The sequence below is a fragment of the Procambarus clarkii genome, chromosome 92 (genome assembly GCF_040958095.1).
Source record: "Procambarus clarkii isolate CNS0578487 chromosome 92, FALCON_Pclarkii_2.0, whole genome shotgun sequence".
Classification (NCBI taxonomy): domain Eukaryota; kingdom Metazoa; phylum Arthropoda; class Malacostraca; order Decapoda; family Cambaridae; genus Procambarus; species Procambarus clarkii.
This window is the reverse complement of record NC_091241.1, coordinates 3388208-3460296: the sequence shown is the minus strand read 5'-3', so window position 1 is coordinate 3460296 and position 72089 is coordinate 3388208. Positions and strand designations below refer to the sequence as shown.

Sequence of the window (72089 nt, the reverse complement as noted above, 5' to 3'; positions counted from 1 at the left end):
GGTGCTTGGGTGTTTTGTCTCCCTTGTTTACCTTAGGGTAAGAGGCAGTTTGCCCTGGTACGGGGCACAGGGTGCTGCGCAGTTTGTTTTCACCATTCATAGCGGCTGGCTCTGTTCCTTTGGGTACGTTGTCCTCTTGCAGGTTTTGTTTTTTTGTGCCTTGGGGGGGGGGGGGGTCTGCCTTGCTTGCCCCTTGATATCTGACCTAATACAGTTTTCTTCTGGTGGTGCCCCCTGCTAGGTCCCCATGAGTATACACGTCTCTGAGGTTCAGCTTTAGAAGTTGCTTGGTAGTTTTGGGCGCCGGTTAGCAGTACCCTGCCTGGGATTCCTCGAGTGTGAGTTCCGTCTCAGGACCCTGGAAATCCCCATGGGGGCGCGTGGGTCCGATGGATGTGACCCCTGAGTCCCCCCCCTCGCTTTGTGCGAGTTCGGGGGTTGCTCTGTCCCCTTGTCTCAGGGTGACTATCATTGCTTTTGCCTCCGTCTGCTGCCTGTGGGGTCGGTGGCACTTTCGATCTGGAGTCCTGTGAGTTTCTTTGCTTGTTTGTGACTCGGTTACCCGGTCTTATGCTGACTATGCGGGTGTAGGCAGCACGGGCATTGCACGTTGGGTTCAGGTGGTTGCAACGCATTAGGTTGTTTGCTCCCCAGAAGCCCCGAGGCTGCCCCGTTTTGGTTGTGACAGGGCTTGGGGGTGTTGGATTGCTTCGGCTTTGTTCCTTCCTCGCCCCCTTGTCTTTCCCCCTGTTGTGATTTTGTCTGGTCTCCCCTTCCTTCCTCCCTGCATCTGGATCCTTTCCATTTGTGGGGTCGGGGCGGGGATTCGATGGTCTTGAGACTCGGGCGGTCTCAGGGGTTTCCCCTTACGGGGTAGCAATGGAGGCATTCGAGCCAGTTCCTCCAGTCGGGTTGTATGAGTCTGCCAGTGGGCTCCCTTCCTAAGTACTTTTCCGGCTGCCCTGGCTTTTTCTTGTGAGGCTGGGGCCTTGGGGAAACTGCTCGGCCCCGGGGCCTGCCGAGAAGGTTCCCAGGGTTGGGGAGGGGCTGACTTGGGGAGCCATTGGACCTCACCGGGGTTTTCTACCCTCAGTGCGAGGCTTGTGGTTACAGGGAATGGGTTTTTTCCTTCCTTCCTCCCCCCCCCCCCCTCTGCATATGAGTGGTTGGGTATCAGCCCCTCCCTGGGTTCAGATCCTTGTTCCTTCAGGTCTGTTTGGTTCCGTCCATTTGGTGGGTACTTTTTCTGTTTCTACTTCCTTTTCTCTGGGACAGGACTTCTCCACCATGTCAGGGTCATGTTCCCCTGTTATCGGGGTTCTGCATGACTTTTGGTCTCGGGTGCGACTGTGCCTTTATGAGCCTTTGTGATTTTGTTTTTGCTTCTGTGAAATCTTAGGGGTTTGGGAAGGTCTTCGATTCTTCCCGCATCATTGGTCCAAACCGCACAACCCCGCCCAGTGGGGAGGGCACCAATAAAGAGTATTGCAAAATATTAGCAGTGCCTAGACAGAGCACGGAGAGAAGAGATAATGACAAAAAAACGAGACAGTATCGAAAACCAAGAAGAGGGCAACGAGTCCAAAAAAAAACGGAGGTAAGCCTCACCGGAAGACAACCTTTTGCCAACTGGGCCCCCCACAGCCCAGTAATCCCTTTGCCAACTGGGCCCCCCACAGTCCAGGGAACCCTTTGCCAACTGGGCCCCACACAGTCAAGGGAACCCCTTGCCAACTGGGCCCCCCACAGCCCAGGGAACCCCCTTGCCAACTGGGCCCCCCACAGCCCAGTGATCCCTTTGCCAACTGGGCCCCCCACAGTCCAGGGAACCCTTTGCCAACTGGGCCCCACACAGTCAAGGGAACCCCTTGCCAACTGGGCCCCCCACAGCCCAGGGAACCCCTTGCCAACTGGGCCCCCCACAGCCCAGTGATCCCTTTGCCAACTGGGCCCCCCACAGCCCAGTGAACCCCTTGCCAACTGGGCCCCCCACAGCCCAGGGAACCCCTTGCCAACTGGGCCCCCCACAGCCCAGTGATCCCTTTGCCAACTGGGCCCCCCACAGCCCAGTGAACCCCTTGCCAACTGGGCCCCCCACAGCCCAGGGAACCCCTTGGCAACTGGGCCCCCCACAGCCCAGTGATCCCCTTGCCAACTGGGCCCCCCACAGCCCAGTGATCCCCTTGCCAACTGCGCCCCCCACAGCCCAGTGATCCCCTTGCCAACTGCGCCCCCCACCGCCCAGTGATCCCCTTGCCAACTGGGCCCCCCACAGCCCAGCAAACTATTCTCCCAACCAAGTCCCATAGCCCAGAACCTCCCCCCCCCCCCCACTCCATAACTCAGGAACCCAATCCCTCCCTCTGCCAGATCCCACAGACCTGGGAACCAAAGCCAGGGTATTTTTTCTTTTTTCTTTTTTTTTTGGGGGGGGGGAAGGATTCCCAACTCCCACCAGGCTTGGCAAATGACCATCCGCCCATCCCTGCAGCTCATGGAAACCCTTCCCATGGAGCTCTATGGCCAGGAAAGAGGGCCTTGTAGTTTGCTGAAGAAGTCCAGGTCATGCAGCCAGGTGCTTCCCCACTGAGGGGAAACGTCTCCATCCCTTGGGCCTCACAGGTCGAACCACCTCCCCAAGCCATGCATTCCACAGAGCTCTTCCCAGATCAGAAATTGTGTAGAAAACATATTCAGCTGTGAGAGTATGTTAAAACCACCAGCATTCCCAGTGTTGAAACTCGGGACTACGTGAGATGAAGCCATAAAAAGCTGATATCAGTATCAAAATGTTTAGAAATGAATGTTCTTGCATGCTGTATTGGAGAAGCAAAATCTCATGAACAATGGTCACTGCTGAGAAAAAATATTAGATACAGGAATCGGTATTGAATAAAAGTTGCCAAAATCACTGGTGCAATGATACCTGGAAATTTATAGAACTTGAATATGCTACCTGGAAGAGTAATTATTGGTTCAAGCAAGGTCAGGTAAAAATACAATGGCTCTAGCTGTCTGCACCTGTTAACCCAGCCTGGACACCATACAGATTCATGTAGTTTATAAGATATCAGCTAGGGTTTAAAATACATAAGTATCATTTGCTATTTTTTATCTGGTATCGCAACAAAAACTATGAAACGGGACAAAATTGTGAATGCCACTTCTGATTTCCTTATAAAATATATGAATATATATTTTCCACAGAACCCTCTTGAAATACTTTTTATTTAATCATTTATTACTTATTAGTGGAAATCATTTATTACATTAGTGGAAAACTAATACATTGCAATATATTAATATTATTCATTTGAGTGTACTTGTGTACAGTACGTCACAATAATCTCCACTTTGAAATATTTTAGTATTTTTCATGCTATTATTTGGAATCACTCACTGTGAAGTAACAAAGCTATATTTCAGGTTTCGGCTGGAGCAGCAGCCCAAGGAAGTGAAAATAGCGTTAATGGTTATAGTTCATATGTCATTACAATCGATGGAATATCTACTGTTTTCTCCAATCCTGTGCGTGTAGCTGGGAGTGGTGTCACGACAGAGAATGGCGACTCGCTACCTGGAACAGTACAAGTTATAACGGGAGATCTCATCACTTCTCCGGGCTCTAAAGTCTCAACCGCTCATCACACTTATGACCTTAATGAAGATGACAAAGCATCGGCTACCCAGCATGGATATGAAATAACTCAGCAGGATAAAGTCAGTCAAACGCAGCACCTGTATGAGCTGACTTCAGGAAATAAGGTTGATCCAAATCAGCCAAATTTCAACCATCCACAAGATCAGGTACATGAAGGCTCAAGTAGGGAATATATGGGACACTCAAACTCTCAGGATGTGCAGTCCAATGTTCTTGTAGAGCAACAACAAGGCATTGAAGATAATTTGGATAATTCTATTCATGTACACAATCTCTCTGCAAAACCTAAAACAGAATAAATGTTAATTATAAGTTACAAATATTTATATCATTTAGCCAGGCCAATTCAACTAGATGTAAATAATCCACACACATGGTCTCATTATTCAGTGATACAAAAATTGTATAACTTGTGTGCAATGTTTGTAAAACATTGTCTAAACCCATTTTTAAAATACTGTTCGGTGCCATGAGATTCTACATTTACTTTTATATCCAAGACACTTATCACTTCTAGGAAAGTTAAAAGGCTGTGATGTGTTTAAGTTATTAGCACACACACATGTGCATGCAGAGGCAGGACCAAAGAGCCAGAGCTCAACCCCCGCAAGCACAAATAGGTGAGTACACCATTTTTAATATGACAATAGTACTGTAAGTCAGTTGTCACTGATCATACATGGAATTAAAAAACCAGCATTGTAGTAATGAAAAACCAATTTCTGGATGAGCTCCGATGGCTCCCTGAAACTTCTATCACTAATAGTGTACCAACTATAGGTTACAAAACCTGCAGAGTTCTACAGGCCTACCTGGTCCCAGCACCAGAACCATGCCCCCCCCCCCCCCCCCTATAGAGGCACAGGGAGAGGTGGCATTTATTTATTTGTGCTACCACCGGGAAAGGCACCCAGAAAGTCAGCAAAACAAAACAGACCACTGCTGGCTTCAATTAAGACCGCAGCCTCAAGAACCGCAGAAACAAATAGCCTCAAGATTGTTTACAACAGTGTAAACAATCAAAGCCTCTTGAAACTAATGTCAGCTTCTTCACCCCACTGGGGCTTACCCAGAAATGGCCATTTCATTACACTCAGTTCTGATTTTCTACCCACAGAGAAAAAAAAAAATGGGCACTAACCAGGGAAGAGGGAGCACTGCATATCTTGGATAAAGAAGAGACACCAGGATGAGAAACACGACCTGGAACAAGCTTCATCTCGTGCAGTGACTCTGCCAATGCTGCACGAGATGAAGCAACATTATTCAGCAGATGCCAATCAAAAAAAGCTAGGAGACCACCACATGCTTAGAAACCAAAGAACAATGAGAAAGGAAGTGGCAAAAAGAGTGCAACGAAACCTTAAACTGTCGTCAAAAGGAGGACCTCGGGTGGGTCACCATCAGTGAAGCCACCTGCTTGATATAGAAATGGTGAGAAATGCCCCCAAAAATGCCAAATGAGCAGAGAAGGTTGAACAAGCGAGAAAAGTTGCTGAGCCAACCCGCTGTAAGAGGCAGAGTCATAAAAAAAACGCCTGGGTTTAGACACTGAGCAAGCAGTGCTTAGAGCAAGCAGCCACCCGTCAAAAGTTGGAAGGTTCACCCTACCAACTGGGACAGACAGTCTGTGAGGATGTTGGACACTCCATGGACATGAACTGCTTGGAGAACCAAATGCCAAGAACCCAGCAGAGCTACACGCAGCATCCGACTCCAAAGTGGCAATGGCCAGAGCATGAAGCCTGGAGGAATCCTAACTCTACAGTGCAAGTGAAACGGCTGCAAACTCCCAAACCATGCTGTGAGCCCAACTCAATTTTGACAGATAGTGAAGCTGCAGCCAGGCCAAGGCCACCGGTGGCAGGGAAAGTAATGTCAACCTGGGACTGAACTAACTGGGACTTCTGCTAGCACTCCAGGAAGACAAAGCTGGTAAGCTGGGGACGAATGAAAAACCTGGCTAGCAGACTAACAGGGAGTCCACCCCAGCATGACACCAAAACCGGAAGACGAGACAAGAGGAACCAAGGAAACTGTGAACATGCACGGAGCCAGAGAGGGCTTATTGGGAGAAACCGAATATGGCAAGGTTGACGCCACCAAAAGCAGAAAACATGCCACATTCCTGGGTGTATAGGGATGAACCAAGACATACCCCAGAAGCCCAGGGAGAAACCCAAGAAAGGAACACACTGAACCAGCCATGGAAGGTCGAGGAAGAACCAGAGGCCTGGGACCTGCCAGGAGGTTCTGAACCCTGAGAAGGGGAAATGACCGACCAACCAACCGCACTACCAGATGCAGGAAATGACCCCAAAAAAGTCCACAAAATATGGGACCAGGAGTTGGCAAACTGGGTGAGCCACCCTTCCCGTGTTCCGACCAAAAGGAGAATATCAAAGGATGGAGCAACATAAAAGGAGCCTAAGCAACCAGGCAAGACTTGCACGACACCTACCTGCCAGATTCAGACTGGCCGAGGGAAGTGCAAGTGACTCAGGAACTGGCTCCACAGAAGGCCAGCCGTGACCTTAGGAGGTGAAGCCCCAGCTCTACCTTGAAAGGAGAGCCAAGGCCCCCCACTAAAGCAAAGAACTGGTCAACACAGCCTGCCGACACACAAGAAAGGCAGTGCAGGTTGTGGCCACCATGCTCCCAGAGCATGTAAACAGAGCTCTGGAGGTTTAGACAAGGCTGCCACAGCAGAGACCATGACCCCCAAATGTCCATCTGAAGACAAAGACCACCCTGGAGCCAATCCAAAGGAAACCCCAAGAGAACTAGGATATAGAACCCAAGGCAGACTGTCGGAAAGCCAAATGTCATAGGGGCTGCCAAGAAGGGGTCCCGGACAGTGAGCCGACTGAGACTCCTGGCCGAAGATCAGGAGTAAGCAGACAGCCAAGGAGGGTGTGAGGAAAGAGCCCACCCCTCAGAACACCTGTAAAAATGGGCAAAACCCCCACACCACCCAACCATGCTGGTTGGTCCCTGTTTCCTTCATGCAACACCATGAAGGAAGAAAACAAAAACAAATGCAAAGGAAGCAGGGTCCAACAATGAGGAGAAAACTGGGACCCGAGGGGCAGGCACATCTGGAAGGATGATCCTGACAGGCCTGTGGCAAGCAGAACCAAGGCAAGCCAAAGGCATGTGGAACCAAGTCACAGGGAAAACCACATACAAAACAAAAAGAGCACATGAAGAGGGGGATTGCAAACACCCAGCCCCCTGCAACAAGGGTTAATGTAGAGGTGAACAGGGCCCATGTCCCATTCCCCCAAGCCCACGAAGCTGCAGGTGAGGGGCTCCGAGGCAGTATGCACACCCACTGCACAGCCCGTCCTCCAAAAATGGGGTGGTAAATGTAAGAAGACAAATAAGTGCAATTATGTACTATTTATAGCAGTTAGGAATTGTATTTATTTTCACTTAGTATTAAATCGTACTGTCAAATATATTGTGAATATTTGAGTTTACCTGAAAAACTGAATAGAAAACCACAACCTCACCTAACCGTCTTAGTTTTTGAAGATAATAATTTTATTGCTTCTTAATTACAATTAGTACTTAACCTATAGCTATATTAATATTACAGTTTCATAAAACTAATAAGACAAAACTAAAATATATCAATAAATTGTAAAGTAACTCAGGATATTTCAAAATTTTGTATAAAATCTATATTGTTTAATAAACCTGAAAAAGAAATTCCTGATATTTTAAACTTGTGTATAGCAAGTTGAATTTGAAAACTTCATCCTAAAATTTCTCGTGTCTTAACAGAAAACGAGAATTAAATCGGGGGAGGGAGTTGGGTAAATGTAACAGCCCCATAAGTGTAATTATGCACTGTTTATGACAGTAAGACAGTGTACTTATTACACTTAGTATTAAATCGTACTGTCAATTCGGAGGATGGGTTGCATTCTGGGAAGAATAAAATGACTCAACCTGGTCCCTTACTAATCTCAGTGGTCCGGTAAGTCTATGAAACAATTAATAGCATACCTGATACCTAATGGAAACAAGCAATACAAAAATAATAAACTTGGATCATAACAAAATCACAGCCTGGTCATTATGTACCCAAATATGTCACTGGAGATCTATCGCAGGTGAGAATAAGAACCAAAACAACCAATATATGGGGACAATGGCATGGATATGTAAAAATCTAAAGCAATAAACGAGAGCAGAATGAATAACGCAAGGGAAGGAGAGTGAAGGATGGAAGGAGAGAGAGAGAGAGAAAGTGAGAGAGCAGCAGGCTATAGGGTATAGGGATACAGCAATATACAAAAGTAATACATAATGTTGTCTGGAAGTACTGGAGTAACAGATAACCATCCTAAGATGATGCAGTATTTAGGATATAACAAAAAATTCAGCACACTTTACATCCGTTTATTCGAATACACCAAAGTACAAAGATTTGTGATTGGTCGAGCATTTATTGGAATGTGGTAGTCAAACAAAAGGCACATGCCTAAAGGCTTCCAGAGGATTGGAGGAGAATTGGTCCAAGGTATTCCACGTCTAGCATGTGACCCTTATATTACTGCAGCGTCTTAGGAAATGACGGTAAGAGAAGAAGGTACTGTATTAACACATTCCATTCTCGGTTACATTCAATATTTATATCGAGATGATTTTCAGTCACTTTTATGTAACCAGCATTAGTCAGTTTGGATAAATGGTCTTAGTATTGCTCATTTTACAGTGAAGTACTAGTATATAATAACAATTCTGTCAAACTTTGTAATGTATTATACTATTGGTGTATTATAAAGATAACAGACACATAAAAATAACCTAGACTTTTCTATATCGTCAATAAATCAAAGATACAATTTTTACTCCGAAGTATTGCAGTTATACTCCCTTCGTAATTTTCCAACTCCGCTATGCACAATATTTTAAATGTTGGTCTACAGGAGTTTCACAAACGATTTTAGTTTTTATCGTACGCTTGTGCTAGGCATGTTATTGTCACATTATAACCATAAATCATTCATTCTACACTAATAAACACCACTTATCATATCAAGTGCTATATTCACACAATTCTTCTGAATGAAACCTTCATTTGGTGTTAATGTTGATAATGAAGTACCTGTACTGTGTATTAGAAAAGTGTATAAAAAAATATATCATGCATCGTTACTGTTCGTATACAGGACATATATACTGTACTGTGCTACCATTCTACAAATGTAATAAAAAATTAAATAAGTAATCAAAGATGAGTAAAAATAATATGACTTTTATGAGATGTCTTTTGGATGTCATCAATTCGAGGAAAAAATACATATTACTTTATTTATGAGGCACTAAACTGCATGCTAGAGAACTAGATTTAAAACTAATGATACTAATTTAGCTTGGTTGCTTATAAAACAACTAGGTTCATATTTGGCCACAAACCCCCACATGGCAGTAGGATCCAAAACCTGAGCTGGAATACAATACTGATATCACACACCTCATCCACACCATACATATAAAACACAACATTTTATCTCTAATTTTGGTTAGGATAGATTGGGTTGGGTTTTCTCAGGTCTTAGACTCATCTGCCATATGGAGTGCCTATAGTCCCACAGAGGCCAACATGATATGCAAGACAACACACAGATGCATTATTCTGCTTGGTAAATTTATACTAATACCTGTACTCCTGTACTAACACACTTCAATGTATCCAAAAGTTCAAATCACTAACAAAACTAAAATGGTTTACAGATAAAGGTTGAACATTTGTGATCACTAATACACTGCAGGTACACAAAGCAGTGTGTGAAAACTTTAATTATAATGTTTCTTTATCTTCAGATAAAACTGTGTTTCAAGGTGAAGTTTGTTGAGAGCACACTGCTATGCAACTTCAGCCTCTCTTAGGAAGGTAATATTGATCCAAAGATATTGAAAGAACTACAAGTGTTTATCGATCCGTAGAATGTCAGCGTGAAAAGAATTATGTACAAAGATTTACAGGGTTTCTACCAGTAATCTCTATAGGACTCCCAAGTCTTCTACTGATGCTGCGACAATGTATCTCTGTTTCACAAAGGAGCATTTCTCATTATGAGTATTAAGTGTTTATAAAAAGATCCATACACCCTCTGAAGTTTAAATTACAGTATCTAAATGTATTTATATTTAACTCCTAATACACATGAATCACTACATATTTAAGCTAATGGCACCTTTTAGTGTAGAATAAATGACAGCTGCATATATTTAGCCAAAAAGATACTGTACTTTTAAAAACATCAAGCGATTACAAGTTTTATACATTTATAGTTAGCTCATGTATGAACGTGACAACTGCATGACCAATGTAATACAAATATTTATTTTATCTTACTTAATAAATAGCTAATTCGGCCTAAGGTATCTAAATAAATTCTGATGGCAAACTGTATGCTAAGTGCAGTGAATTTTCTTAACAAAAGTACACTGTTTTTACACCAGCTAAATTTTCCAAGCGAAACAATGTAAAAATATGAAAAATATATATACAGTACTATTCGTTAATATTTTATTTTAAAAAGAGCGTTTAACATGATAAACAGGAATTGGCCCAACGTAAGAGCATGGAGTGTACTCCAGTTAATCCTGGAAGACTCAAACAACCAAGAGCGATATATAAATAACCTAATGCAGATACCTAGTTAAAACAAAAAATCCCCATACAATTTATTATTATTTCATCCATCTTGTATATATTGGGGAGGGGGGGGGGAGAGAATGGATAGCTTGCTTGAAGGACGTACTGTACTCTCAAAAGCTTCTTGCCAAGCTTATTTTATTTATAAATAGCTCAGTTATTATTTAAAACTACCATTAATTATGTCTTTTTACTGTCATAATGAAACAACACAATGTATAGTATGTAAATGCATCTACAACTCTTAATAGATACGGTGTGAAGTCTAAACTTCCCTATAATTACACACATAGTAAATCGGTTGTAAAATTGTCACTTCTTCTGAAAAAGTGAACATTGTTACACTTTCCACTTATGATACTCATAAAAGATATGGCTAAAGGTAATAAAGCCAGGTATCAAAGACCAAGGCTAAAGGTACAGAAAATTACTTTACATACGTTCAATCTACCAACTCTTTGTTGCCAACTCTTTACAATAACTATCTATCTAGTATCGCAGTTTGTCTTTACCTGAAAAACTTAGTATCCCTAGCAGTTGGACAATATAGGAAAAACCAAACAATAAAATAGTCGTATTCTAACATAAACAAACTACTCTGGGATTCTATTTGTATTTCTGTACCTCTAGTCTCTCTCCTAAAGGTAACTCTGTTTTGTGAGAGTTACAAATTAAATTCACATAGATTAAAGGTCATTTCACACGAATATTCTTTGCTGCCTCTAAAATTCTCATTCATAGAGCAAGGATAACTACAATAACTTGTGTAAAGCATTCATTTGCACAGTCTAGAGAACAACTGATTATCCAAATACTTTTAGATACAGTACTACAGTAGTTAGTTTTCTAAAATGAAGTACTGTACTGTACTGTATTAACAAACACAAGCATACCCTCAGCAGTGATATATTTACTTCCTGATCACATGAATAACATGTTGCATAATATCTTCCATCCAGTACCGAATACTGTATTTTTTAGTTTCATTTCTTTTTCACAAATTAGCATACAGATCAGATTCTGTTTACTGTATTGCATCATCTGCATAACACTCCTTCACTGCTAAGTAAAACAAGGTTGGATTTGATAATTATAGGTAGAAATAATTTTTCAGATATACTGTACCTCATTTATACAGTGGGCTTTACATCAACTTTCATTTGAATCCCACATTACTCACACAAACACTTCCATTCATTATCTCCCCTTATTCAGAACTTATTTACTTAGCCTATATTTTAAAGTTGCCAGGAGATAAGATTCAGCATTGCACTACACAGCATGCCTTGGTGTATAGGCCTACTCATGACAGCCTACATGAAAATTACAAGAACATGAATCTATAAGAAAACATGGCAGCCGCATTATTAGATTCAATCATGTGTTCATGGGGCATTCAGGTATGGTGATTCCATCACATCTAACAGCCACCTAAATTTTCCCATAACCTACATGTAACTCCTGAGTTAATCACAGCTCTCACAGATAGCCTTGATGTGTAGTCCTAACCTACTTGAGGAAACCATTGCCTTTCACCACACAGGAACTAATGCAATTGAATACAGTGGAACCTCGAGTGAAGAGCGGCTCCAGTTACGAGCATTTCAAGTAATGAGCAAGCCACTCGCAGAAAATGTCTCGACTGACGAGCTTTCGCTCAATGAGTGTTCCCGCTGGTTCTCGGACACCTTCGACGACAGTTTTGTTGTTGTTTCACAAGATGAGTTTTTCACATGACGAGCTTGGTGCCAGAACGGATTAAACTCGTTAATCGAGGCGCCACTGTAGTATATCAAAATGTTAAATATACTAGTACCAGAAGTCAAATATGCTATCTGAAGGCTCAATATTTTCTTGTACCTACAAATGATGACTCTATTATCCAATATTTATTGTGTTGAATGGTTCATTTAAACTTTTGACAAGGGTGAATCCTTTATTCCTACTGCATACCGAATGGTATAATTATTAAATTCATAATACGTATATAATATAATCCTCACGTAGCACAGTTGGCTTCCTTCTAGACTCACAATCAGGGATTTCAGATTCGATTTCCTGGGTGGGACAGCAAGATACCATTTCCCTGCTGTTCGGAAAGGAAACATTGGGCACGTTTTCTTTCACCTAATGCATCTGTTCACCTAACAGTAAATAGGTACCCAGGAGTTTGGCAGCTGTTATAGGGTTGTATCCTGTGGAGGGTCAGTAGTTCGACCTTGGGGGGGAAGGGACCTCAGTGCAAGCCTAAAGTATATGTATGTATGTGTGTATGCATGCATGTGTATGTGTGTGTGTGTATATATATATTATATATATATATATATATATATATATATATATATATACATACATACATACATACATATACACACATACACACATATACATATACAGGCTGTCTATCCCCAACAAAACAAATTATTATTAACCTTGAGCATGGCCCTAATTTTTTGTCTTTTAATAACAATATTATTTGAGCAAGACGATAGCTGAAGATTTATTCTTAAATTCTTTGATATAATATAAAAATGGCATCAAAGTTTTGGACCTTGAACTTATAGTGTAAGCCAATTTTTTTTTTTAAATCATGTCATAACTCTCTCTCAATGTTGGTGCACAAGAGATAAGACATTCTGGTCACTACTGGCTAATGTCACCATGACAAGTGTGTATGGTTATAGTACTCCTTCACCAACAGTGACCAGTGTGTATGGTTATAGTACTCCGTCACCAACAGTGACCAGTGTGTATGGTTATAGTACTCCGTCACCAACAGTGACCAGTGTGTATGGTTATAGTACTCCGTCACCAACAGTGACCAGTGTGTATGGTTATAGTACTCCTTCACCAACAGTGACCAGTGTGTATGGTTATAGTACTCCTTCACCAACAGTGACCAGTGTGTATGGTTATAGTACTCCTTCACCAACAGTGACCAGTGTGTATGGTTATAGTACTCCGTCACCAACAGTGACCAGTGTGTATGGTTATAGTACTCCTTCACCAACAGTGACCAGTGTGTATGGTTATAGTACTCCTTCACCAACAGTGACCAGTGTGTATGGTTATAGTACTCCGTCACCAACAGTGACCAGTGTGTATGGTTATAGTACTCCGTCACCAACAGTGACCAGTGTGTATGGTTATAGTACTCCTTCACCAACAGTGACCAGTGTGTATGGTTATAGTACTCCTTCACCAACAGTGACCAGTGTGTATGGTTATAGTACTCCGTCACCAACAGTGACCAGTGTGTATGGTTATAGTACTCCTTCACCAACAGTGACCAGTGTGTATGGTTATAGTACTCCGTCACCAACAGTGACCAGTGTGTATGGTTATAGTACTCCTTCACCAACAGTGACCAGTGTACGGGAGCATGATTATAGTACTCCTTCACCAACAGTGACCAGTGTACGGGAGCATGATTATAGTACTCCTTCACTAAGGATACAACCTTAACTGACTTCTTTAATTATTCTGACAGCATTATCTATCAAGCTGTGCATCACTGTCTCCTGCAGTAACGATGCTGAAGATGGCATTAAACATGGACAGCAATTACAAGAAAAGATCTTCCATATAAAATGTATATTTAATATAAACTAATGAATGCCACATATACTCCTTTCCACATATGGATAATATATGACAATTACTACTTCAAAGTCTTTCATCCAACACACTCAAAATAAACCAAAGAATTCAGTTTGATGTAGAGATTAATATAATGGTTAAAAATTTATATTACAAAAGCTGGTTAACTAATTAATCAATGTAGAAAATATAGTGAAGGACATTTTCTGTAAATAATGAATGTTACCATCTTTTACTTCAGACAAATACCACCACTGTTCACAGATTATAAGGACTCACAGGAAACTGGTATTATCTATCCAGTCAAAGGCATCTGAATTAGAAACTGAAAATACTAAAATGCTTAATTAGAAGTTGCAAACTGTACACAAGCAACGAAAGGCAAAAATTTCTTGATATGAACCCAGTGGGTGGGTTCATATTCTTAACGATGCAACATTGGTTGCTTTCAACCAATGGTGGTCAGGGGAAAAGACATTACTGTTCAAATTGGGGAGTGTAAGAAAAGCATCAGCCATATTGGACAAATTATATATCTGAACTAGAAAACATCTCTCTTCATCCATAACTGCATTCTATATTTTCTTAAAACTTATTGAAAGACAAAATGATGTGTTTTTAATATATATATATATATATATATATATATATATATATATATATATATATATATATATATATATATATATATACACACACACACACACATACATACATACATACATACATACATACATACATACATACATACATACATACACACACACACACACACACACACAAATAAAATATAGGGGGTTCCACCTCTGGTGCAAGTGGGGGGGACATGTACATACACAGATATGTGTATGTATATATATATATATATATATATAGATATATATATATATATATATATATATATATATATATATATATATATATAATATTGTGTTTGTAGACTCGTATGTGTCTGCTCGTGCATGATGTACAACAGTGTAAATACATACAACAAAAATACAAATACTGTACCATTAGAGAAAATCCATAAGAGTCATGAAGAGGGTTCGAACCTATGCAGTGGGTATTCCCATGCACATGCTCTAGCGACTAGACCACAACATGGTACAGTATAAGGATTGCAACCTGGAGTTCTACTGAACACACAAGGGTTTCCTGAGGCTTCTACTGAAGTCGGACCAGGATTTTTACACAATTCCCCCCCCCCCCCCATGCACTCTGGCTGTCATCGTGGAATGTTCTACCTCTGACGCTCCTCTTTCAATTCACAGAGGAGCAGGTATGTTTTCAATACATATCACACTAATGTGACTGCATCAATGAGAATTTGTCTCAGTTTGAATTTCTTAGTACAGTATCTCAATGAGAATGAGAATAATTCTCTCATTGATGCAGTCACGTTAGTGTGATTATTCTCTGAATACCATTAGATATACAATATAGATTTATTTAGTTTTATGGAATTTTTTCTAATTGATCAACTCAGATTCATGAAAAATACTGTACTGTCATTGCCAAAATCAAATTGATTTTGTCACGATATATCATGTTAGTTTGATTTCTTTGTGTATTCCTCCACTCTTGTCTAGCAAATTTTTCCATGTGGTTTTCCAAACTTCTAAATTACGCAATGATTATATTTCTATATAATATATAATCATATTAATATATGATTATATATTATTTATATTTAATGCCTTGGTTTGTGGTTAATTCTGAGAAGCTTCATGATTTATTTGGTTCTTGGAAAGTGGGAGGCAGCCCATTCTGGAATCTACATGGGAATTTCTATGGTCTTGACATTCCTTACTGCACGTATAGTACGTAAATTACTGTTAAATGTTTTAGTTCATTCTGCTTTCGTTCCTGGATGGACCAAAATGCTGTCATTTTCATTTCATGTGTGTGTGTGGGTTTGAGTCATTTCTGTCGGTCACATATAATGCGACTTATTCTCTACTCAAAGTCTTTCCTTTAATATTTCAGAGCCTAAAAAATACTTTTAAATACCAGATATTTAAATTTAAAAATTTAAAAAGATATGATCAATGGGTGGGTGTGTGGAAGATATGATCAATGGGTGGGTGTGTGGAAGATATGATCAATGGGTGGGTGTATGGAAGATATGATCAATGGGTGGGTGTATGGAAGATATGATCAATGGGTGGGTGTATGGAAGATATGATCAATGGGTGGGTGTATGGAAGATATGATCAATGGGTGGGTGTATGGAAGATATGATCAATGGGTGGGTGTATGGAAGATATGATCAATGGGTGGGTGTATGGAAGATATGATCAATGGGTGGGTGTATGGAAGATATGATCAATGGGTGGGTGTAGAAGAAAAGATGACTGCAAGTGTTAAGTTGCAATAAATGAGTGTATGATAGATGCAAAACATGGATGGAGGTACGTAAGATACAATGAATAGCTGGAAGTGTGGAAGATACAATATACCGAAAGGGTGGTTGTTTGGAAGATATGTTGAATGAGTGGATGTGTGGAAGATATGCTGAATGAGTGGATGTGTGGAAGATATGTTGAATGAGTGGATGTGTGGAAGATATGTTGAATGAGTGGATGTGTGGAAGATATGTTGAATGAGTGGATGTGTGGAAGATATGTTGAATGAGTGGATGTGTGGAAGATATGTTGAATGAGTGGATGTGTGGAAGATATGCTGAATGAGTGGATGTGTGGAAGATATGTTGAATGAGTGGATGTGTGGAAGATATGTTGAATGAGTGGATGTGTGGAAGATATGTTGAATGAGTGGATGTGTGGAAGATATGTTGAATGAGTGGATGTGTGGAAGATATGTTGAATGAGTGGATGTGTGGAAGATATGCTGAATGAGTGGATGTGTGGAAGATATGCTGAATGAGTGGATGTACTCACCTAGTTGTGCTAGGCGAGTACAAACAAATGACCATTGTGAGAATTACCATAGTTACAGCTTCAAGGAAGATTGCATGGACACTTAAGGTACTATGGAGTATTTAATTACTGTTAAATGATTCAAGATGCATTATTCTTTTACTTTTTAAAAATATTTATGTTATATGATGCCTTTAATACACTAGAAAAAATGTTTTTGACTATTAGATATTATTTACCTCCAAGACAGCACCTGCTTTTGAGGATCTTTACGAGAAAAAAAGTTATATAAAAGCAGGTCGATATAAGCTATATAAAATATTATTGATTTCTGCATTGATTTTGTGTATTGTTCATAATATATCCTACTTGAAATATCTAACCAATTAGGATAAGATTTTCAGCTTTTGTACATACTGTACCTCACATTCAGGTAAGTTGACTGCATATTTATAACAATTTAAATTAGTTGTACGATGCCACAATGCTAATAAGCTATCTACTAGAACACCCCCCCCCACACACACACACACACACTAATATTCCATCTTGCCCCACACACACATTATACAAAAAAAAAAATTGTTGCTTTGATGCAGGTTTCAAGGTCTGTACAGAAATCTCTGTACAGTCTGTATCTCTGTACAGAAAATGTGGAAGTTTTCAACATCTTGTATTTATAACCCATGTCAGATAAGCAAAATTGTATTAAGTGACACATTTTTGTCCATTTTGGACCTTTTATCAAGTCATGTTATGACTTAGTAAGGTTCAGGAGGGACCTGAAAGATCACCATTTCTATTTCATATGTGAGGACTGGGTTATTTTTCCAAACTGTCCTCTTGAATAGAACATCTCATTTTGACAACGCCCCAAAATATGATGTACAATAAATCAAAGTGGCTCTCAAAATTGACTGTCTGTCCCATTTTCATGGATCCTTCATTAGGTTAGGTTCGGGCAATTTAATACACCATTTTTGTGACATGACCACTTGAGAGAATGGGCTAATTATTCAGCCATGTTATTTTTAGTTTCTCTGAAGTCACTATTTATTTTTCTATGTATGATAACAAACACACTGAAGTTTTGTTCACAGTTTTAAGCTTTCATTCGTTGCATAAAGATTGCACTTTGGCGAGTGTACAAGTGTACTACTGCACAGAACAGTGGTAAACATGCTATTAATACTTATGATAAACACTTGTCAATACTTGTATCTTGAAAGTCATGCTCAAACAAAGTATTTGAGAAACATTTATTACTGTGAGAACACACTATACCAGATCATGATCACACATCATCCAAGACCATGATCACACACTATACCAAGTCTATGATCACACACTATACCAGTCTATGATCACACACTATACCAGTCTATGAACACACACTATACCAGTCTATGATCACACACTATACCAGTCTATGATCACACACTATACAAGTCTATGATCACACTATACCAGTCTATGATCACACACTATACCAGTCTATGATCACACTATACCAGTCCATGATCACACACTATACCAGTCCATGATCACACATCATACAAGACCATGATCACACACTATACCAGTACCATGATCACACACTATACCAGTCCATGATCACACACTATACCAGTCCATGATCACACACTATTCCAGTCCATGATCACACACTATACCAGTCCATGATCACACACTATACCAGTCCATGATCACACACTATACCAGTCCATGATCACACACTATACCAGTCCATGATCACACACTATACCAGTCCATGATCACACACTATACCAGTCCATGATCACACACTATACCAGTCCATGATCACACACTATACTAGTCCATGATCACACACTATACCAGTCCATGATCACACACTATACCAGTCCATAATCACATACTATACCAATCTGTATATACCATGCATGATTATCAGTAACTGGCAAAATGATTCTCATACTGCTGACTGCATTGTGTCAATTTTCATACTAATCCCTTACTCAGGCCAGAATTGTTCCAAGCTGCACACTCTTTAATGATGACTACAGTTAACTGTAAATACTGATTTTGTTTAATAACATACTGGTAGTCTATCTTCAATGTCCAGTGTTGACACATCATGGCCACAATGTCCAGTGTTGACACATCATGGCCACAATGTCTAGTGTTGACACATCATGGCCACAATGTCCAGTGTTGACACATCATGGCCACAATGTCCAGTGTTGACACATCATGGCCACAATGTCTAGTGTTGACACATCATGGCCACAATGTCTAGTGTTGACACATCATGGCCACAATGTCTAGTGTTGACACATCATGGCCACAATGTCTAGTGTTGACACATCATGGCCACAATGTCCAGTGTTGACACATCATGGCCACAATGTCTAGTGTTGACACATCATGGCCACAATGTCTAGTGTTGACACATCATGGCCACAATGTCTAGTGTTGACACATCATGGCCACAATGTCTAGTGTTGACACATCATGGCCACAATGTCTAGTGTTGACACATCATGGCCACAATGTCCAGTGTTGACACATCATGGCCACAATGTCTAGTGTTGACACATCATGGCCACAATGTCTAGTGTTGACACATCATGGCCACAATGTCTAGTGTTGACACATCATGGCCACAATGTCTAGTGTTGACACATCATGGCCACAATGTCTAGTGTTGACACATCATGGCCACAATGTCTAGTGTTGACACATCATGGTCACAATGTCCAGTGTTGACACATCATGGCCACAATGTCCAGTGTTGACACATCATGGCCACAATGTCCAGTGTTGACACATCATGGCCACAATGTCTAGAGTTGACACATCATGGCCACAATGTCCAGTGTTGACACATCATGGCCACAATGTCCAGTGTTGACACATCATGGCCACAATGTCCGGTGTTGACACATCATGGCCACAATGTCCGGTGTTGACACATCATGGCCACAATGTCTAGTGTTGACACATCATGGCCACAATGTCCAGTGTTGACACATCATGGCCACAATGTCCGGTGTTGACACATCACGGCCACAATGTCCGGTGTTGACACATCATGGCCACAATGTCCAGTGTTGACACATCATGGCCACAATGTCCAGTGTTGACACATCATGGCCACAATGTCCAGTGTTGACACATCATGGCCACAATGTCTAGTGTTGACACATCATGGCCACAATGTCTAGTGTTGACACATCATGGCCACAATGTCTAGTGTTGACACATCATGGCCACAATGTCTAGTGTTGACACATCATGGCCACAATGTCTAGTGTTGACACATCATGGCCACAATGTCCAGTGTTGACACATCATGGCCACAATGTCCAGTGTTGACACATCATGGCCACAATGTCCGGTGTTGACACATCATGGCCACAATGTCCAGTGTTGACACATCATGGCCACAATGTCCGGTGTTGACACATCATGGCCACAATGTCTAGTGTTGACACATCATGGCCACAATGTCCAGTGTTGACACATCATGGCCACAATGTCCGGTGTTGACACATCACGGCCACAATGTCCGGTGTTGACACATCATGGCCACAATGTCCAGTGTTGACACATCATGGCCACAATGTCCAGTGTTGACACATCATGGCCACAATGTCCAGTGTTGACACATCATGGCCACAATGTCCGGTGTTGACACATCATGGCCTCAAAGTCCAGTGTTGACACATCATGGCCACAATGTCCAGTGTTGACACATCACGGCCACAATGTCCAGTGTTCACACATCATGGCCACAATGTCCGGTGTTGACACATCATGGCCACAAAGTCCAGTGTTGACACATCATGGCCACAATGTCCAGTGTTGACACATCATGGCCACAATGTCCAGTGTTGACACATCATGGCCACAATGTCCAGTGTTGACACATCATGGCCACAATGTCCGGTGTTGACACATCATGGCCACAATGTCCGGTGTTGACACATCATGGCCACAATGTCCAGTGTTGACACATCATGGCCACAATGTCCGGTGTTGACACATCATGGCCACAATGTCCGGTGTTGACACATCATGGCCACAATGTCTAGTGTTGACACATCATGGCCACAATGTCCAGTGTTGACACATCATGGCCACAATGTCCGGTGTTGACACATCACGGCCACAATGTCCGGTGTTGACACATCATGGCCACAATGTCCAGTGTTGACACATCATGGCCACAATGTCCAGTGATGACACATCATGGCCACAATGTCCAGTGTTGACACATCATGGCCACAATGTCCGGTGTTGACACATCATGGCCACAAAGTCCAGTGTTGACACATCATGGCCACAATGTCCAGTGTTGACACATCACGGCCACAATGTCCAGTGTTGACACATCACGGCCACAATGTCCAGTGTTGACACATCATGGCCACAATGTCCGGTGTTGACACATCATGGCCACAAAGTCCAGTGTTGACACATCATGGCCACAATGTCCAGTGTTGATACATCATGGCCACAATGTCCAGTGTTGACACATCATGGCCACAATGTCCAGTGTTGACACATCATGGCCACAATGTCCGGTGTTGACACATCATGGCCACAATGTCCAGTGTTGACACATCACGGCCACAATGTCCAGTGTTGACACATCATGGCCACAATGTCCAGTGTTGACACATCATGGCCACAATGTCCGGTGTTGACACATCATGGCCACAAAGTCCAGTGTTGACACATCATGGCTACATAGAAGCTTTTCATAATTTGCTTTACTGCAAAGAACACAACACAATGACACAAAAATTTAATCTAAAATATACATATGTACCACTAAAACTACAGTATTGGGTGTCGAGTCTGTGACTGCAGTATGGCCGTAGGTCTATTGCAATGGGATTTTAACGTGATTATTCTTGGATTGTGTACTGTACCTTACCAGTTGGCTTTGCAACCATTTTCATTCTATGACCGAGTGCAATATTTACCAAATGCAAGGAAAACGTAGTGAGAACTCAAATTAAGATGCATGCATCGTATTTATTTACTTGTAAAAAAAAATCGATTGATTACAATATTTCGGAACGATGAAGTTTACACATAACCCTTCGCTATCAAATTTGTATGGAAAAATTGAGAAAAAAGAAAAAGAAACCAATGATATTAAAAGTGCATTCAATACAGCTATAAAGGAATTCAGAATTATAATTACACACCTGGACAAATTATGTGGATTTTTATATAGCCAAACACAACACCTATCCATAATCTGACAACATTCGATAGCTGTAGATATTGTAAGATTAAAAGTCGAGAAGATATGTAAGTACCATAGAACAAAAATTATATTAGGATTTGGCCCCTTATTCCTAAAGTTGAACACCAGGTTTAGGGGAGATATAGATAGCATGACAATGTTTATCCCACAGCTTGGCCCCTTATTGCTCAACTGAATTTGAAGATAATGCTTTGGTGATTGTACAATTAAGATAAAGGTCATAAGTGTCGTTTAAGTGTGCCTACATGAGATACAAAATATTGAGCAAATTATTGCAGTTCCACAAAAAGAATCAAGAGAAAGTGTGCAATGGTGCTAAAGGCAGCAACACAGACACTTCAATAAGATTTACATTCACCGAGGGAACAACATTCTGAATCAACGTAGCAGGAGGTATCCACACTAGGCTGCAAGTGGTACGGCCACAATTTAACAAGCATGGAATAACTTCCTTCAAACTTAATAACTTTGCAAACTATTTTCTATATAAAACCTGGTGAAACCAAACCTTGACAGCTTCATTATACAAGATACATGTACAATCAACAGTTTCAACTCTTGTGTCGTGCTGTGTGCACTGCTAGATCCAACATGTACTACCGAGTGATAGGTTTATATTAGTGTAGTCCATTTGAACTCTGGGACTGTTGTCTTACCATGCGTTGAGCTCTATACCGAGATGGGTCAATTACACGAAAGATAATTAAGTGAATGGTGGACAGCAATTAACTTAGGTACACAGTTTCCTTAAATGTATTCGCAATTATTTTTATATTGACAACGGTTAATTATTATTGTTATCCACGCATTAAAAAAAAGGGGGGAAAAATCTTAATCCTTAATGGACGCAGTTTTTTCAGGAGTATAGTTTTGTCTTAGTGACAACTATTCTTAAAGCATCCATACACAAATTATTTATACATTTAATTAAACGTAGCTCTCCCATTGGATATACTGTACAAGAAATGTCAAACTGTCTCTTCACTCAGGTGCTGCAATAACATCTAAATACATTTCTTGACAGCACTTTTAGGATCTTTAACAAGTGAACATGTTTCTTCACATTAATTCAGAGAGATTTTTTAAGATTATTAAAAAAAGGAAAACTGGAAACATGTGATGCCACATAAAAGGCACACGGTAAGGCACTTCTAGAAAAATTAAATGCTTGAACTGCAATCCTTATACTGTTCTTATCTTTAATATTGATAATTAAACCGTGAATACAAAAGCTCGGACATACTGATTATACAAATATATTATAAACGAGACTGTAGTTAGATTGCACCACAATCTTCAACTTTAACAGACACTCGATGGACATTAATTGCTGCAGCCTTCTTGGCAACGTCTAGTCCATCCACTACTTTGCCAAACACAAGGCTATAGGAGAACTTCTTAAATTCCCTATCCCCACACCATATCATGAACTGTGAGCCAATCATACCTCGACCATTATCACTAGTGCCAATGCCCTTGAATCTCACCATGCCAACCTCATCCTTTAATGGACAGAGATCAGCCTCAAATGTGCTCTTTTCAAAGGCAGAGTATCCACCGGTCCCATCATCGTTCTCCACGTCCCCCCCAGCAAGGAAGCCTTCTCCACTCTTGAAAAAATGAGTACCTTTATATCCATACCCACTTCTATTAGTGCAAAGTGCAACAAAATTATCACACATTCTTGGTGCTTTATCAGGGCGAAGTTCAAATATAATGCGACCTGCTAAAATTCCATTAATGGATAAAATCATCCAGCAGTGAGGAAATTTTCCGGGTCTACCTACTGGTGATAGTGGCTTCAGCATCGGCATTTTTGGTGGGGTTTCAGGTGGCGGCGTGGGCTTAGCTGGCTTTTTTGCTGCATCGACATATGAAACTGGTATTGGTTCTTTCTTATCCGTTAATGACTCAAGTTCATCTTTCCCATTTTCTGAAGTTTCAGAGGCCAGTAAGGAAAGATTCGTCAACCCTAAAGATAGGGCGGATCCCATATGACTTGATCCTATAGCTGTGGCTCCTGCAGACATAACAGACATGCCATCATTAGAACCTAACAATGACCCAGCTTCTATTGCCTCAGTCATCTGTAAAATGTGCTCTACATTTACATTACTCATTTCGTGGCTTTTCAGCTCATTTAATTTACTTATTTCATAGCTCTTCAGTTCGTTTAATTTACCAGGACTGAGGCCGAGGCTGTGGCCAAGGCTATCTTCAAGAACACTATTGGACGCTACAGAGGGAGCCATGTTAGGTTGCATGGGGCTGGAAGCAGACATCGGAGGTTGCTGGCTAGGACTAAGTGGACTAATTGGACTAACACTTAACTGCATCATTCTGGTAGACAGTAGGTCTGACAGCATGTAGAGGAGGAGGACATTTGCATTATTCCCATACAAGGCATGCTCCTCTAAAGACGAGGCCATGGCAAAAGCTTCGTCATTCCTAAATCCTATGGAAGCCAATACTGCATCCAAAGCAGACTGTTTCAACTTTATGACAATGGCTTCTGTTGCATTGTTGATGGCTGTTACTGCAGCACACTGACTGAATTGCGTTGAGATTATTGAACTGTAAGAATGAACCTGAAAATAAATCAAATACACACATAAATAAATGCACTGCATTCATAAAACATTCAAACGCTACACTTAGGGATGAGAATGGGGACAATGAAACAGTTGATAAACTTGATTTCAAGAGAGGACACTATGGGGAACTTAGCAAATTCTTTAATGAATTTAATTGGATAGACTTGTTGCTAGGCAAGGAAGTAAATGAGATGTATGCCAAATTTTGTGAAATATATGATAAAGGCACACAAACATTCATACCAAAACAGAGGCAGAACCAGAAAACAGGACTGGTTTAGCAGAAATCGTGAGAAGGCCAGAGAGTAAAAAACAAGAAAATGGGTACGAAATAGGAAGAGGCCAAACCCTCAAACACACCAGCACTACAAGGAAGCAAGAAACAATTAGACAGCAGTGAGGAGAGAGGCAGAAAAACTTTGAGAAAGGGATAGTGGACAAATGTAAAATAGTTCCAGGCCTTTTCTATAAATTCATTAAAGCAAGCTGTGTAAAGGATAAAATCCAGAGATTGAGAACAGAATAAACAGGATTACTCAGAATGAAAAAGAAACGTGTGAAATGCTAAATGAACAGTCCATTGGAATCTCTTTGGACTCCGTCTTTGGAAGTCTTTGGAATCCTCTCTGAAATAAGGATTTCAGTGAGTCGGACCCAATGCCAATTCCACAGCACACCATAAAATACATAGAAGTATCTGAAGATGAAGTTGAAAAATTACTCAAGGGTCTAGGAAGAAATAAAGCAGTTGGACCAGATGGAGTTTCACCTTGAGTACTATGAGAATGTGCAACTGAGCTGAGCATTCTACTCCAAGTAATATATCTTGAAATCCTTGTGCACAGGAATCTTAGTATTGTATATGGAAAAAAGCAAACATAATTCCAATCTATAAAAATGGTACCCGAGAAGACCCTATAAATTATAGTTAAAATAGTTAAAACCAAATGGGTTGAACTCAGAGAGAGTAATGACATAACAGACAGACAGTATGGTTTTCAAACAGGAAGATCCTGCGTAACAAGTCTACTTAGTTTTTATAATAGAGTCACAGAGATACTACAGGAAAGATAGTTGGGTTGACTGTGTCTATCTGGACCTAAAAAAAATAAGCTTTTGACAGAGTCCCACACAAGAGGTTGTTCTGGAAACTGAAACATGCTGGAGGGGTGACAGGGAGCCTTTTGACATGGATGAAATATTTTCTGACAGACAGCTGAGGGCAGTAATCAGAGACAATGTTTCTGACTGGAGGAGTGTTACTAGCGGAGTACCACAGGGTTCAGTTCATGCACCAGTTATGTTCATCGTCTACATAAACTATCTGCCAGAAAGAATACAGAATTATATGAACATTTTTGTGGATGATGCTAAGATACTGGGGAAGATAGGAAATGCAGACGATTGTAATGCCCTTCAAGTTGATCTTTATAAAATAAGTGCTTGGAGCAACAAGTGGCAAATGGGATTCAATGTGAATAAATGCTATGTCATGGGATGTGGAATCTGAGAAAATAGACAACACACAACTTACAAATTATGTGGAAAGGAATTAATGAACTCTTAATAAAGAACGAAACCTAGGGGTGTTTTTTTCGATAATAAACTGTTACCAGAGGAACACAAAGATCATTGTGAGAGGAGCATATGCGTCACTTTCCAACTTCAGACTTGCTTTTAATTACATGGATGCTGAAATACTAAAACTGTTCATGACTTTTGTGAGACAAAAATTGGAATATGCGGCATGTGAATGGTGCCCACATCTCAAAAAGCACATAAACAAACTGGAAAAGGTGCAAACACATGCTACAAAATGTCTTTTGGAACTGAAAAAGGAAGAGTTACGAGAAGAGGCTAGAGGCATTAAAGATGCCAAAACTAGAAGATAAAAAGAAAAAGAGATATGATCACCACTTACAAAATACTAACAGGAATTGACCAAACTGACAAAGGAATTCCTGAGACCAGCAACTTCAAGAACAAGAAGACAACAGATTCAAGCTAAGGAAACAAAGGTGCCAAAAAATATTTGAAAGCTTTCTTTTGCAAACAGAAAGGTAGACGGTTGGAACAAGCAAAGTGAGGTGGTGGTGGAAGCCAAAACCGTCAGTACTGTAGTTTCAAAGTGTTATACGATAAAGAGTACTGGGAGGACGGGACACCACGAGTGTAGCTCTCATCCTGTAACTACACTTAGGTAATTACTTTAGATAATCCTAGTGTTTAAATAAATAATTTCCATCCTAGCTTACAACTTTTTCAACTTGTATCCATTCATGGTTATAAGTAAGTGTGTCCAGTTTGGAGAAATGAGTTGGTGTAATTTTGTGTATAGTACAGTGGAACCCATTATTATCCAGATACCCATTTTCCAGATTCTCTGAAAAATCCAGACATAGAAACTTCCGATTCTCGTCCTAATACATAAAATGGAAAGATAAGTAAGGATAACAGGAATGGCACTGGATTGGATATGGGAGTATTTTACTGACAGGAAACAAAGAGTCGTAGTCAAAGAGGATATGTCAGGCTGGAGAGGAGTGGAAAGTGGTGTTTCACAGGGCTCTGTCCGAGGACCATTGCCATTTTAATTTATGTAAATGACCTCGCAGAGGGAATAAACTCGTACTTCTCGATGTTTGTGAAGGATGCAAAGCTAATGAGGAGAGTAAGAGCTGGAGTCAGGACTGTAGGGTGCTACAAGAAGGCTGTTATAAATCAATCCAAGTAAGTTTTTTAATTGTGATTGTCGCTCTCTGAAGATGTGTTGTGGCTCTGTTATAAAATTTACTCCCTAAATGTTCTACAATAATTTTTCTGATGACTTTTTCTAGAACCTTTAATGGAATGCATGTTATTGACACTGGTCTCTAGTTTAAAGTTCCATATCTATTCCCTTTCCTGAATATTGAAATTACATTTGCTCTTTTCCAGATTTCCAGTAGCTATCCCATCTCTATAGTGTTAAGCTGAACACCACGGTTAATGGGTTACACAAGATTTCTGCAGCTTTCTTCAGTACCCATGATGATATTGGGTCTGAACAAATCCACAAGGGCCGTGATGAGGGTTCAAACCTACGCATGGGATGTTCCCAGCTGCACCATAGTCAACTGTGTCACAACATGGTTAAAAGAATTGCAACATAGAGTGCTACTGCCCTCACTAGGATATATTGTGAGGGCAGTAGCACTCCAGGTTGCAATGTGTTTAACCATGTCGTGGCACAGTTGACTATGGTGCAGCTGGAAACATCCCGTGCGTAGGTTCAAACCCTCATTCTTGTGGATGAAGGTTCATCCACAAACCATTGTGGATTTGTTCATTTGATATATGTATATTGGGTCTGTATTGTTCATTTGATATCTGTATACAGTGGGGCCTTGACTTACGATGCTAATCTGTTCCCAGAGACGGATCGTAAGTCGAAATACCGTAAGTCGAAGCGATTTTTCCCATAAGAAATAAAGAGAATTGAATTAATTCGTTCCCCATCCTCCAAAATATTAACTTACAAATACATTTTATACTGAATACAATTTTTTTCTCTAACTACAATACAGTACATATGTTTATCTTACTTTTATGGAGGACTCTTGATGGTGTATGGAAGATGGTGATGAGGGGGGAGGAGGAGAGGTGTTACTATTTGGGAGTCCCCCTTCCATTATAACATCAGGCAGTGATGACTTTTCTGGGATACACTCTCTGGCATGTTTTGCTTGCATACCACTTGGACCTGCTTGTGGCTCACTGCTTGTTTGTCTTACTAAGAATCTGTCTAAAAACACTTGTTTTTCACTACGTTTTAACACTTGTCTGTAGTAAGACATTACATTGTCATTTAAAAGGTCAATGCAACGGCCTGCTACAGCTTTATCTGGGTGAGTTTTTTCAACAAAACTTTGCAGTTCTTCCTATACTTCACACATTTTCTTAATCAAGAAGGGACATCCTCTACTGCCTCAACTCACAACTATTTTCTTAGGTTGAACCTTACCACTGACTTTCTTGGGACCCATGGCGTGATATATAATAATCAGTTTTATGTTCAAAAAGCAAAAAATCACCACAAAAACGTAATTTCTTATAGGCGTAATCGTCACTAAGCATCGTAAGTTGAGTCGCATTTTTCGATCAAATTTACATCGTAACTCGAAATTATTGTAAGTCGGGGGCCATCGTAAGTCGAGGTGCCATTGTATGTGTATATTGGGTCTGCTTTTGTTACATCCAGTTGCTTCATATATCTTTTTACCATTTTTTAGATTAACTTCAATTCTGTCTACTGTTTCTGCTTGCCAGTTTGCCCCCTACTTGGACACCAATCTGATTCCGGTGTGATGACCTCCTGAAACATCTTGTCGAGTTCTTCACACACTTCTTTGTCATTCTCCACACACTTCTCTGTCATTCTCCGAGAATGTTCCTCCCTGTCCCTGCAGTCTAACCACCTGGTCTTGTACCATTGATTCCCTCTCGTAAATGGCTGTGCAACAGCTTAGATTGGCTCTTTGCTTTTACTGCAATGTCATTCTCAAACTACTGTTCTGTTATCCTCCCTTGCACTCTCTTTCCTGGCCCTCTTTAGTGCCCCGCTATTTGCCTCTGTAACCATGTCAATATACTTTTTTATATGCCTTTTCTACTTCTCCTTTCTGCCATATACTCTCTGTTGAAACATGGGTTTGCTATTCTCCTTTAGCCCACTTTCCTCCTCAGGGACATAAACTGTTTCATTGTTTCTGTGCATGTCTGTATTATAAGTTCCATCATCTCATGCTGACTTCACTTCTGGTTCAGTCTACCATTGAACCTCCTGCAGGTGGTGGTTCAATACTAGTCCACCTGTAGTTTCTTCTTCATTATTCTCTCTTGCTCCTTCTCCTGTTTTTCAAATCTCTTTCTGTTCTACATAGTAATCAAATACAATAATGCATACCACTGGCTCTTAGTAATATCTATTTTTTCTCTACATCATCACCATTTTGGGTAAACACCAGGTCTAGAGTAGCTGGTACTTTCTCTCTTCTTGGAAGCTGATACTTCCACTTTCTCTTGTTTACACCTTGATATGTTGCCACTGGAAGTATTTGTCTGGAGTGTTCACAAATCTTGTGCTCCATGTTTTATCTCCCCCATGAGGATCTTTTTGTGGACTAGTTTATTTCCTCTGAAATGGGAAAACAGTCTTGAGCAGTACTCAGGGCTTACCTATCAGTGACTACAAGGGCGTGAGATCTTTATGCCCTGCCTCCTAGCTGTTCATACCTGGTGCACTATTAACCCTTCCCAATCTTAACATTTTCATCATATATTTTAAAACTTGTGGCTGGAATTGGCTTCAACAATCTCTCTCTTCAATGCATTCCAATTGTCAACCACCCGTACAGGGAACAAGAACCTCCTTACATCTCTTCGACTCAACTGCATGTCCAACTTCTACTGATGTTCCCTTGTCCTATCTCTTTTTAATTTAAATAAGATTCCTTTATTCACATTATTCTCCCTTCAATATCTTGCACAAAGATATCATATCCCATCTGTTTCTTCTCTCCTCTAATGTTGTGAGATTAAGTTCTCTCAACCCGTCTCATAGTTGACACCTCACAATTCTGGTACTAATCTAGCTGCTAACCTCTGAACTTTTCCAAGTTTCTGTTTATGCTTCACAAGGTGTGGGTTCCATGTTGGTGCTGCATGCTCAAGTAATGGTCTCACATAGGCATTGTGTGTAGACTTGAAAACCTCCTTGTTTAGATTCATAAATGATACTCCTGTGTTTTCTAACATCCCATATGCTGCTGATGTTATCTTGTTTACATGCGCTGCTGATGTTAGTGTTGGGATCATGTCAACTCCGAGGTCTTTCTCTTTTATTGCTTCTCATAAATACTTTCCCCTTATGGCACAGTCTAGTAAATTATAAGTCTCTTATCTCCCTTACCCATTTTCATTACCATGTACTTATTTGGAGTGAATGCCTGCATCCGGCATGAATATCTGCCAGCATGAATGCCTGCATCTGGCATTTGGCAGTAAATATCTGCCCACTCCTAAAGTCTGTCAAGGTTTCTTTCAGCACCCTACGGTCCTCTTCAGTACTTACTTTCCTCATTAACTTAGCATTACAGTATATGCAAACTTCAACATACATGAGCTTACTCTCTCTGTGAGGTTATTTACATAAATTAAAAACACCAATGGTCCTAGGACAGATCCCTGTGGAACACCACTTTCCTCTTTGATTATGACCCCTTTGTTTCCTGTCTGTCAAGTACTGCTGTATCCTGTCCAGCACCTTTCTTGTTATCCATACTTGTCTCTTCTTCTTGTGTTTTAAGTCTTTTATGAAGAGTTTATGAAAGGCTTTTTGGCAGTCTGTGAAGATGCAGTCTACCTATCCTTCCTTCTCTCTTATTTTGGTGACCCAATCATTGAATTCAATTAAGTTGAGCATGATTTTTCTGAAGCTGTGGTGTGCCCCTGTTCTAAAATCTACTCTTCTCCAAATGTTCTACACTAATTTTTCTAATGACTTTTTCTAGAAGCTTATATGGAATGGATGCTATTAACACTAGTCTATAGTTTAGTGCTTAATGTCTCTCCCCTTTCTTGAATATTACAACTACATTCACTTTTTTTCTGGACTTCTGGTAACTCTTCCATTTCTGGTGTAATATTGAACACTGCAGTTAAAGGAACAGCACAAGTGATTTGAATAATATCAGCATCGTGATGGGATCCCTGGATTTGAAGGTTCTCGTTATCTATTTTATTATTTTTCTGGTCGATGCTATATTTGCTTTGTTATGCTCACTACACATTAGATTGTCAGGCAGCATTGTTCTCAGATTCTATACATGTTGTAACTGGGTGAGAATAGCTTGAGCAACCTCATCCCTTTGTGTGTATTTATACCTAAATAAACTTATTTCAATTCAATGTGTTCTTTTCTTACTATGAGATCTGATCCTATTTTGTACCCTGTATTTCATTCAGGTTCTTCATTTCTACCATACCTAAGTACCTGGAATTTATCGTTGATAAATTTCATGTTATTTTTTGTTACCCTCAAAGACTATTAATACCAGTTTGAAGTTTTACAATGTCTTCCATAATAGTAATTTCATGTTAATTATTGTGTCATCTGCAAAGGATGACAAGAAGCTGTGACTTGCATTTTTATCTATATCTCATATAAGAATAAGAAAAAGCAGCGGTGCAAGGACTGTACCCTGGGGTAGAGCGCTTATCATTGTACTTGGACTTGATTTTGTTGATTGACTGCTACTCTACTCATCCTGCTTGGCTGGAAATTGAATATTCATTGCCCTTCTTTACCTGTTATTCCTACCGATTCTCATTTCATGGGCTATCACTTCCTGATCACATTTATAAAAATGCCTTTACAAAGTCCGTGTATACCACATGGTTATCAGGCAGTCTGTCAGAGTCTACACCCTGTTGCAACAAATAATGCACCAGGTACTTTGCAAAAATGGTCATTAGCTAAACAGAATTATTGTTATTATTTATATTTAGCCAGGATAGCTATCCCAGACCTTAGTACTGATTACAGGAGATAGCACTAGCCTATAGTGCTAGTGCTATAGGAGATAGCACTTGTGCTATGTTCCTCCGTTTCTTTGGCCCTCGGCTATCAAAAATAAATATATAGTGACATAATATCACTGTGTTCTGGCAATTCTCATTTTTCTCAATGGTGTTATAGTGGTGCTAGTCTAATATCATGGCTTATTATACCCATTCTGGACAGACATATACAGTGAGAGACTCCAAACAAGCTGGAACTGTTATTAGGAACTAGACCATGTTTGACACCATTCCCAGGGCTCTTGTTCATATAACGGAATGTTAGAGAAATACTGTACTGTACCAGTACTTACTTTCTGGAGGGATTCAATTAGCTGTGATATTGAGGTGCTATCGGTGAGTGACTCGCTAGCTGCCATCAGGTCAGCCAGATGCTCCTGCAGCACAGCCTCTTCTAGCTCCTCCCCTTCAACCTGTCAATATACAACACAATTTGTAGATGAGTCACATTAATGTAGCTGCAGAAACGATGACCAAATAACAACTCAGAAGATGGAGAAGCGACGATGTTTCAGTCCGTCCTGGACCATTATCAAGTTATATGATAATACAACACACAACTTAATAATACAACACAATTTATTTATTTACAATAATTACCAAGCACTTCTTCATATAATTAAATATAATTAATATTTATCCAGATTTTCAAAACGCTAAACAATTTGTTTTCGTATTCTTCACATACTATAGGCAACAAATGAGGATCCAGTGAATTATTTACAAAATAAAGTGACAAGAAAGGTCATAGCTTTATAAATATTTATGCATTTTTTAATTTATGTATTACTTTTTTATCTGCTGGCCCACTTAACCCCCAATTTACTTCAGAGTGGCATGCAAAGCTTGCAAATTGACTTGAATATGCTTAATAATACAGTACAATCTTGATTCAACAATCTATATGAGACTAACCCCCAATTCATTGCAACCGGAGATGCCTCCAGGATGCCCATGGTCTATGAGCTAATTTCACTTAGCAAACTTTTTATTTCATCCCATAATAGACAACTACCAAATGAACATGTCTGCAAAAATATTTAACCACATCTAGCTTTGTTTCTCATGTCCCCAGCCTCAAAACTAATTGTCAAAAGGTAGCAGAACCATACCTGAGTGAATGAAAACCTTGCCAATTCAAAATAAAAATAAACCATAAAATTTGGTTTTAAATATCCTAATAGCTTTCTCAAGGTTCCAACTATTTCTTATAATGTTGAGTCCATCTACAAAAATCATCAAAAGCATGATTGGAGCCATATTGAGTGAGTTACCATTCATACCCTAATATTTCCAATGCTCTATGGGCTGATTTCCCGGAGTGAAATTTTAATTTCAACATGTCTTCTTGTTAAAGATTCAGCTACTCAGAACAAAAGTTCCAAGTAGCACGGGCTATGGTGAGCCCATAGTGGACTTCAACCTCTCATATGAAGGACAACTACCAAGAGAACCTGCCTGTAGAGAACCTGATTTAACTACAATTAGCACAATTCTCATGTCCTAGCCTTGAAATCTCATTTTCAAAGGAAAAATGACCCATATTAGTGAATGAAAACTAGGGAATCTTAAATTTAATAGAACCTTAGAATTTGGTTTGAAACATACTCAGTGGCTTTCTCAAGGCTCCAACTATTCCTTGTAATGTTGCCTCCATCTGTGAACTTGGTCCCAAGATCCTACCAACATCCAAAGTAAATCCACACATCCCCTGCTTCAGCAAACGCTTGTTCATCTAATTGTATTAGAAAATTTGGCAAGAAAGTGTGTGTTCCAATCGGAGATTCACCGAATCGAGGTTCCACTGTACAGTATGTACACAGAACATAATATACTTTAATAATGAAACAAAACCATAGAAATAAGTTTGAAGGAGGCATTCTTGGCTGTTTTAGGTTATGCCACTTATGGCAATATATTCTATTACCAACAGGTGTCAATACATTTGTTAGGCTTTGGTGTCAGTTTTGAAAGCCAAAGGACATGTTTGAACATTACATGATTTTGAAACTTTTTTTGTAGGCATTTAAAATGATCGATTATGGCAGGGACACAAATATCATAGCAGGGAATGACCCGGGAAATAACCAACCACAGGTTAGAGAACTTTTGAGATTCTGTGACAAATTCTCGCTCAATCAACAGATTACAGAACCAACTAGGAACGAAAACACACTAGACTTGTTATTCACAAACAATGATGAACTAATCAGGGATATCACAATCTCAGATACTTCATACTCAGACCATAAGCTCATTGAAGTGCAAACTAGCATAAATAACGGTAGTAGGTCTAAGAGACCCAACAAGCGAGAAGGAATATTCAATCAATTCAATTTCAACAATAAGAGGATTGACTGGGAAAAAATAAATGTAGACCTTGCAACCATTCAATGGGAGACGGTCTTAAGCGACAAAACTCCCACACAGGGAATAGCTCAACTGACAGCTGAAGCTTACAAGGTCTGCTTGAAGCACGTACCTGTGAGGAGGGGCAGAAAGAGGACCACTCTAGAAAGAGAACGCAGACGACTGTACAGGAGAAGGAAAAAAATAACGGAAATGCTTCGGCAGACACAACTATCACAAGCAAGGAAAACAAGCCTAAGCAGGGAGATTGAGGAAATAGAACAAACGTTGAAGCGATCATATGAGTCTGAGGAAATGGAATTGGAACAGAAAGCTATACAAGAGATAAGGAAAAATCCGAAATATTTTTTCACATACGCAAAATCAAAATCCAAAACCTCGACCAGTATTGGACCGTTAATTACAAATGAAGGTACGTACACAGAGGACAACAAAGAGATTAGTGAAATTCACAGAAGCCAGTATGAGGCTATGTTTAGCACACCAATAAACAACATGAAAGTTGATGACCCAGACAGCTTCTTTATGAATGACATTCAAGCTGCAGATAATATAACGGATATTACCACAAACTCGGAAGACTTTGAAAGAGAAATTGATAATATGCCTATGCACTCAGCTCCTGGGCCTGACTCATGGAATTCAATATTCATAAAGAAATGTAAAGTACCAGTAGCGAGAGCACTCAGCGTAATATGGAGAAAGAGCCTGGATACAGGGGAGATACCAGCAGCACTTAAATCTGCAGATATAGCTCCGTTGCACAAGGGGGGGAGTAAAGCCTTGGCAAAAAATTATAGGCCAGTTGCACTAACATCACACATAATAAAAGTGTTTGAAAGAGTGATTAGGAATCAAATTTCTAGTTTTATGGAAAACAATGAATTGCACAATCCAGGACAACATGGATTTAGAGCGGGAAGATCCTGTCTGTCACAGTTACTCAACCACTATGACAAAATCACAGAAGCCCTAGAAGAAAAGCAAAATGCAGATGTTGTATACACAGACTTTGCAAAGGCGTTCGACAAATGTGACCATGGGGTGATAGCTCACAAAATGAGGTCAATGGGAATAACTGGAAAAGTAGGACGCTGGATACTCAATTTCCTGTCGAACAGAACACAAAGAGTAACAGTCAATCAGATAAAATCGAGTCCAAGCGATGTTAAAAGCTCTGTACCTCAAGGTACAGTCCTTGCACCGCTACTGTTCCTTATTCTCATATCTGATATAGACAAAAATACACGCCACAGCTTCGTGTCGTCCTTTGCAGATGACACAAAAATCAGCATGAAAATTACCTCTGCTGAAGACATTGAAAAACTACAAGCAGATGTCAACAAAGTTTTTGATTGGGCAGCAGAAAATAACATGATGTTTAACAGTGATAAATTTCAGGTACTCAGGTACGGCAAAAATGAGGATCTGAAACATAATACAGGGTACAAAACACAATCGAATCTTCCCATAGTAGGAAAACAGCATGTCAAGGATTTGGGAATAATGATGTCCGACGATCTAACGTTTAGGGAGCATAACCAAGCAAATATCGCGTCAGCCAGAAAAATGATCGGATGGATTACGAGAACTTTCAAATCCAGGGATCCCATCACAATGGTTGTACTCTTCAAGTCACTTGTGCTGTCCCGTCTCGAGTACTGCTCAGTACTCACTTCCCCCTTCAGAGCAGAAGAGATTGCTGAAATAGAGGGAATACAGAGAACATATACGGCACGCATAGACGAGATAAAACACCTAAATTATTGGGATCGTCTCAAAGCTCTCCAAATGTACTCTCTAGAAAGGAGACGAGAGAGATACCAAATAATATACACCTGGAAAATACTGGAGGGTCAGGTCCCAAATCTACACAGTAAAATAACAACGTACTGGAGTGAACGATATGGAAGAAAATGCAAGATTGAACCTGTGAAGAGCAGAGGTGTCATAGGCACAATCAGAGAGCACTGTATAAACATCAGGGGTCCGCGGTTGTTCAACGTCCTCCCAGCGAGCATAAGAAATATTGCCGGAACAACCGTGGACATCTTCAAGAGAAAACTGGACGGTTTTCTAAGAGAAGTTCCGGATCAGCCGGGCTGTGGTGGGTACGTGGCCCTGCGGGCCGCTCCAAGCAACAGCCTGGTGGACCAAACTCTCACAAGTCGAGCCTGGCCTCGGGCCGGGCTTGGGGAGTAGAAGAACTCCCAGAACCCCATCAACCAGGTATCAACCAGGTATCAACCAGGGAATGCCACTTTTTTGTGAGATAACCATAACCGACTACTGTAGAGAAAAAGTTAAGAAATAACACTAATTTAAAAATACCAATACAGTAAAAAGTAAATATTCAATGCAGATAAAAAATAAAAATAAATCAGTGAGAGACGGTCAACCTCTTTGAAAAAGGGAATATTGTTCTCACTGGGAAAACAAAAGCACTTCCCTAGAATGAGAGGAAACTGATAGCACCCATGATGTCCACACGAGTCTCAAGAGATTTTCATCCAAAGTACCACAGTGCATGTTTGCAGAAGGCTTCAATATTAAAAATAGGAATTTGAGCTAATGGAAACCCACTGAGCATATTTAAAACCAAATTATATGGCATGTTTTTATATAATGCCATGCAAATACACGTAGATTTGAACTTTGACAGCATAACTCGGTAAGTAGTAATTTACATACCATGTAGATTATATGGGTGTAAATTTGGGCGTAATTGTTTTAGAAACTATAGTCTTACCTTTCTACGAAGCTCTTCAAGGAATTTCTCCACACTAAGAACAGTGCGTTCAAGCCGTTCCTTCATAGTGGCTCTCATTGTCATAGTTTGTCGCAGCTGCTTGAGAGTCAAATCTTGGGATGTTTGTAGATGGCCTCGGAGAATGTCCTTAGCCTGGTCTTCGGGAATTAGCTGGTGGCCTTGATTACTACACATGTCATTTGACACAATTTTTAGACAGGTGCAACATATCATGGGTGAAGGGCTACTGCCAGGCCTGTTACCAAAGATATTGTCACCTTATAATATAGTCTAAGAAGACTTAAGTGAGTATGGCTGCAATGTATTACAAAGCCTTCTGAATAATAAAAACAAATTTAGTCATTTACACAAATGTCACATGAATAATAATAAATACAAAATACCATTATCACAAAACTAAAGATGAAGATCAGATTGTTATTTGTTCTCTCTCTCAAAGCTGATGATAATTCTGAACGTCTTTTAAATAACATAATATATAAAACATAAATACCTTTGTGCTCCGTTAAGCTGACTGAAGCTTGGAGGCAGGATTGGCAGAGACGAAGATATACTGGCAAGCTTTTTAATTGGCACAGTGTAATTGGTTGTTAAACCTGAAAAGGAACCCTTCAGATAATAGAAGAAAAGTCTGTGCAACCTATGTAAAGTTCAACTCTGAAGTATTTCTACACCCAATATAAACTGTACACATACTGCAAGGTTCACTAATTAAAGGGAGGTTCCTCATATTTCTGTTTTCTTCAGTTCTTAACACAGCCTGGCAAATGAGTTTTGTCCAATGACCCAATAACTCAACTGTACAGTATTGTCAAAAACCAATACCCATCTCTTGATTACATGACCACCTTCAGGATTGTCTTTAGTTTTCGATACTGAACACCACTGGCATTTGGTGCTGTGCCGATGGGAAAGTTGAATACCCCAAAGCAGGCAATGTTCCCGAGACCTAAGTTTGGCCTACTGAGTTTTTAATTATGGTGAACAAAGGTTGATGTCAAGTCCATGGTCAATGGATAATTCTGAGTTATTCTTTCATAAATGTTAGACCAAGTTTAATGCCAGACTGAGAAAATGCTAGAATAGTGGTAGGAATATAAATGAACAATGAGCATATTATTGTTCCAAGCTTAAATGAGGGGAGACCTAGTCATATATGCTTTACTGTACCAAGTCCTTGGCTTGTAATGTGTCCATACAAGTATTCTCCTGTCATAAATTAGATTCAACAGGTTAAGGATTGTTATGTGAATAAAAAAACAAAAAGATGACTATTGAAACAAAAATTCTGATAGGCCCTCAGTAGTTCCCTGAACCAAGTGCTGGTTCAGCCAAGCCTAAGGCAGGTGCACTGGGCCTAAGCTGAGACCCATTTCTTGAACACTGAGATCCTCGACCAGACCGACAATCTGTGAGGAGAGGGAAGCTTGGAGATCAACCCAAAACTGAAGAAAAACAGAATGAAGAGATGCAAGAAAACAATCAACTACTTGAAGAAAATAAAGAAAACAGAGGTAATAAGGTATACAATTGTTACTGTGAGGTAAACACTCTAACTTAATATACTTGACAGCCACCAGATGGCAGCTGATATCTGGTTGATGGAGTTCTGGGAGTTCTTCTACTCCCCAAGCCCGGCCTGAGGCCAGGCTTAACTAGTGAGAGTTTAGTCCACTAGGCTGTTGCTTGCAGCGGCCCGCAGGCCCACATACCCACCCAGCCCGGTTGGTCCGGCACTCCTCGGAGAACCTTGAACCACCTTAATTATTGCCGTACACCTTGAAGATGTACGGCAATATTTCTGCTCACTGGGATTATGTTGAACAATAGTGGACCTCTGATGTTTATACAGTTTTCTCTAATTGTGCCTATGGCATCCCTGCTCTTCACTGGTTCCATTCTGCATTTTCTTCCATATCATTCACTCCAGTACGTTGTTATTTTACTGTGCAGATTTGGGACCTGGCCCCTCCAATATTTTCCATGTGTAGATTATTTGATATCTCTCCCGTTGTCTTTCTAGTGAGAACATTCGGAGAGCTTTGAGACGATCCCAATAATTTAGATGCTTCTTCCTTGAAAGAAAGAAACAAAAATGCCGCCAGGACTGACTTGGAGCATACTTGGAGAGGGTTCTGGGAATTCTTCCCGAGCCCAGTCCGAGGCCAGGCTCAACTTATGGGGGAAGACAACAGAAGACGAGAGGAAGCACTGGAAGTGTACCAAACACAAGGGTGCAACACAGGCATGGTGAAGCAAGGGACAACCATAAGCAGAGTCAAAGGTAAACCCAGGTGGAACTCCCAAAACAAGCCCTGAGCCCAAACATGAGCTGCAAAGAAAACACCAAGGGAAGTCCACTGGTACTGGAAGTGGCCAGTCTTGCATCCACTAGCAAAGACAGCAGCTCTTGTGATGAAACCATAGTCAGGTACAGAAATGGACTGAGAACTTAAAAAACAAGCTGCTTGAGAACATAAACAAGACTCAAACATGTTGGTTTGGGTAGCTAGACAAGACTAGTTACCCAAACCAACATGCAGGCAGGCAGATGAACCTCAGTCATAAACACCAGGCAGAGAAGGGTGCACAAAGCCTTGGACAGGACAGTCATCTATGTGACCCAAGTGAAAGAACAAACCACCATACACAAAAGAAGCAGGGTTAGGTGCCACTTCAGTGTGTTAGAAAAATGAACAGCTAACCTCTATATTCATCAACAGGCCTTGCAGTAGACAACAAGTCCCATACACTACCCAGAAGCAAGGTGGCATAAGAGGAGTCAGCTTGTAGAGAAGCAACTTGAACTCTTCAGAGCAGGTATCTCTGTTTAAGTGATAAAATTACAAGCCAACTACAAAGGAAGGAAACCCTGGCTCTCAGTTGGAACAAAATGTGAAGCAAAGACATACACACAGTGGAAACACAATCAGACATGTGGTGAAGAGAAACAATAATAAAGCAATGGCCCTTGGAAGAAATAATGTTTAAGGAAGAGCCATCAACACTTAGCTTAAGCATGAAGCAGAAGACAGGCATTGTCAGAGGTACCATGCCCTCTGAGCATGTGACAAAGGAGAGTGAGTGGGGGAACAGACTAACTGGTACCATGGGGATCCTGGATAAAACCTGGGCTGCCACATGGCACAAACCTGGGTCAGGCATATCACAGTTAAAGTGTTTACACTGAAGCAATGATTGTTTGCTTTGTTACTTGAGAATACCTAATTTTCTTCAAGAAGTTACTTGCTTAGTTGCAAAAATGCTTTCTGGTGGGATTATTTTGGTTTTGGGTTGATCTCAGATCTCCACGCTTTCCTCTCCTCATAAGAGAGAGAGCCAGACTCTGGTGCTGCATCCTGGTAGGCAAGGGTGGGTCTTAGAGGCCTGGTGCAGTTCCCCAATGTTTGGTTAGACTAGTGCTTAGCTTGACGTGCTATTTAACTAATAACAAATGACAAACAGCTGAAGAAATGTAAAAGGATTATTAACATTCATGTTCAGTCCTCCACCTACCCACTCTCACCATGTTTACTTAGGGTGTGGGACAGGAATGTGCTGGTATCATGTGAGTTATGCAAACCTTTTATTTTTATCATACAACTGGCCAATTATTTGCAAACATTAACAAGGAAAAACAAAACATACAATAATTAAATAAACACCTGAACAAAGATTATTTTATAAACATCCATGTGTCTTGATCTGCCAGAGGGCAGCACACATATAAACCCCTGAACATGCATGTATGGTGCAAGCAGAGTGCCACTCACCAGATATATCAGCAAGTGTATAGTGCAAGTAGAGTGCCACTCACCAGATATATCAGCAAGTGTATGGTGCAAGTAGAGTGCCACTCATCAGATATACCAGCAAGTGTATGGTGCAAGCAGAGTGCCACTCATCAGATATACCAGCAAGTGTATGGTGCAAGTAGAGTGCCATTCACCAGATATACCAGAATGTGTATGGTGCAAGCAGAGTGCCACTCACCAGATATACCAGTCTTGATTAATGTAGTGGGAGTGTGTATGGTGCAAGCAGAGTGCCACTCACCAGATATACCCATCTCGGTTAGCGCAGAGGGAGAGTGGATGGTGCAAGCAGAGTGCCACTCACCAGATATACCCATCTCGGTTAGCGCAGAGTGCCACTCACCAGATATACCAGTCTCGGTTAGCGAAGTGGTGTAGGTACAACCCATGGGACACTTGACCTCAGTATCGCGAGCTAAACTGATTAGACAGTCACAGCAAAATGTATGACCACAGCTGAGAATCTTGGGTTTGTGCTGCCACTCATCGAAAGCAGCGCCACATATATTACACAACGCGGGATCCTTCTGCAAGGAAGAGACATCAGTTAGAGATACCCTGTCCACTTTCTCCTGTCCAAGCTTTATTAATTAATTACTGTATTTGATTTTGTTTGGCATTTGCCAATTCTGTTCTAATTCATAATAAGAGCAGTATTTTTTTAACTATTTCTTCTAGTATAGTAAATTATTAAACAGTATTTGTGAATGTTCTGGTTAATTATTAACTCTTACAATTTTTCTTTCTGATACAAATCCTATATCCATGACTACCAACACACTGAACACCCCAATAAAGATGGAACTTGACACTATAATCAAATTTGGAGACATTTATAGAGTACATGTAGTTAATAATTATCTAATTATACATTATCACTTAAGTCTCATATGAGCGAGTTGCCAGTTTAACAGGATCGATCAGCAACCTTAGACGTTAAATCTAGCAATATGGATAGTCATGGAGCAATTATTTAAACCAACAATTATTTTAGACAGTATCACAAATCAACCCATTCTCTCGAATAGTACATCGCAAAATTGACGTGATGTCCCATTTTCTGTTTGTAGGTCCTTGGTTAGGTTCGAGGAATTTAGTGCATCAGTTTAGTGATGTTGTGAACACTTGAGAGAACAAGCTGCACAAATAGACCTTAATCATTAAACTGCTAAGCCAGTGCTTGCTAACATTTTTCAGGAACACACTCATTTTCTAATACTCTAAAGACTCCCAAGGAGGATCGTGACCCCACCGGCTGAGAATCAATGCACTTAACCATTTCAAAGTATAACATCCAAGTGCAAATGAAAAAACCCAGCGTTAAATGTAATGAAACGCCATTTTCTGGGTGACACCCGGTTTCCCAAACCTTACTAGGCTGATATGCTAATGTCAGACTTTGGCATCAGTCATGTGTATGGAGTTCTGTGGGCCTAATGGGGTACCACGAGCCATAACCTGGCCCCCTCAGAGAGGCAAGGGGAGCAATGGCCTATAGAAACCCACGTGTGGTTGGAAGCATTCTATGTCTGCCATCGACCGGGTTAGGCACCCAGAAAGGTAAGCGTCCCAAAACAAACCCCTAATCTGGTGAAAATTGCTACCAAAAGCCAAACAAGTGGATAGAACTTCGCAAAACAAAACAAGCAAACGAGCATGACGCCACCACGCCACTGTCTGCGCAGCATGGGCGCAGCCGTCTGTCCCCATTTGATGTCCCTAATGTCCCCATTTCTCACTTAATTTAGTTTTTTCATGCTAACAGATTGTATTGATGGGGTCAAAGCGGGTGTCCAATATGTATAACTTTGAAAATACAGTATAAGTAACTACAGATATGAGTGTAAATATACACACACCATGTATTTAGACTAATATGAGTGCCAGGGGCAGGCAGTCCTATATGGGGACGGGCTCGGGGAGTAGAAGAACTCCCGGAACCCCTCTCCAGGTATGCTCCAGGTATATATACAAGTCAAAGCTTATAACTGTACATAGCACACACTTTGCCTGTAAATATATACAAATGGTAATCACTCATTTGCTGTTGTTAAGAGTTTGATTATTTAGTCCTTAACATAAAATGTAAGTTACTGTAACAATACTTGTTAGTGAGAGAATATACCAACCCATCAAAAAAATCTGTACTGACGCAACCCAACTTACTAGTAAACGTGACACCTAATTTTTGTAAATAGACAAAAATATATACCCGGTACATAAACAGGCCACAAGAGAATACTTGCCTCTGGTCTCACATGATTGGATTCTTGTATTGGGTTAGAATTAGCATCAACTGCTTGCATTTTTGACATGGGAGATGCCCTTTCCTTAATGGCATCAAAAGATTTAAAGGACTGGAAATCGGGCATTGGAGAAGCTCGTGATTGAGGCGGTGGAGTCTGACCAATTGGAGACGGCTGGCTACTGCTGACTGAAGTAGTAAAGGGAGGTGGATATGAAAATAAACTTGGAGTAGGGAGGCCTATTGAGGTTTCGGGCTGTTTGAATGCAGGAAAAGGTTCTGGCGGATGATGTCGTTCTCGTGGTTCAGACGATTTTGATTTAGACTGAAAGATAAAAACGTAATTATTACAATTAATTAAATTTTATTTAAAATTAAATAAATTTATTATTAAATTATTTATTATGTTAAAATTTAAAAACAAAATAGTAATTTTTTTTTACAAAATGTTAAAATTAAAATTTGCTATCTTGTTTATTTAAATTTCATTACAATACTGTAAAACAGTAAAAAACCAGCGTTGAATGTAATGAAACACCATTTTCTGGGTGAGCCCCGGAGGCTCCCTGGAGCTCCATCAGTCCACACCGGACCATCAGTCCACACCGGACCATCAGTCCACACCGGACCATCAGTCCACACTGGACCATCAGTCCACACTGGACCATCAGTCCACACCGGACCATCAGTCCACACCGGACCATCAGTCCACACCGGACCATCAGTCCACACTGGACCATCAGTCCACACCGGACCATCAGTCCACACCGGACCATCAGTCCACACCGGACCATCAGTCCACACTGGACCATCAGTCCACACCAGACCATCAGTCCACACCAGACCATCAGTCCACACCGGACCATTAGTCCACACTGGACCATCAGTCCACACCGGACCATCAGTCCACACCGGACCATCAGTCCACACTGGACCATCAGTCCACTCTGGACCATCACAACCTGATAATTGTCTGTGATGGACCAAAATGTCATCATTTTCTTAATGAGGTTGTAGTGTGCATTTGTTCTGCATTAATGTTCACCGAAGGACATAGGATTATTTCATATAAAGCTCAAGTCATACATCATCATCTGCTAAGTAAATTGTACTACAAATCCTTAAGCAAACATATCAATCTCTTATTCAATGAAAAACATTATAATTCAAATATTACTTGGTGGTGATGAGCACTTGGAACAAAACAATAATTTGTTTCACATTGTTTTATAAAAAAAAAGAGATGCACCATTAATTATTTGATAAAGAACTCATATACAGTAACTTAAAATATCCCTTAAGAAAAACATGCAAATAAACAACCCAATGCACACACAAAACAAAATGAATGTGACAACATTTGCCTCCATCTTGTATCAAGTGGGGACTCGTGGGTAACAAAAATTAAGTAAATTCTTGACTCTTTATTTCATTCCACATGTGAGGGTTGGGTTGTTTGTTTTAAGACACGTTATTGGGACTCATTCTCTGCAAAGATACCCAAGCTTGTGAAGACCAATAAGATAACTACTTACTGCGCTAAAGTCGTTAAAGTCATCTAATGTACTAATGCCTTTCCCTATTATGTTCTGTTTGAAGACAGGTGCGGCTTTCTTAGAATTGATTGAAGCTTCCACTGCCATGGCTGAAAATGAATGTTTCAATATTAACAAATTTAACTTTAAAGACTTTTTTTTTTTAAAGATCCATTACATACATCTATGGTGTGAAAGTATGCTTTTTTTTTAAACCCATTTTTCACAAACTGCATCATAGTGCTCACAGTCCAATGACCTTTTCATAAATACGGTGCACCACAGTCCAAAATATATACAACAGAAGGCTTGTGACCTTCTATACAGTAATTCAATCTTTTGAACTGTTAAAGTTACAGACCAAAACACTGAAATCTTTTTTGGCACATTTTGCACCTTGGCACTGCAATAATTACCTCAGAAAAGTGTTGGAAATAAATTTGTGAAGAAAAGAGAAAGCGTTTAATAACACGAGAAGAAGTATAACACGAGACAAGACTAAGATAAATGGAAAAGCATGTTATCGAGACCCCCATTCAGCATTTATCACAGTCGAACAGCGTTGTTGATCAGGCTTCCTACAGTCATAAACCAACCTGACCTCTCACTTATTGCATCGTATTTTTTACAGTATGGTCCAATCCATTCAAAATGCAAAATATTGTCAAAAATAAAATCCCTGTAATACTGACATTTTCTACACATTGGCCTCAATAGGTTAGGTGTTGCTTGGGTTCATATATTTTTGGTTAGGTCAAACCATTTTATTTTTATAGAGTGGCAAATAAGAGAATGAGCTACATAAACATTATTGTGATTAACATTCAAAATAACAGCCCAGGTACATAAGAACATTAGAATACAATTGTAGAAGGCCTACAGGCCCATACAAGACAGCCCCTGTTACATCATTTACATGTAACTCATCTTGAGGTTATCTTGAGATGATTTCGGGGCTTTAGTGTCCCCGCGGCCCAGTCCTCGACCAGGCCTCCACCCCCAGGAAGCAGCCCGTAACAGCTGACTAACACCCAGGTACCTATTTTACTGCTAGGTAACAGGGGCATAGGGTGAAAGAAACTCTGCCCATTGTTTCTCGCCGGCGTCCGGGGATCGAACCCGGAACCACAGGATCACAAGTTCAGCATGCTGTCCGCTCAGCCGACTGGCTCCAGACCAACATGGCAAAGTTCAGGCTCCCGTACAAACTCTCAAGCAACCGCCTCGTGACCCTGGGAACCCCTCAGAAACAGGCGAAGGCGGAGCTGCCGGAGGCAGAGACAAGGAAGCAATGCGAGCATCCCAAACCAGACCCAGCCATGACCGAAAATGAGAGGGAACCAGATGGAACTTCCTCCAGTTCGCCAAGAACCCAAACCTGGCGAGTTGGGAAAGAACCAAATCCCTGGCGAGCAGACACGCGGACTGGCTGGGAGCCCAAACCAGCCAGTCGTCGAGGTAGGCCAGAACCCAAACACCTAACAGACGCAGGCGGGACACCACAACCCGCGTGAGGCATGTGAAAACGCGAGGCGCCAGATTCAACCCGAAGGGAAGACAACGAAAGCGGTAACCTTGATGCCCTACAACAAAACCGAGCCAGTCCCTGAACCTTGGGTGAACCGGGACGTGCCAATATACGTCCTTGAGGTCCAGGGACACCATCCAAGTGCCCGGCTCCAACAGAAGATGGACCTAGGATAGAGTAGTCATCCTGAAGGAGGGTCAATAAACCTATGGGTTCAGACGGGACAAGTCCAGAATGAACCGGAGGTCAGCGCAGTCTCGTTTCGGGACCGGAAACAGGTGGGAAATCCACCTGAGGGACGCCGTCGTTTCGACCACGCCCAAGCGAACCCACTCTGAGATGACCTGACAGAGCGCAGGAGAAGAGGCCTGCCCTGCCAGCCCTGAACCCACCAAGGGAGGAGGAGCCATCAAACGCCACCACAGGCCGCAGGAAACGACCCGAAAACCACACCAAGTGTGGGACCAGGCGCGAGCAAACAGGGCGAGCCGCCCCCCCCCCCCCCCATCGCCCCGTCAATGGGACGAACCGCGATAGGGCCGACGTGCCTTGCGAGAACCCAAGTGACGAAGAAGGCGATCCCCACGCCGACCAGAAACAGCTGGAACCGGAGGCTGCACCTGCCCTGAATGTGGCACCACTGGCCTACCACGACGTAAGGATCCCCGAGCCCCCCAGGGCAACAACAACTCAGACATAGGCCGACAACTAACTGAGGCCGCCTGCAGGTATTGCACCACAGCAGACTCAGCAAACAGCAACGGACAAAAAGGCGAAGACAACCAAAAAGCCAGGGCCCAAGTGGAATCCAAGGAAGAAACCAGCACTGCCTGCCGACACGCGAGGCAAGAAGCATAGAACCGCGAAACTGCATCACGCAGGAGTGGCGCGAAGAGCTCCAACAAAGTAGACGACGCCTACACCGCAGAAGGCAGCGCACCGGACCCGGCAGCAGCCCCAAGAGCCCCCACATCCAACTCAAGCCAGTCCGAGGACAACTCAAAGAGGGAAAAGAAATGCAGGGCTGAAGCAAGCAGGCCACGAGTACGCAAATCCTCCGCAATCAAGGCAGCTGAAAGGAAAGAAATCTGCACATGAAGCTGTATGGCACCAACATCCCGCGGAAGGGCAGGGGCGAACAAACAAGCATTGAGATGCTCGAAGTCGCCCCCACGAAAAACTGAAACGCCGACTGAGTCTCTCGCCACTCAAGCGCACAGGATCGACAGAACACGTGCCAAGCCTTCAACGAAAAAAGAGGACAGTCTGCCAACCATGCATATCCATGCCTTCATGATGGATGCGTATCCATCACGAAGGCATAATCCGGGTCACACAGGAGGTAAACCGCCAAGGCCTCCCGCATCTCAGAAGACGAGACGGAAATCTCCAAAAAGACGGAACAGAAGAACCCGCAGGATCACAGAACCGAACCCGGGAAGGGGTGTACACCAAATCCAACTCATATGCAGATGGAGCAAAAAGAGAACCCCTCTCCTTGTAACACCAAGCCCTGCTCGGAAGGCAGAAAAACCCAGGCGGGGTCCAACAGGGCCCAAGGCCTCCAAGCCAACCCCTCCCCATCCTCAAGAACCTCACCCTGAGGACCCGGGGCCGACTCGGCCTCCAAACCCCTCCCCTCCAAAGAAAAGGCGGCAGCTACCGAAAAAGCAGGAACGGAGGGGGCACATTGACCAGACTCAGAAACTCCGGCAAAAGGACCAGGCTTGAATGCCTCCGTCGCAACCCCAGAATGGGACACCCCCAAGACCGCCCGAGTCTCAACACCAACTAGACCCTGCCCCGACTCCAAAAACCTCAAACGCTTCGGAGCAGGAAGCAAGGGGGGGGGGGGGAATTGAATGAACCACAGACGGGGAAGGAATAGGAAAGGCGGACAGAACCAGAGCCGAAGCGACTCCCACCCCCAAGTCCGGGACCTTATAACCAAAACAGGGCAGTCTCGGGGAATCTGGGGCCGCAACCAACCGAGCGTGTTGCAGCAACCTAAATCTAGCATGCAACACCCTAGCTGCCTGCACCCGCATATCATTATCAGTAGCTTGGGTGAACTGGAGTACAAACAGACAACACACGTTGCACAACTCCAAGTCAAAACAATCACCGACCCAACAGGCAGCATGGCAGAGGCAAAACCGGTGAGTGTCACCCCAAGACAAGGGGACAGAGCAACCTTCAAACTCACAAGACACAAGAGAGGACTCAGGGGTCACATCCATCGGACCACGTAGCCCCCGTGGGGTTTCCTAAGGCCCTTAGCCTTGGATACACGCTAAGGGAAGCCCAGACAGGGCACTGCAAACTGGTGCCCAAGACTACCAACAAAACTCCTAAAGCTGAACCCCTGGGACATGTCTACTCACGGGGGCCAAGCGGGGAGGACCACCCACACAAAGGAGAGATAAGGACACCCCAAAAACAGCGATGGAGGACGACAACGGCAGACGCCCCCACCAGGCAGAAAACAAAAACAAAAGAAAAACCCCGCAAGAGGACAGCGTAACCAGACGGAACAGAATCGGCCGCTGTTAATGGTGAAAACTAGCTGTGCAGTACCCTGCGCCCCTGCCAGTGACAAAAACTACCCCTACCCAGAGACAAACAAGAGCAAGAAAAAAACCCAGCTGACCCCAAGGTCGGCCAAATACCAAGCAGTAAACGGTACAGCGGAGGTAGATCCCGAGGTGACATGTGGAAGGTGACCCAAAGCCCCAAGGGCAGTACTTACAGGGCACCTCGGGAAGGAGACCCTAGGTGCAAGCAGCCCGAGTACCGTGGAATATCACTCCCAGCTCATGCACCACCTGAAGGGACAGCCCACACCATAAGGCACAGAACTGCAACGAAAAACTGGAGTCAGAGACACGACCGCACCAGACTTCCTTCAGCCAAGAACTGTAGGTTGGATCGCCGGCGGATGGGTTTGGGGCTCCCCTTCCCCCTCCCGGGGAGGGGGGGGGGGGGTTTGCGCAGACAGCGGCGCGGCGACATGACGACATCATGCTAGTTTGCTAATTTTTGTTTGGGGAGTTCTGTCCACCTGTTCGGCTTTTGGTCGCAATAATTTTACCAGAATAGAAGTTTATTTTGGGGGCGCCTACCTTTCTGAATGCTTGTCCTGGTCGATGGCAAACATAGAATGCTCCCAACCACAGGGAAGGGTCTCTATAGGCCATTGCTCCTCGAGCCTCTCTAGAGGGGGCCAGGTTCTGGCTCGTGGTCCCCGGTAGGCAGAACTCCATGCATTGACTGATGCCAGACAGATATACATATCCATCCAGCCTGGATAGCTCCGGGGAGCCGATGGGGCTCCACCCAGATTTTTTTTTTCACTACTTTTCTTATTTGTTTATCGGACGATTTCCATGAAACTTATACACCTGATTGCACATAAGCCTATCTGTAAGGGTGCCAACTTTGGAGGAAATTGGTTTATGTCAATCTCAGCCACAGATGGCAGCACCTTAGACTTTATTTTTTACTTATTTATTTTCAAGCAACAAACGTTCCTATAACTCTCATTTTTTATTCAATTTACATGAAACTCACACTTTATATGTAGAGTTTATGTTTCTACAAATCCATTTCAAGCTTTTTTTTCCTAAGTTCATTTATTGATTATATAATAGTAATAAACCATGATATACAGTATTTGCATAATTTTTTATGGAACTTTGACTATTTGTATTAGTAAAACTAAACATATTTTTAAAAATCTGCTGAAACAGATCCTTTTATTATATGCTAATGTGATAGAAAATTGTCATAGAAATGACTTCATTTGAAACTAGTGGTTGTAGTTTCGATTTGAAAATGTGTAAAATTCGTTGAAAAAAAAAAAAAAAATCTCCCTTTCTATTTAGGCTGCAATACTGAAACTTGGAACAATTGCAGCCCTTTTCATATACAACTAGTCAAAAAAGTTTGGCTGACATTGAACTACTCTGAATATATCGCATTATGGCCCCTTAAGAAAATGCAGATTTAGGCATTTTAGTCGGTCCCAGTAGTTTAGATGTTTTACCGAGTGGATTTTAGCAGTAAAGGATCTCTACATGCTCTCCAGGTTTGAAGAGGCTCTCCCTTTAGCAATTTCTCCAGCTTTGAAAGGAGCTGTCATTGTTCAACAGTATTCCTCACGAGAGCACTAGCATCTAGCATTCTAAGTGGAGTGGGTAAACAAAAAGAAAAGCGTTCAATGTAATGAAATGCCTCATTCTGGTCAAGCTCCGGTGGCTCCCCAATTGACTGCGTATTAATTTTTCCTTTAAAAATATGATAAGAATGTAAAGGTAAATTAATTATAGAATAAAATCCTTTGCCATCTAGACTTTGCTTAATGATTATGCCGTATTTACTATAAATTGCTTTGTCTTGGATAATGTTTCTCATTACAAAATGTTAGAATAATTTTTTTAGCTATGAAAACCATTTTTGTAAAGATTTGAATGGTACAGATAGAAACAGCAAATATTTCTCACTAGAAATACAATTAAAGGAAGTGAACCTATTTTTATTTGTTAATTTATTTAATTCCTTTGTGGGAACCCGACCAAAGACGAAGTGCAGTAGCTTAAGCGGTAGGATGCCCTACCCCTTGTCATGCACCCCTCATCTTTTAAGATCGACCCATGGTGTGCATACCATCTTAAGAGAATTTACCTACAGTGCACATAAAATGTTATGATCAACCAATGATGTGCACATGATTTAAGACTGACCTATGGTATTGATGTCATTTTAACACTTTCTGCGGCTGAGGACTCCTCCTGGCGTCCTGTTTCGCCTACCCGCTCCCGCTAAGTGGACATAAATTTATGTCCTCTTTTAAAATATTTGTATAAAATTCAATTTTTATCCGATTTACTTTGGGTTTGTTTCAAACTGCGCGCCATGAGGCTCTCTTTCTCACCAATAGGCTGCATGGTACAATAAGTTCATGAAAGGTTCACAAACATAACAAAAGTAAAAACATTTCGTGTGTGTTTGACTCTCACTGATATGTTCCAGCGTTGTTTTATATTTGGCGCTATTCTATCTTACGCTTTGTTGATCTTTTTTACCTACGGGCTCATAGAACATTCTATTGCGAACACATTGACACAAAAATGAATGACGTACATAGAATAATAATGTCATGAGAGTGAAATAAGTATAAACTTTCAAAGCGCTGTGCGTCGTCCCGTCACCGATACCGGGTAACAATTTCACCACTTCCCACACTCTTGCGGGCGGGCCGCAATCATTATTCTACGCTTAAATTCATATCACCGTGTTGGGAATTTCATTGAGAGTCCATTGATACCAAAATTAACGCTGTAGGACAAGTGTGGAGGTGATAACAATCCCAAGAGTAAAAACATTTTGTTGCTGTTGGGCGCTCACGGCGAGTCATCTTCGTAGTTATTTATTTGGTGCTGGTATCCCTATACGTTTCGTGACTTTTTTTACTGATGTTCTTCTAGAGAATTTTATTGCGAACACGTTGGTACCAAAATGAAATACGTAGCTCGAGAACTAAGGTCAGGAGAGTAAAAAGAGTATACACATTTTTGTTTTTACGCTTACGCGGCAAAACGCCGGGAGCACATACGGTTTTTTTTTTACCTTCGCCGGGAGGCTGAAAGTGTTAAGAAGACTGACCAATGATGTGTATATCATCCAAAGACATTTTAGGTACAGTACTTTTCAAATTACCACTACTACAGTTTTCTCAATAAGAGAAGTTTTCTAATGTGTCATCACATGTATTTGCAGTCTCTAGTAAACATCCCCCATCTTGATAAGTGACACTTTTTTTTCCACAATGCTTAGGACATGGTTTTTAACAATACAAGAAGAAGAAGAAAAAATTTGAATTTTGTTTGTGGAAAGAGCTAATGCTTACCATAATTTATCCTATGTGCATGTCAAGTGGTAATATCTCAAATCAGCTTTACCAATATCTAGAACTGACCATTTTTCCTGACTCATATATTCAGTGTTTCTGAAATTTCCTTGATTTAGTTTTATTTATACTTTAGGCAATAGATTTGTTTAACCACAGGTGACCAGTAACCACAGCTGGCTGATAACTGATGACTTTACTCCCCTTGCTAATGATGACACACAAATTTTAATTGATATTGATTATTTTCTTACAGCCAATACATAATACCTTAAAATTCCACAAAGACAAGTTATACATAAACATGTACACAACGAGTATACATGAGAAAGTTTTAATATTACGTCAACTTGCATTTGTTGTTCTCCGGCTATGTTCTATATGCTTACAAGGAAGCATGGTGAGCATAGTTAACATTTCTTCATTATGCTTTTATTAAATCTTTGCAATCTCAAAAAAATATAAAAATGTAAATTTAACACTATCGCGCGCGCCACGCACGCACCACAGACTTTGACATCATGGGGCTAATGGTGCGGGCAAGTGTGCGGCGATGCCTAAATGTTTATACTCGTTTCAGTTTTCTCACCTTAATTCTTGTGCTACATCGTTCGTTTTGGTATCATTGTGTTCATAATTAAATTTCCTGCAGATGTATATGCATATAATGTCCAAAAAGATATTATATGTCGAGATTCCCCGCAGCAAAGCCTAAAGTTACCCGTGAACGAGCACCAATTTGCACACCACAACCTAATGTGTATACTTGTTCAGTTTGATAACATCAATTTTCATGTTACATCGCTCGTTTTGGTATCAAATTGTTCGCAATATAAAGGCGCGCATTTTAAAACTAGTCCCATAATAATAGTACAATAAATCGAATTTTAACAAATATTTTAAAATTTAAAATTTAGACCCAAAAACGTATATATAATCTTTCAAGAGTTCTGACATCAAGTTTCGTGTTACATTTTTCATTTTAGTATCAAATTGTGCGCATTCTAAAGGCGCTTATTTTGAAACTATCCCATGGTCAATCGGATAAAAAATTAATTTTATACAAATATTTTTGTAGTGGACGCGTGTCCTGTCCACGGCTAGGACTCGAGAGAAGAAAAATAGATGTGATCGGTGTCCAAAGCGAGCAATAGTGTTAAAACTCATTTGTCATCTAATCAAACCAATGTTGAAAAACACTGATGCTGAAATCATGACACCAGATCCAGGACATAATATTGGTGGACTGTGGTAGCTAATGAACTGTGATAACCTGATCCTCGGGTCGTCGTCGCCCCAAAATCAACACAACTGACAGTCAAGAAATATACTATACTGGTACTCTCATGACTATTAAAACAAGTTTCAAATAACAGTATTAACAATACAATCATTAGAAAAAGAAACATTCTTAACAATAATATCAGGAAATTGAAAGATAAACAACGCAAGACATTTGCATACATTTGCTTAAACGTACCTTTACCATGAAGATTGTAGCCCCGAAGTTCGCATATTGCCTTCCAGCCGTCCTCCTCATAAGCCATGTGCTGCAGGGAAACACGGCAACATGCACAAACTCAAAAAGACGCACAAACTTATTAAAATCAGCATGTGCAACGATGATACAAGTCCTCATGAAACAAGCTACATTCTTTTACAGAAGAACAAGAGCTTAAACTAAATGTTTGATAGTAAAATAGCTACTTTACAATGGGTCAATAACCCTTATATACATATATATATATATATATATGCACTTGATATCCTCTTGTAAAAATAGCAGCAGATCAACAGTGTGCTGAAGAATATTTTGTAGAGTTTAATTATGAAGGCTTTAAGTGAATGACTATTATTTATATGGTTAAAATTGCATTAATACATTTTAAATTTGAGTCCATATTGACTCATGATGACTGGAATATAGGCTTAAAGACATTAACTAAACACTTAGAAAATATTATATGAATTCATCAAAAATATATTGCAAAATGGTAATGAGTGCAATGCAAAGAATTTTAATAAAATTAAGAAATAGATTCAGTCACGTACGTCACGAAGCTAATTTAATTGAAGCTAACTTTTAACTACAAATTTTTATTGCAAATACAGGAAACAAAAATTAAAAGCTAAGGTAAGTAGAAAAATCAAATGATCACTATATATTTTTTCGTTCTAGATGGTAAAGTAGAAAAAAATCAAATGAGTTCCAGACACATTCTTGAACACTGAAAACAAACACAGGCTGCTGAGCATGTCACTCTTCCCACAATATTTCTTTAAGAAAATGTTAAAAGATTATCTACTCGTGGTGTTATACAAGTGACAAAAAACGTACATTAAAACCTAGCCATTCTCAACATTTAAATATATGTACAGTACAGATGTCCACATATTTAAAATCTGAGCAGTTTGTAAAATGATGTTCCTTAATGGTACACTTATCCAATTCCCTACGCTGATTGTCCAGCCACCCCGTGTCATCCCTCTTTCAACCACCTGTGTCATCCCTCTTTCAACCACCTGTGTCATCCCTCTTTCAACCACCCGTGTCATCCCTCCTCCAACCACCCGTGTCATCCCTCTTTCAACCACCTGTGTCATCCCTCTTTCAACCACCTGTGTCATCCCTCTTTCAACCACCCGTGTCATCCCTCCTCCAACCACCCGTGTCATCCCTCCTCCAACCACCCGTGTCATCCCTCCTCCAACCACCCGTGTCATCCCTCCTCCAACCACCCGTGTCATCCCTCCTCCAACCACCCGTGTCATCCCTCCTCCAACCACCAGTGTCATCCCTCCTCCAACCACCCGTGTCATCCCTCCTCCAACCACCCGTGTCATCCCTCCTCCAACCACCAGTGTCATCCCTCCTCCAACCACCCATGTCATCCCTCCTCCAACCACCAGTGTCATCCCTCCTCCAACCACCCGTGTCATCCCTCCTCCAACCACCAGTGTCATCCCTCCTCCAACCACCAGTGTCATCCCTCCTCCAACCACCCGTGTCATCCCTCCTCCAACCACCCGTGTCATCCCTCCTCCAACCACCCGTGTCATCCCTCCTCCAACCACCCGTGTCATCCCTCCTCCAACCACCCGTGTCATCCCTCCTCCAACCACCCGTGTCATCCCTCCTCCAACCACCCGTGTCATCCCTCCTCCAACCACCAGTGTCATCCCTCCTCCAACCACCAGTGTCATCCCTCCTCCAACCACCAGTGTCATCCCTCCTCCAACCACCAGTGTCATCCCTCCTCCAACCACCCGTGTCATCCCTCCTCCAACCACCAGTGTCATCCCTCCTCCAACCACCCGTGTCATCCCTCCTCCAACCACCAGTGTCATCCCTCCTCCAACCACCAGTGTCATCCCTCCTCCAACCACCCGTGTCATCCCTCCTCCAACCACCCGTGTCATCCCTCCTCCAACCACCCGTGTCATCCCTCCTCCAACCACCCGTGTCATCCCTCCTCCAACCACCCGTGTCATCCCTCCTCCAACCACCCGTGTCATCCCTCCTCCAACCACCAGTGTCATCCCTCCTCCAACCACCCATGTCATCCCTCCTCCAACCACCAGTGTCATCCCTCCTCCAACCACCCGTGTCATCCCTCCTCCAACCACCAGTGTCATCCCTCCTCCAACCACCAGTGTCATCCCTCCTCCAACCACCCGTGTCATCCCTCCTCCAACCACCAGTGTCATCCCTCCTCCAACCACCCGTGTCATCCCTCCTCCAACCACCAGTGTCATCCCTCCTCCAACCACCCGTGTCATCCCTCCTCCAACCACCCGTGTCATCCCTCCTCCAACCACCCGTGTCATCCCTCCTCCAACCACCCGTGTCATCCCTCCTCCAACCACCCGTGTCATCCCTCCTCCAACCACCAGTGTCATCCCTCCTCCAACCACCAGTGTCATCCCTCCTCCAACCACCAGTGTCAATCCTCTACACTTAGGTGTACATTCTCACTCTCACACACACTCACAATACAGATGGAAGACGTTGCACAAGGAACAGAACAATGCAAGAAGGATATGCAACTTTCCTATGCACAAGTGGCCAGAAAGAAATAACTGAAGAAGTGGTAAAGGAAGCCAGAAACTGCAGCAATTAGAAGAGCACAGACATTAGACTGGAAGTCAGAAAGGAAATGGCATCAAACCCAAAATGGGTGCAAAACAATTGATCGAAGTCCCTAATAATTTTTGATTGCAAAGAAAAGGAGATAACATCTAGGTTAGAAAGAGCCACAGAAGAATCAAAAGTAGTAGATCAAATTGTTGGGCTAGATAATGTCGGTAACTACTGGAGAAATAGCAGGTATGAAAATGGGAAAGATCAACCTTTGAGGATCACTCTAAACAGAGCTAAACTTCAATACAGGAAAAAGTATATTCTTCTTCCTATATTGTAGTAGATTCCTTCATTATAGGAAGAAGTACCAAGTAATGTTAAGACATTACAAAGTGATGAGAAGGAGAAATTATAGCCATTAACCACTGGACTGCACCAACCAAAAAAACTCGGTCGGTGGGAAACTGCACCAACCGAGAAAACTCTTTTTGGATTTTTTGTACCCATTCAAAATGTGTGCGCGGTTGGTTGTGTACGAAATGAACTCTTAGGACCTCCAGTGAGAGGCAGCCATCTTGGAAAAAATTCCCAGAATGCCCTAGGGCTGCTGGCTGCGTTAGTACTGAGTGAGCAACCATGGGTGACGCACGCACCTCTGGCTCATAAACACCTGTCCGACGCGGTGTTGAAAGATCGCGCTCTGTCGGTGAAATTCAAACCTTATTGTTTGAAGAACATAAGGGTCATGATATTGGTGAAGCTAGGCACAATAAGGACCTAACACAAAGGTCGGATGCAAGTGATACAGTACCTATGAGGACGATACAGCGAGCGTATCCAGTTGTAGCTCTGAGCGTCACCCTTGCAATCCTATGCTATCTACAATTTATTTAGATGATACATAGATGAAGTGTTTTCTGCGTTCAGTGATGATGCATCTGATACAAGTAGCATTGATGAACAGTGTTAGCAGCTTCCATGGTGGTGTTTTCCGTAGATATTTTCAAGAATAGCTGAATCTCTTCCAGATTGACTGGCACTCTTTGAGGCTGGTTGAATTTTTTCCAGAATGCCTGAATCTCTTTTAGATTGATGGACATTCTTCGAGGGTGGCTGAATCTCTTTCTGTGTGGGACCTTACAAAGCGATCTTTTCAAGAGCAAAAATTGTAAATGTGTGTGGAAGTGAGGAGTGTGAAGAACATATAGAATATTGTAAGGAACAAGGCTCAGAAGAAGCAGTTTATATGAAATGAATACATTTGTTTGCATACTGTATGCGAAAATTCCAAAGGAGCACTATAACACCAGGTGCAACTGTGGATAACTACTGAAATGTGAGAACCTGTTGCATACCGGTACCTGCCTATCTGTGAATGCTTATCTGTGAAACTATATATTGTGCAAAGTGTAATGAAATATGTGATATTTTCTTTTTACTATCTATAACCTTTATTCAGTCCACTGCTTCCCATTTTCTTTCACCAAGATGATGGCTCACCCTGTCATTTCAAATTGTCACAACAGACAGAAAATGACGTACTAAATAGTCTAAACCTAACCTACCGACCCACACATAGAAAACATGAATATTTGTGAGCTGCTATGATTTACTGTATAGTACTTCATATTTTGTCTGCTGGGAATTTTGACATCAAAATGTGATGTATTATTTGAGGACAGGTTGCATGCCTTCCCACCCCATGGAAGTGGGAAATAGGACTACTGTAATAATAATACAGTAATGTTTATAAAACAAACATAGGAACATGCCACAGTGATTAATTAGTAGTACTGTACATCAATTGCATATTATATAAAGCCACTAATTACGCACAGAGTTTCAGGCATAACGTACACACGAATGTAGAATATGCCGGTGTTGTGTGATGTTAGCTTTGTTACTGCATTAAGTGTACAACTGAATGGAGGGCAAAGTAAGAATATTTAAGAGAGGTGCAAACTTAGTGCATGAAATAAGCCACTGGAGTATGTCAGTGATAAGCAATTTATGCAAACAATTATTTTTTATTATATGTACAGTATAATCCAAGATTGTTAACAGTGAATGTGGACAATGGTAAAGTTATAGTACAGGAGAGAGATGGTAACTGTGTGAAATTAACATTTGAAAAAGTACTAGACGTGGCTGATGAGTCTTAACACAATACCAGGGACATGTGATCGACTACCGAGAAACTTGTGCAAGTGATGTTGAAAAGAGAAAACCAATTCATTCTTAGATAACATATCTTTTGCTTCCAAACTAACCAACGTACACAACCAGGCAAGCATTAGTGAACGAGAATGCACAATCAAATTACAAGAATGTAATGTATCTGAGAGAAAATCGGTACTGTAAGTGTCTGCAGAGTCCTGGAATGAGGTTCAATCCCATTGAATGAGAATGTTGCGAAACCATGAAAGTGTGACAAATGCTTCTCGAATCATAATACAAAGTAAACCATTTTTATTGGATCAGTGCAATTTCACACAGGATACTCAAATTCACCAGTCAAAGGTTTGCTATAAGTGTGCAAAAGCATGGAAACAATAATCCTGTATTCAGTTATTGAAAACCAATGATACTTTACAAACTGACAATTGCATTGCATTTATACATAATGAAAAGGGTTAAGTATTGTATTTATTCATTGCATTTTTCTCATATTCATTGGCAAGAAACAATTATAGTTTAGACTATAATTTAGGCACAGTTTTGTCACTGACCTATCATCTGAGCTATAATATATCCTATGATATTATGTAACCAGTATATCACTTCACACTTATTTCATTACAAATTCCACAAGACAAAAGCAAGCAGCCGATCCTTGCTTACCTAAGATTGTACGAGAAGACTTTAAAGTTTTCAGTGCACATTTCCAGAAAATATAAATAAAGCAGCAACAGAAATTCACATACAATATTAAGAACCCAAAATTGTAAGATCTCGTGAACAGGTCAGCTGAGTTTGTTCTCAACTCACAACTGGAAATCCTGGATACAAATCTTGGACAGGATAGAAATGGTTGGGCATGTTTCTTTTCACCTAATGCATATGTTCACCAATCAGTAAATAACTATCCAGGAGTTAGTCTTACTGTTTGATGTTGGGAACACATCGCCTATGCTCAACTGTATGATGCTGGGAACACGTCGCCCTATGCCCAACTGTATGATGCTGGGAACACGTCGCCCTATGCCCAACTGCCTGATGCTGGGAACACGTCGCCCTATGCCCAACTGTATGATGCTGGGAACACCTCGCCCTATGCTCAACTGTATGATGCTGGGAACACGTCGCCCTATGCCCAACTGACTGATGCTGGGAACACGTCGCCCTATGCCCAACTGCCTGATGCTGGGAACACGTCGCCCTATGCTCAACTGTATGATGCTGGGAACACGTCGCCCTATGCCCAACTGCCTGATGCTGGGAACACGTCGCCCTATGCCCAACTGCCTGATGCTGGGAACACGTCACCCTATGCTCAACTGCCTGATGCCAGCTACTCATCACCACCCTATGCCCAGTTGCCTAATGCAAGCTACTCATCACCACCCTATGCTCAGCTGCCTGACAAGGGGTACTCATCACACTATGCCCTGCTGCCTATGAGCACTCATCACACTATGCCCTGCTGACAGACACTAGAAATTTATCACCCTACACTCTTCTGTCCAACATCCTCTTGTTGTAGCTATATAAGAATTGCCACACGCACATTAGAAAGTCCACACTAATAAATGGAACTGCATGAATGTACACCTTGGCACACATACATGCACGCTATTTATAAAATGTCTAAAATACACTTTATATAATGTCCAATATTAAAATGAGGCCCATTCCTTTGTAACTCAGATACAATATCTAATTTAAACCACTATGGATTATTTAATCATTTAATCTATGCAATTAATGCATGCATTTACATAACTAGTTACAGTATATAGAATTACATGCACCAAATATAATTATTATATACTTGTTAGAAAATACTTCATAAAGTATACAGTTCATGAGCTAAAACATTTATAGTATTAAAAAACATCATGCAAGAGCTCAGTTGGGAAAGTACTTACCACAAATCCATAAAACTTGCCAACCATGACAACGGCCTCAATAACTGGTCCATATTGCGAGAAGAGATAGTATAAGTCATCTTTCGTTGCTGCTCCAGCGAGATTACCGCAAAATATCTTGAATGTCTTGTGCACTTCGCCCCCAGGCATTCTTGAAAATAATAAAATAAACAACCTTTTTTAAAGTACAGTAAAAGAATAAAAACTTTCACATCAGTAACATAATATGACCTTGGAGTGGATACGAGTACAACCTCCATAAAGGTAAAGTCACCAGCTGTTCACAGGAAGAAAAAAATCTAGCATCTACAGTGTCTGATAAAACTTAGCAACAAAAATATCACAAATTATTTAAATAATATGGGTTGAACTGATCACAAATACATTGATACAAGTCTATAAACTTGTCAAAATGTAAGTTACAGCCTTTTATTAGCATCATCTAAACTACAGTAATCTGAAATAGTTTTAACATAGCTGCATTGATACGAGTCATCAGTAGTGCTTGTGATGGTACAGTACATGGACAACAAAATTCATACAAACTTAAAATGTATCTGGATTAATACATTCATTGTACAGTACTATTTACATTATTTAAAATTTGCCCCGAGGGCGAGTTTATTGGGCAGCACCACTCGTCCCATGAGTGGACATACTGCCACAGCAGCATGTACAACACTCCCCAATAGGAAGAAAACCTGCTGGGTTGTTCATCCTGTCACTTGTACCCAGACACAGCTGGGACTTGCTTAATTGTCTCGAGTGAACAGCTCCTCATGCAAGAAGATTAACATCTGTCAACCCTTAAAATCTTACGTTATCTTGTGGGTACAAAATGGGGAAATCTTTTAAGAATAGTATCTATATTTGACAAATAGTGTTATCCTAACTCAAACAATGTGGGGTGTATTATTCTACGCATATTTCTAATGTCCCTCATGTGTTCACATTCTTTCAGGTAGTAGTCAAGGCGGTGTGTAGATGAGACAGTGGAGAGTTGACAGTGCCGTAGATTTAAATGATGTGGTGGAGGCAGACTCCATACACAGTTTCAAATGTAAATATGATAGAGCCCAATAGGCTCAGGAACCTGTACACCAGGTAACATAACAAAGATATATGTCAAAGAGAACTGGGAAGATGGGACACCACAAGCGTAGCTCTCATTCTGTAACTACACTTAAGTAATTATACTGAAGCCAGTTTGCTGACAGTTGAGAGGCAAGACCAAAGAGCCAAAGCTCAACCCCCACAAACACAACTAAGTGAGTACAACTAGGCGAGTATCTTCTGTCCCCAGTGAGGCCACTAGAGATATGCTATAGTGTCCCTCTGTTTACACACTATTAAGTGGAAAATCTGATTACTGAATGTTTTCTTAGCCAGCAACTTAGGCCCCATTGGGGACATGTGAAGCTGAGGATAATATATGACTGGGGGGGGGGGGGGGGCAACAATCATTGCTATTACAAAATTAAAATTTTCAATATGTAAATGTTACAAATGTCATGAATACGTCTGTTGATAGATTCAAGGTAGAACTTGAAAATTCTCTTGAAAAGATGCTAAATCAGATGGGGTTTTGTACAGTAAATAAGTTAGCTTATGTGCCTACAGTGTCAGTACCAAGAGCCTGGACAATCAGATAGGGTATGGTGAATATGCTGGTTTGAGTCTATCAGTACCAACAGTCTAGAACAGTGAGCTCTTGAACTAAATCATCTCTATATAATTTCATATAAATCTTTATATAGTAGATAACTAAACACCACAAAACTTTACAAAATTTCAAACAAAACATTAGTTTCAACTTGTAAACACAAGTTAAATTGATAAAGGAAATACCAGGACAAATGAAAGATGAACACTGATAATTCACCAAATGGTAACTGTGCATTGTGTAATTCAGCAAGTTATATCAGCCATGATAGGAGGCAACAACAGAGTATGCTGAATGAGCAAAATCTCTGATGCAAAAACAAACTCTTTCCCCCCCCCCTGCCCCTCTCTCTGAGCCACAAAGAACCCACAGGGCAACAGGGAACTCACTAAACATATCTGTTGTACTGTACACACATTAACATTAGGTACTAGTGTAAATATTCAGTAGAGAAAATAAAAATTATTATATATATATATATATATATATATATATATATATATATATATATATATATATATATGTCGTACCTAGTAGCCAGAACCCACTTCTCAGCCTACTATTCAAGGCCCGATTTGCCTAATAAGCCAAGTTTTCCTGAATTAATATATTTACTATAATTTTTTTCTTATGAAATGATAAAGCTACCCTTTTCACTATGTATGAGGTCAATTTTTTTTATTGGAGTTAAAATTAACGTAGATATATGACCGAACCTAACCAACCCTACCTAACCTAACCTAACCTATATATATAGGTAAGGTTAGGTTAGGTAGCCAAAAAAAGCTAGGTTAGGTTAGGTTAGGTAGGTTAGGTAGACGAAAAAACATTTATTCATGAAAACTTGGCTTATTAGGCAAATCGGGCCTTGAATAGTAGGCTGAGAAGTGCGTTCTGGCTATTAGGTACGACATATATATATATATATATATATATATATATATATGTCGTACCTAGTAGCCAGAACTCACTTCTGAGCCTACTATGCAAGGCCCGATTTGCCTAATAAGCCAAGTTTTCCTGAATTAATATATTTTCTCAATTTTTTTTCTTATGAAATGATAAAGCTACCCATTTCATTATGTATGATGTAAATTTATTTTTATTTGAGTTAAAATTAACGTAGATATATGACCAAACCTAACCAACCCTACCTAACCCAACCTAACCTATCTTTATAGGTTAGGTTTGGTTAGGTAGCCGAAAAAGTTAGGTTAGGTTAGGTTAGGTAGGTTAGGTAGGCCAAAAACAATTAATTCATGAAAACTTGGCCTATTAGGCAAATTGGGCCTTGCATAGTAGGCTGAGAAGTGCGTTCTGGCTACTAGGTACGACATATATATATATATATATATATATATATATATATATATATATATATATATATATATATATATATATATATATATGTCGTACCTAATAGCCAGAACGCACTTCTCAGCCTACTATGCAAGGCCTGATTTGCCTAATAAGCCAAGTTTTCATGAATTAATTGTTTTTCGACTACCTAACCTATCTAACCTAACCTAACCTAACTTTTTCGGCTACCTAACCAAACCTAACCTATAAAGATAGGTTAGGTTAGGTTAGGTAGGGTTGGTTAGGTTCGGTCATATATCTACGTTAATTTTAACTCCAATAAAAAAAAATTGACCTCATACATAGTGAAATGGGTAGCTTTATCATTTCATAAGAAAAAAATTATAGTAAATATATTAATTCATGAAAACTTGGCTTATTAGGCAAATCGGGCCTTGAATAGTAGGCTGAGAAGTGAGTTCTGGCTACTAGGTACGACATATATATATATATATATATATATATATATATATATATATATATATATATATATATATATATATATATATATATATATATATATATATATATATATATGTCGTACCTAGTAGCCAGAACTCACTTCTCAGCCTACTATGCAAGGCCCGATTTGCCTAATCAGCTAAGTTTTCATGAATTAATTGTTTTTCGACTATCTAACCTACCTAACCTAACCTAACTTTTTCGGCTACCTAACCCAACCTAACCTATAAAGATAGGTAAGGTTAGGTTAGGTAGGGTTGGTTAGGTTCGGTCATATATCTACGTTAATTTTAACTCCAATAAAAAAAAATTGACCTCATACATAATGAAATGGGTAGCTTTATCATTTCATAAGAAAAAAATTAGAGAAAATATATTAATTCAGGAAAACTTGGCTTATTAGGCAAATCGGGCCTTGAATAGTAGGCCGAGAAGTGCGTTCTGGCTACTAGGTACGACATATATATATATGTCGTACCTAGTAGCCAGAACTCACTTCTCAGCCTACTATTCAAGGCCCGATTTGCCTAATAAGCCAAGTTTTCCTGAATTAATATATTTTTTCTAATTTTTTTCTTATGAAATGATAAAGCTACCCATTTCATTATGTATGAGGTCAATTTTTTTTTATTGGAGTTAAAATTAACGTAGATATATGACCGAACCTAACCAACCCTACCTAACCTAACCTAACCTATCTTTATAGGTTAGGTTTGGTTAGGTAGCCGAAAAAGTTAGGTTAGGTTAGGTTAGGTAGGTTAGGTAGTCGAAAAACAATTAATTCATGAAAACTTGGCTTACTAGGCAAATTTGGCCTTGCATAGTAGGCTGAGAAGTGAGTTCTGGCTACTAGGTACGACATATATATATATATATATATATATATATATATATATATATATATATATAATATATATATATATATATATATATATATATATATATATATAATATATATATATATGTCGTACCTAATAGCCAGAACGTACTTATCAGCCTACTATTCAAGGCCCGATTTGCCTAATAAGCCAAGTTTTCATGAATTATTGTTTTTTCGACTACCTAACCTACCTAACCTAACCTAACCTAACTTTTTCTGCTACCTAACCGAACCTAACCTATGAAGATAGGTTAGGTTAGGTTAGGTAGGGTTGGTTAGGTTCGGTCATATATCTACGTTAATTTTAACTCCATTAAAAAAAAATTGACCTCATACATAATGAAATGGGTCGCTTTATCATTTCGTAAGAAAAAAACTAGAGAAAACATATTAATTCATGAAAACTTGGCTTATTAGGCAAATCGGGCCTTGCATTGTAGGCTGATAAGTGCGTTCTGGCTACTAGGTACGACATATATATATATATATATATATATATATATATATATATATATATAGATATATATATTATATATATATATATATATATATATATATATATATAGATATATATATTATATATATATATATATATATATATATATATATATATATATATATATATATATATATATATATATATATATATATATATATGTCGTACCTATTAGCCAGAACTCACTTCTGAGCCTACTATGCAAGGCCCGATTTGCCTAATAAGCCAAGTTTTCATGAATTAATTGTTTTTCGGCGACCTAACCTACCTAACCCAACCTAACCTAACTTTTTCGGCTACCTAACCTAACCTAACCTATAAAGATAGGTTAGGTTAGGTTAGGTAGGGTTGGTTAGGTTCGGTCATATATCTACGTTAATTTTAACTAAAACAAAAAAAAATTGACCTCATACATAATGAAACGGGTAGCTTTATCTTTTCATAAGAAAAAAAATAGAGAAAATATATTAATTCAGGAAAACTTGGCTTATTAGGCAAATTTGGCCTTGCATAGTAGGCTGACAATTGCGTTCTGGCTACTAGGTACGACATATATATATATATATATATATATATATATATAGATATGTCGTACCTAGTAGCCAGAACTCACTTCTCAGCCTACTATTCAAGGCCCGATTTGCCTAATAAGCCAAGTTTTCCTGAATTAATATATTTACTATAATTTTTTTCTTATGAAATGATAAAGCAACCCTTTTCTCTATGTATGAGGTCAATTTTTTTTTATTGCAGTTAAAATTAACGTAGATATATGACCGAACCTAACCAACCCTACCTAACCTAACCTAACCTATATTTATAGGTAAGGTTAGGTTAGGTAGCCAAAAAAAGCTAGGTTAGGTTAGGTTAGGTAGGTTAGGTAGACGAAAAAACATTAATTCATGAAAACTTGGCTTATTAGGCAAATCGGGCCTTGAATAGTAGGCTGAGAAGTGCGTTCTGGCTATTAGGTACGACAGATATATATATTATATATATATATATATATATATATATATATATATATATATATATATATATATATATATATATATATATATATATATATATATATATATGTCGAACCTAGTAGCCAGAACGCACTTGTCAGCCTACTATGCAAGGCCCGATTTGCCTAATAAGCGAAGTTTTCATGAATTAATTGTTTTTCGACTATCTAACCTACCTAACCTAACCTAACCTAACTTTTTTGGCTACCTAACCTAACCTAACCTATAAAGATAGGTTAGGTTAGGTTAGGTAGGGTTGGTTAGGTTCGGTCATATATCTACGTTAATTTTAACTCCAATAAAAAAAAATTGTCCTCATACATAATGAAATGGGTAGCTTTATCATTTCATAAGAAAAAAATTAGATAAAATATATTAATTCAGGAAAACTTGGCTTATTAGGCAAATCGGGCCTTGCATAGTAGGCTGAGAAGTGCGTTCTGGCTACTAGGTACGACATATATATATATATATATATATATATATATATATATATAATTAATTACACCTGATTAGTCTTTGTATAATAGGAGCTGCCTCGTATGGGCCAATGGGCCTTCTGCAGTTACCTTTATTCTTATGTTCTTATGTGCTTCGTCCCCCATTTATCCCTCTTGTTTTTACGTTTATCACCTGACCCCGTACGGGTATAAATCAACGAGTCCTGTAATTTCCTTTCACTTGAGAATGAACCATGGAGGTTCGAACAGTTGTGCAAATTGTATAAATAAGTGTAATACATTCAATAGTAATTCACTTTTTTCTTCACCTTGAAACAACAAAAATGAGTTTTGGAGAACTCCTCTTTCAGCTAAGCCCTGATGCTAGGAAAATAGTTAGAGGGATAGTAAATACTGAATATGCAGTCATATTCAATGAGACATGTTTAAAAGAAAACCTGCTGCCAGTATACACCAATTATTTTTATTTATATATACTTGATATATATATATATATATATATATATATATATATATATATATATATATATATATATATATATGTCGTACCTAGTAGCCAGAACGCACTTCTCAGCCTACTATGCAAGGCCCGATTTGCCTAATAAGCCAAGTTTTCATGAATTAATGTTTTTTCGTCTACCTAACCTACCTAACCTAACCTAACCTAGCTTTTTTTGGCTACCTAACCTAACCTTACCTATAAATATAGAGATAGGTTAGGTTAGGTAGGGTTGGTTAGGTTCGGTCATATATATACGTTAATTTTAACTCCAATAAAAAAAATTGACCTCATACATAATGAAACGGGTAGCTTTATCATTTCTTAAGAAAAAAATTAGAGAAAATATATTAATTCAGGAAAACTTGGCTTATTAGGCAAATTTGGCCTTGCATAGTAGGCTGAGAAGGGCGTTCTGGCTACTAGGTACGACATATATATATATATATATATATATATATATATATATATATATATATATATATATATATATATATATATATATATATATATATATATATATTATATATATATTTAAAATGTGTGTGTGTACATGGATGTATATTTATGTAAATGTGTATGTAACATTAATATGTGTAACTAGCTTCACAAGATCGTCAATTATTTAGCTAAACGAACTATGGGGGGTTCAGTTACAGAATTGATTATGTGCCCTGTAACCCTTTCCCACCACTGCCCACGGGATGGGTATGGGGGTGCATAAGAAAGAAAGAAATTGAATTGAAATCATTTGATGTATTTTTTAACCACAGGCATGCCATAGGCTATATTCAAAACCACATTGTTATTCCCCTAAGTTCAGTACCTACATTTTGCTGGTAGCTTCTAGATCCAGACCAGGGGCCAGACTCACGAAGCGGTTATGCAAGCACTTACGAATCTGTCCATCTTTTCTCAATCTTTGGTGGCTTTGATTACAATTATTAAACAGTTAATGAGCTCCGAAGCACCGGGAAGCTGTTTATAACAATAACAACAGTTGATTGGGAAGTTTACATGCTTGTAAACTGTTTAATAAATGTAACCTAAGCCGTCAAAGATTGAGGAAAGATGTACACGTTCCACTACACACAATAGCGTGATGCATCAATGAACAAATCCACAAGGGCCGTGATGAGGATTTTGACCATGTCATAGCTCAGTCGATTAAAGCAGCGTCTGGGATCATCTCGGACGTAGGTTCAAATCCTCGTCACGGCCCTTGTGGATTTGTTTTATGTACTCGTTCGTAAGTACTTGTGTAACTGCTTCGTGAATCTGGCCCCAGATTTATCTAGGCTTATAATTTTTGACATACAGTACCAGAAATAGATTCACTACAACAGTATTGAGGGCGATGACAGGCTCACTGTGAGTATTTTGATAGGCCCATGAGGAGTTCCACTAGGGACAAATCACCAGTTTCCAAGAACAGTATAAAATTATTGACATTTACAGAGGATCACAAAAAAAATTAGGTTAGTTTATGCTGTACATATTAGGTTGGATATTAGCATCAGGTATCATAATGATCAGTCTCTCTCTTTCCTTAGGAACCACCAAACTTTAACCCCTCAACTGCGCCAGCCAACAAATGTCGTTTTGAAAGTTGCCCTTTTTTTTTAATTAGGCTATATTTTAATATTTCTTATTGTTTTCATCACTCTTTGTGTTTTGAAATGAAAATAGTTTAGTTTGGAAACATTTTGACATTAACACTACCTGAACATTTATAAAAACAAAAATATGCCCTTAGCAATTGCACTTTGAAGTTTTTGCCAATAATAGGTGCACAGTGCAGGGGTTAATATCCGATACTACATTACTGAATGCGGAAGCAGCATGTCTCAATACTCGTTAAAGATTTACACATTTTTTATTGTTTGGTGACCACATTTTAGTTTCTATAATCTACACGCATCCAATGACTAGAATCCCGGGGAACCACTAACCGAAGGTCAGATATAAACAATTTTTTTTTTTTTTTTGAGATATATACAAGAGTTGTTACATTCTTGTACAGCCACTAGTACGCGTAGCGTTTCGGGCAGGTCCCTGGAATACGATCCCCACTGCGAAGAATCGTTGTTACAACCAAGTACCCATTTTACTGTTGCGTTAAACAGAGGCTACAGTTAGGGATTTGTGCCCAGTAAATCCTCCCCGGTCAGGATACGAACCCACGACAAAGCGCTAGCGGAATGCCAGGCGAGTGTCTTACCACTACACCATGGAGACTATGCCATACTACCATTCAAGGTAGTATGGCATGTTTGGCAAGTAGCGGTGATATTTTCAATTTGCTTCGGAGATGCCTGTACTTAATTTGGTGTCCAGAGATCACAAACAAGGTCAACAACACCACCAACCCCAAGACCTGGACGGAGACCGGGCTATGGAGACACTCATCCTTAGAGGCCCCCCTCAAGGTAACCTCACAGAAAGGTTGGGTTAGGTTTGTTTAAAGAGTAGCACTGACATAGATGGACAAAACTTTTGGCATGTATTAAACCCTATTCCCTTGGGGGTAAGGTCCATTGTGGTATGCTGACATAAGACAAAACCTTTCTTGGGGTGAAGTTATCATTACATGAAAGTTCCCTTAGGGCGAATCTGCCCTGAGGTGTGTACCCTGGGGTACACACAGTACCCTGGGGTACACACAGTACCCTGGGGTACACACAGTACCCTGGGGTACCCTGGCTGGCCTGGGGTGGAGCTCCCTTATGCTCAACACAGCCAGCATCTCAGAAAGTCTCCCAGATGACCCCAAGCCTCGACCGCCCCTCCTTGCAGCTATCCTCCCCACGAACCGGAGCACACGAGCACCCCCAGGGCTCTTAAGCCCCTCAATTACCTCAACCTCATCGATATTAGTGCCCCTCAAGGCCGACATTGACCCCAAACTGAGATGGGGAACCTGTTGACAGATCCTCTTAGCCTGGCAAGGCCTCCCCACTGTCTACTCCCCATCACTGTCTTCCCCTTCCCCATAACCCACCCACTTCCCCAAACGCCACGCTCTCCTCACTTACTTTCGTCCCTTGCCGGAGTAAACTGTGTAATCCATTGATCCATTCAGTAGTAAATTCAAAAAAAATAGGAAATGGCTAGTCAGGATCTTCCTAACATTTCCACAATCAGTACCAGCTACATCGTTAGGGAGGGAGCCCTCGGCTAAGGCTTTCCTCGCGCGCTCTCTCCTTCTCTCTCCCTCACCTGCAGTGCAGCTTAAACTGTCATTCTAAAGAGCAGACAATTTTTCCTGCTTTATTTGTACTAATACAAACCTTAGCGGGCGTGGTTATGCGGTGTAGCGGGTATTGCTTATATGCCAGACGCCTTACATGCGGGACAAATACAAGTTGTATAATACAGCGACATATTGGGCGCATACAACACCGTTGTATTGCTCCGGGTGTATACACACGTCAACTTCGACCTCAAATTCAGGCCTTATTAACACTCTTTAGTTATATTACAGGCTGAAAATTAAATTATCCATTGTAGGTAATATTTGGAAGCTCTTACTAGCAATAACAATAATACCCAATTCATTACATTAATTTAAGGAAGGTTATCTAGTATTGATCAAACTACAGACGGCTGAGTACTGCATCATTCCACCGAACACCAAACCATCATTCACCTTTGCCAGTGTGGGTTAAAATAACCTAATATTAAGTGAATGATAAACGCCGCCGTCGCTGGCAACTGTCGGCCGAACCACAGAGACGTGTCTGATGGCGTCACAGGCGCGTGTTGTAGTGCATCATGCTGTGCTCGGCTCTATCCTGCTACCGCTACGCTCTATCCTGCCCTTATCAGGTTGTGTCCTGATGCCACCAGGCTCTGTCCTGCTGCCACCAGGCTCTGTCCTGCTGCCACCAGGCTCTGTCCTGCTGCTACCAGGCTCTGTCCTGCTGCTACCAGGCTCTGTCCTGCTGCCACCAGGCTCTGTCCTGCTGCCACCAGGCTCTGTCCTGCTGCCACCAGGCTCTGTCCTGCTGCCACCAGGCTCTGTCCTGCTGCCACCAGGCTCTGTCCTGCTGTCACCAGGCTCTGTCCTGCTGTCACCAGGCTCTGTCCTGCTGCTACCAGGCTCTGTCCTGCTGCCACCAGGCTCTGTCCTGCTGCCACCAGGCTCTGTCCTGCTGCCACCAGGCTCTGTCCTGCTGCTACCAGGCTCTGTCCTGCTGCCACCAGGCTCTGTCTTGCTGTCACCAGGCTCTGTCCTGCTGTCACCAGGCTCTGTCCTGCTGCTACCAGGCTCTGTCCTGCTGCCACCAGGCTCTGTCCTGCTGCCACCAGGCTCTGTCCTGCTGCCACCAGGCTCTGTCCTGCTGCCACCAGGTTCTGTCCTGCTGCCACCAGGCTCTGTCCTGCTGCCACCAGGCTCTGTCCTGCTGCCACCAGGCTCTGTCTTGCTGTCACCAGGCTCTGTCCTGCTGCTACCAGGCTCTGTCCTGCTGCCACCAGGTTCTGTCCTGCTGCCACCAGGCTCTGTCCTGCTGCCACCAGGCTCTGTCCTGCTGCCACCAGGCTCTGTCTTGCTGTCACCAGGCTCTGTCCTGCTGCTACCAGGCTCTGTCCTGCTGCCACCAGGCTCTGTCCTGCTGCTACCAG

At 40.7% G+C, this 72089-nt stretch overlaps 2 protein-coding genes across 8 annotated transcripts in view; one reads left to right on the top strand and one right to left on the bottom strand.

Annotated features, from left to right (window-relative positions):
* LOC123774987 (uncharacterized) overlaps positions 1–3981 on the top strand; it is a 34625-nt gene extending 30644 nt beyond the window's left edge. For all 4 annotated transcript variants that reach the window (XM_069319142.1, XM_069319141.1, XM_069319144.1 and 1 more), the window contains one exon: positions 3427–3981. In XM_069319142.1, coding sequence (XP_069175243.1) covers positions 3427–3960 — 534 coding nt within the window. In that variant the 3' untranslated portion in view covers positions 3961–3981. The remainder of the gene's footprint in view (positions 1–3426) is intronic.
* Positions 3982–21821: 17840 nt separating this feature from the next.
* On the bottom strand, positions 21822–70658 carry LOC123775167 (uncharacterized). Of its 4 annotated transcripts, none has more exons than XM_045770108.2 (10): positions 70499–70658; positions 60634–60784; positions 53945–54014; positions 45029–45138; positions 43495–43818; positions 41427–41775; positions 37927–38029; positions 37413–37668; positions 32587–32706; positions 21822–24667 (listed from the first exon to the last, which is right to left on the bottom strand). In XM_045770108.2, exons 1-10 carry the CDS (start codon positions 70531–70533, stop codon positions 23357–23359), a joined length of 2829 nt encoding a protein of 942 aa, XP_045626064.1. In that variant the 5' UTR covers positions 70534–70658; the 3' UTR covers positions 21822–23356. The 4 variants fall into 4 exon arrangements, with proteins under 4 accessions (XP_045626064.1, XP_045626065.1, XP_045626067.1 ...); XM_045770109.2 differs by having other exon boundaries at positions 41490–41775; XM_045770111.2 differs by having other exon boundaries at positions 41592–41775.
* Between the last annotated feature and the right edge of the window lie 1431 nt (positions 70659–72089).

What these genes read in the sequence shown, in the direction of transcription:
- LOC123775167 (XM_045770108.2), bottom strand. Translation starts at nt 70,533, where the DNA reads ATGGATTACACAGTTTACTCCGGCAAGGGACGAAA. An exon ending in CAGCTTAACGGAGCACAAAG is followed by an intron (nt 37,669 to 37,926) that starts GTATTTATGTTT and finishes CTTTGGTAACAG; the next exon opens with GCCTGGCAGTAGCCCTTCAC. An exon ending in TTGAAGAGCTTCGTAGAAAG is followed by an intron (nt 32,707 to 37,412) that starts GTAAGACTATAG and finishes GTATATTGACAG; the next exon opens with GTTGAAGGGGAGGAGCTAGA.